Source organism: Mustela erminea, chromosome 1 (assembly GCF_009829155.1).
Source record: "Mustela erminea isolate mMusErm1 chromosome 1, mMusErm1.Pri, whole genome shotgun sequence".
NCBI lineage: Eukaryota > Metazoa > Chordata > Mammalia > Carnivora > Mustelidae > Mustela > Mustela erminea.
Genome location: NC_045614.1, coordinates 61,798,390 through 61,870,478, shown reverse-complemented (window position 1 = coordinate 61,870,478; position 72,089 = coordinate 61,798,390). Strand labels below are relative to the sequence as shown.

The following is a 72,089-nucleotide window of genomic DNA, read 5'->3' as shown; positions in this document are numbered from 1 at the left end:
AAGGAGCAGCTGTTTCCCAGTGGGGAGAAGACCAGGCAAGAAATGGACAAGACGTCTAGTGGCATCTCTAATGTTTGGGGGCCATGAAACACACACAAGACTGAAAAGGATGAAGCTGTTCTACTTTAAAAGATGGTCTGAAAAGCAGCAGGATGAGATGCTAAGCCACGAGATTTCCAAGGCCAGGTGCACACGCAAACTTGTGCTCTCTGGTATGAAAAACTCTTCATAGAGCTGGGTATCTACAGGTGGGATTCCACTTTCACCCAAAGGCAACCACTATATCATTTTAACAGAATGCCTCTGTTGGGGGAGGGTATTTTTAAAAAGCAAAATCTTCTCCTGACCCAGAAAACCTCTCTGGAAACGTAGTGGAGAACAGAAACAGTTTTATTATTGAATAGGCAGAATGTGATTAGCACTATAGACAATCCATTTTAAAAATTGCAAAGACAGCAGTCTTACCTCCTTTACACAGCCAGTCAGATACAACCCATTACATACAGGTTCTCAAGGTAAACAATAACTAGTCTTCCAGTATCTTTTGTCACACAGAGTTCATTATAACTTTATCAAAGTAATTGGGGACCCCTTGTGTTGGCTTTATCCAGAAGAAAGACGAACTTCTCATTTCAAATTGGAACAAGGGCCCTAACAATGTTAGGTTAGTCTCCAAAATTTAGGAGCAATCTCCCTTGATGATGGTGGCATTTCAAAAAGATGGTTCTCAAGTCCTTGAGGAAACTGGTCCTCAGTTGTGAGACTGGCCATTATGAAGATTTACACACATTCGAAACAAACAAACAAACAAAAAGCAAATTCTGAAACAAAAGGCAGAGAAGTCTCTTCCCTATTTGCAACAGGGAGAATTAAGCCTCTTATTTTTATTTCTTATTTGCCCTTACACCATCCAGAGTATTTTCTATGGCTATTTTTTTCCCCCTCAAAATTGACATCATACTATATATAGACTTCCAAGACCTAGGGAATTTTTTTTTTTATGTCATCGAAAATTTCTTTATTTCAGTGCCTAACAACTTATCATACAGAACCTCTAACTTTTTTTTTTAAGATTTTATTTATTTATTTGACAGAGAGAAATCACAAGTAGATGGAGAGGCAGGCAGAGAGAGAGAGAGGGAAGCAGGCTCTCCGCCGAGCAGAGAGCCCGATGCGGGACTCGATCCCATGACTCTGAGATCATGACCTGAGCCGAAGGCAGCGGCTTAACCCACTGAGCCACCCAGACGCCCCAGAACCTCTAACTTTAACTGATTCTTTAGTTTGGAATTTGGATTTGGGGTTATTTCAATGTTTTTCTGTTGCAAATAATGTTGCAAAAATGCCCTTGAACATGTATTTTTTAAAATCGTATTTCAATATCTCTTGGAGATTCTTAGACATGGAATTAGTGAATCAAAGTACATACATGTTTTAAAAATCTTGGGTACTCCCTGCCAAATTGTTTTCAGAAAGATTGCAACAGATTTGTTCTCATTGGAAGGTCTAGGGCATTGATGGAGCACGTGAGCACCTTCAATGCAGGAGGTTCAACATTTGACTATTAGGAGTTCCAGAAATGAAAAAGAGAAAACAGAAGGGAGAAAATTATCAAAGATATTGGCTTGAAAAACATGAAATTGGCATTTTTATAAGCTCAAAAAAGTTATATATAAGGAATTTCATATGATTCAACCTTGTATATTACAGAAAAGCTTTCTTGGTACTGAAAGGCATAAATCTCCAGGTTGAAAATGCCAAATGAATAAAAGACAATGAATAACAAAGGATCACATATCATAAAATTTCAAAACTTTAAAAATAGAGAAAAATCTAAGAGGAGGAGAAGAGAGTGGTGGAGAGAGAGAGGGAGAAAGGCCACAAGGGAGGGAGAGGTCATTTCAAAAAGGAGGAAGGATCCTAATGCTTTCAGACTTCTCAATAGCAGAAGTAAATGCTTGAAAGCTGTAGAACAAAGTCTTTATTATTATTATTTTTAGATTTTATTTATTTATTTGACAGAGATTCACAAGTAGGCAGAGAGGCAGGCAAAGAGAGAGAGAGGGGAAACCAGGCTCCCTGCTGAGCAGAGAGCCTAACAAGGGACTCAATCCCAGGACCCTGGGATCATGACCTGAGCTGAAGGCAGAGGCTTAACCCACTGAGCCACCCAAGTGCCCCAGAACAAAGTCTTTAGAATGTTAAGAGAAAATTAATATTCAACCTAGAACTCCTTACCCAGCAAATGATCAAGGAAGTGTAGAAATAGAATAAAGACTCTGCAGATATGCAAGAACTAAATGAAATTACCTCCCAAGCATCCTTTCATAGAAAGTTACTGGACGGTGTGCTTCAGCAAAACAGAGGAAACTAAGAAACTATGACGTGGGATCCCAGAAACAGGAGTTAAGTTCAGGAAGGCAGAAAAGGGAACTCCAAGGATAATAACTATAACCTAAAGAGCAAACTGGGGCAGGAGGAATGAAGGTGGATCAGGGCTGGTCTGGGGTAGGATAAAATGGGCATTTAGAAAAATTACTGACAAGCAGAGAAAGACAACTATCATATGATCTCCCTGATATGAGGAAGTGGTGATGCAACATGGGGGCTTAAGTGGGTAGGAGAAGAATCAATGAAACAAGATGGGATTGGGAGGGAGACAAACCATAAGTGACTCTTAATCTCACAAAACAAACTGAGGGTTGCTGGGGGGAGGGGGGTTGGGAGAAGGGGGGTGGGGTTATGGACATTGGGGAGGGTATGTGCTTTGGTGAGTGCTGTGAAGTGTGTAAACCTGGCAATTCACAGACCTGTACCCGTGGGGATAAAAATACATGTTTATAAAAAATAAAAAATTAAAAAAAAAGAAAAGAAAAGAAAAATTACTGAAAGTCAGATTTATCGGAACATTTGGAAAAATTAATTAAAGGTGCACAAAAGACTAAGCAAATATATAAAAGGAAAATACCTAATAAAGGGAAAAAACATTTTAAGAAAAGAAACATAAAAACAGAGCAGCCCTCTTGGATCCCCTCCCTCTTTGGAGCTTTGTACTCTCACTCAATAATAAGCTATTTTATCATTCAATAAACTTTGCATTGCTGTCCACCACTCGCGGTCTGGTCTCCTCTTCATTCTTTGAAGGGACATGATCAGGAACCATGGGCACTAAGGGAGAAGAAATCTTGTAACAGTCACATTCATTAGAAAAAAAGAAACATAACAACACTTTTTATGTTATAATTATTTTGAAAGGAATGGGAGAGGATAACAAAACTAAATCCCCAACCATCGCAACAGAAAATCAAAAATAAAATTATGAGTTGATAAATAGCAGAATAAGCATACCTATTTAGAAATTTTAATGGTAAATACCAGAGGGGAAAAGTAGCTAAGAGTATTTTTGGTGATCTTCTCTGGAATGTGGGACCGATGTGAGAGTTGGGGACAAAGAACAGTTATATTTTGTTATAAACTTTTAGCACCGTTGGGGCACCTGGGTGGCTCAGTGGGTTAAAGCCTCTGCCTTTGGCTCGGGTTGTGGTCCCAGAGTCCTGGGATCAAGCCCCACATAAGGCTCTCTGCTCAGCAGGGAGCCTGCTTCCCCCCCACCTCCTGCCTCTCTGCCTACTTGTGACCACAGTCTGTCAAATAAATAAATAAAATCTTTGAAAAAAAAAACTTTTAGTACCGCTTAGCCTCATGCATGTATTACTGGGATAAAAATTGTAAAAAATTTTTTGCAAAATACAATCTTCCTTCACTTTATTTATGTATTATTTATTTATTTATTTATTTGACAGAGAGTGAGAGAGCATGCACAAAATGGGAGGAGGGTGGCAGAAGGAGAAGCAGAATCCCCACTGAGCAGGAAGCCCAACTGATGGGCTTGACGTGGGGTTCAATCCCAGGACATTGGAATCATGACATCACCCAAAGGCATGCTTAACTGGCTGAGCCACCCAGGCACCACCAAAATAAAAATTAATTACAATATTGAAAACCCTGCATATACAGAAAAGCTTATGAGCTCATTTTTATATGTTTCATAGGTCAGAGGACTATTTTTTTTTTCTGCTCTAATGTTTATCTAGAAATAAATCTATTCTGGTGTTCTCAGTGAGCCCTCTGACTCATACCTGAAGAGGTATTTACATTTATGACCTCAGAAATTTCTAGATCTCTATTGCTCATGTGAAGGAATTTGTGATTCTTCCCTCCCTTCATTGAATTTTCTACCACCTGGCAGTTATCGGGGCCAGAGAGAATGCCCATTTCACCACAGGGAGCATAGTGTTTTGGCCAGTGTTGAGACATGACTTCGATATAAAAGGATTGGCTAGGATGAGTGATCTAATCTGCAACAGGTACCTAATGGCCACTGAAATCCACCACTTTCATAGAGCTTTGGTGCCTGACCAACTGAGTTTGAGTTGATCTTGACATTTCTTAGTTCTGTGGTCTTGGACAAGTTACTTAACTGATTTAAGATTCTGACTCCTCAAATAACTCATAATTATATTATTATAAAAATAATTAGAGTTTTGGTGAAGATTAAACAGGACCATGTATGCAGTTAATTTATTTGGCCTGCTCATTAAATTAACTATGATCAGTATCATTTTTAAGAACAATGTTGACCCTTATGGAATTAGCATAAGCATACTGAGAAGACTATAATATAGTAAAAAGAAAATTCATGGACTTGGTATCAGATAGACTGATGTTCAGATCTGGGCCCTTTTACTTCCTTATATATGATTTGAGTGGAGTGACCAAACAAAAGTGAAGTGCTCAGTGCACCCCACTGGGATTCATGTCAGTGAGGGCCTCACACAGCTGTGTCTAGGATGACCAGACCAAAACTCACTCGTTAAAATTTTTGAAATCTGATGAATAGAAATCAGCTTTCATCTTAGAGCCATATAATAACACATATATATAAAGAGTTCTTACATGTCAATAAGAAAAAGATAACTAAATAGAAAAACAGTCAAAGGATATGTCAGAAAAAAATGGAACAGGATGACACCTAAGTGAAAAAATTCCCAACCTCCAACATTCAAATAAATGCAAAATAAAACAATGATATAACTTGTTGATTCTGGTATACAGGAAAAAATTGATATTGGTGTTTGTTTATTTTTTTTAAGATTTTATTTATTTGTTTGACAGAGAGAGAAATCCCAAGTAGGCAAAGAGGCAGACAGAGAGAGAGGGAGAAGCAGGCTCCCTGCTGAGCATGGAACCTGATGTGGGGTTTGATCCTAGGACCCTGAGATCATGACCTGAGCTGAAGGCAGACACCCAACCGACTGAGACACCCAGGTGCCCCCAGTGTTTGAATTTTTTAAATTAACCTTTTTATTTTGAGATAATCACATGGAGTTACAGGTAATATTAAAAGAGATCCCATGTACCCTTTACCTAGTTTCCCCCATAGTAGTCTCTTGCAAAATTGTAGTACAATACCACAACCAGGATACTGACATTGATACAGTCAAGACACAGAATAATTCTGTCACTATAAAGGTCCCTCATGTTGCATTTTTATAACAGACAAAAATGTGATGCACGTGGAACCACACAGTATATAAATTTTGGGGACTGACAACTTTTCAAAACTCAGTTTAATTCTCTAAAATTTCACCCCAGTTGTGATGTGTATCAATAGTTTTTTTTCTTCTTTATTGCAGAATATTGTGAGGTAGATGTACTACAGTTTAACCATTCCCCCTTTGAAGACAGTTGGGTTGTTTACAGCTTGGGGTTACTACAAAGTAAATGGTCATGAACATTCATGTTTAGGTTTTTGTGTGAGTTTAAGTTTTTATTTCTCTGGAGCAATGCTCAGAAGAGAAGTTGATGGGTTGTATGGAAAGTGCATGTTTAAGTTTTATAAGAAACTGCCAAACGACTTTTCAGAGTGACTGTATCATTTTACATTTCCACCGGCAATGTATTAAAAAAATCAGGTTTCTCCACACCCTTACAAGCACTTTTTTTATTCTAGCTATTCTGATGGGCATGTAGTGGTATCACATTGAAGTCTTAATTAGCATTTCCTTGTTGACTAGTGATGTTGATCATCTTTTCATGTGCTTGTTTGCTATCCATCTATTCTCTTTGGTGAAAAGTCTCTTCATGTCTCTAGCCCAATTTTTTTTTTAATTTTTTATTTTTTATAAACATATATTTTTATCCCCAGGGGTACAGGTCTGTGAATCACCAGGTTTACACACTTCACAGCACTCACCAAAGCACATACCCTCCCCAATGTCCATAATCCCACCCCCTTCTCCCAACCTCCCTCCCCCCAGCAACCCTCAGTTTGTTTTGTGAGATTAAGAGTCACTTATGGTTTGTCTCCCTCCCAATTCCATCTTGTTTCATTGATTCTTCTTCTACCCACCTAAGCCCCCATGTTGCATCACCACTTCCTCATATCAGGGAGATCATATGATAGTTGTCTTTCTCTGCTTGACTTATTTCGCTAAGCATGATACGCTCTAGTTCCATCCATGTTGTCGCAAATGGCAAGATTTCATTTCTTTTGATGGCTGCATAGTATTCCATTGTGTATATATACCACATCTTCTTGATCCATTCATCTGTTGATGGACATCTAGGTTCTTTCCACAGTTTGGCTATTGTGGACATTGCTGCTATAAACATTCGGGTGCACGTGCCCCTTTGGATCACTACGTTTGTATCTTTAGGGTAAATACCCAGTAGTGCAATTGCTGGGTCATAGGGCAGTTCTATTTTCAACATTTTGAGGAACCTCCATGCTGTTTTCCAGAGTGGCTGCACCAGCTTGCATTCCCACCAACAGTGTAGGAGGGTTCCCCTTTCTCCGCATCCTCGCCAGCATATCTCATTTCCTGACTTGTTGATTTTAGCCATTCTGACTGGTGTGAGGTGATATCTCATTGTGGTTTTGATTTGTATTTCCCTGATGCCGAGTGATATGGAGCACTTTTTCATGTGTCTGTTGGCCATCTGGATGTCTTCTTTGCAGAAATGTCTGTTCATGTCCTCTGCCCATTTCTTGATTGGATTATTTGTTCTTTGGGTGTTGAGTTTGCTAAGTTCTTTATAGATTCTGGACACTAGTCCTTTATCTGATATGTCGTTGGCAAATATCTTCTCCCATTCTGTCAGTTGTCTTTTGATTTTGTTAACTGTTTCCTTTGCTGTGCAAAAGCTTTTGATCTTGATGAAATCCCAATAGTTCATTTTTGCCCTTGCTTCCCTTGCCTTTGGCGATGTTCCTAGGAAGATGTTGCTGCGGCTGAGGTCGAAGAGGTTGCTGCCTGTGTTCTCCTCAAGGATTTTGATGGATTCCTTTCGCACATTGAGGTCCTTCATCCATTTTGAGTCTATTTTCATGTGTGGTGTAAGGAAATGGTCCAATTTCATTTTTCTGCATGTGGCTGTCCAATTTTCCCAGCACCATTTATTGAAGAGGCTGTCTTTTTTCCATTGGACATTCTTTCCTGCTTTGTCGAAGATGAGTTGACCATAGAGTTGAGGGTCTATTTCTGGGCTCTCTATTCTGTTCCATTGATCTATGTGTCTGTTTTTGTGCCAGTACCATGCTGTCTTGATGATGACAGCTTTGTAATAGAGCTTGAAGTCCGGAATTGTGATGCCACCAACTTTGGCTTTCTTTTTCAATATCCCTTTGGCTATTCGAGGTCTTTTCTGGTTCCATATAAATTTTAGAATTATTTGTTCCATTTCTTTGAAAAAGATGGATGGTACTTTGATAGGAATTGCTTTAAATGTGTAGATTGCTTTAGGTAGCATAGACATTTTCACAATATTTATTCTTCCAATCCAGGAGCATGGAACATTTTTCCATTTCTTTGTGTCTTCCTCAATTTCTTTCATGAGTACTTTATAGTTTTCTGAGTATAGATTCTGTACCTCTTTGGTTAGGTTTATTCCTAGGTATCTTATGGTTTTGGGTGCAATTGTAAATGGGATTGACTCCTTAATTTCTCTTTCTTCTGTCTTGTTGTTGGTGTAGAGAAATGCAACTGATTTCTGTGCATTGATTTTATATCCTGACACTTTACTGAATTCCTGTACAAGTTCTAGCAGTTTGGGAGTGGAGTCTTTTGGGTTTTCCACATATAGTATCATATCATCTGCGAAGAGTGATAATTTGACTTCTTCTTTGCCGATTTGGATGCCCTTAATTTCCTTTTGTTGTCTGATTGCTGCGGCTAGGACCTCTAGTACTATGTTGAATAGCAGTGGTGATAATGGACATCCCTGCTGTGTTCCTGACCTTAGCGGAAAAGCTTTCAGTTTTTCTCCATTGAGAATGATATTTGCGGTGGGTTTTTCATAGATGGCTTTGATGATATTGAGGAATGTGCCTTCTATCCCTACACTTTGAAGAGTTTTGATCAGGAAGGGATGCTGTACTTTGTCAAATGCTTTTTCAGCATCTATTGAGAGTATCATATGGTTCTTGTTCTTTCTTTTATTGATGTGTTGTATCACATTGACTGATTTGCGGATGTTGAACCAACCTTGCAGCCCTGGAATAAATCCCACTTGGTCGTGGTGAATAATCCTTTTAATGTACTGTTGAATCCTATTGGCTAGTATTTTGGTGAGAATTTTTGCATCTGTGTTCATCAAGGATATTGGTCTATAGCTCTCTTTTTTGATGGGATCCTTGTCTGGTTTTGGGATCAAGGTGATGCTGGTCTCATAAAATGAGTTTGGAAGTTTTCCTTCCATTTCTATTTTTTGGAACAGTTTCAGGAGAATAGGAATTAGTTCTTCTTTAAATGTTTGGTAGAATTTCCCCGGGAAGCCATCTGGCCCTGGGCTTTTGTTTGTTTGGAGATTTTTAATGACTGTTTCAATCTCCTTACTGGTTATGGGTCTGTTCAGGCTTTCTATTTCTTCCTGGCTCAGTTGTGGTAGTTTATATGTTTCTAGGAATGCATCCATTTCTTCCAGATTGTCAAATTTGTTGGCGTAGAGTTGCTCATACTATGTTCTTATAATAGTTTGTATTTCTTTGGTGTTAGTTGTGATCTCTCCTCTTTCATTCATGATTTTATTTATTTGGGTCCTTTCTCTTTTCTTTTTGATAAGTCGGGCCCGGGGTTTATCAATTTTATTAATTCTTTCAAAGAACCAGCTCCTAGTTTCGTTGATTTGTTCTATTGTTTTTTTGGTTTCTATTTCATTGATTTCTGCTCTGATCTTTATGATTTCTCTTCTCCTGCTGGGCTTAGGGTTTCTTTCTTGTTCTTTCTCCAGCTCCTTTACATGTAGGGTTACGTTGTGTACCTGAGACCTTTCTTGTTTATTGAGAAAGGCTTGTACTGCTATATATTTTCCTCTCAGGACTGCCTTTATTGTGTCCCACAGATTTTGAACCGTTGTATTTTCATTATCATTTGTTTCCATGATTTTTTTTCAATTCTTCTTTAATTTCCCGGTTGACCCATTCATTCTTTAGAAGGATGCTGTTTAGTCTCCATGTATTTGGGTTCTTTCCAAACTTCCTTTTGTGGTTGAGTTCTAGCTTTAGATCATTGTGGTCTGAAAATATGCAGGGAATGATCTCAATCTTTTGATACCGATTGAGTCCTGATTTAGGACCGAGGATGTGATCTATTCTGGAGAATGTTCCATGTGCACTAGAGAAGAATGTGTATTCTGTTGCTTTGGGATGAAATTTTCTGAATATATCTGTGATGTCCATCTGGTCCAGTGTGTCGTTTAAGGCCTTTATTTCCTTGCTGATCTTTTGCTTGGATGATCTGTCCATTTCAGTGAGGGGAGTATTAAAGACCCCTACTATTATTGTATTATTGTGGATGTGTTTCTTTGATTTTGTTATTAATTGGTTTATATAGTTGGCTGCTCCCACGTTGGGGGCATAGATATTTAAAATTGTTATTCTTCTTGTTGGACAGACCCTTTGAGTATGATATAGTATCCTTCCTCATCTCTTGTTATAGTCTTTGGCTTAAAATCTAATTGATCTGATATAAGGATTGCCACTCCTGCTTTCTTCTGATGTCCATTAGCATGGTAAATTCTTTTCCACCCCCTCACTTTAAATCTAGAGGTGTCTTTGGGCTTAAAATGAGTTTCTTGGAGGCAACATATAGATGGGTTTTGTTTTTTTATCCATTCTGATACCCTGTGTCTTTTGACAGGGGCATTTAGCCCATTAACATTCAGGGTAACTATTGAGAGATATGAATTTAGTGCCATTGTATTGCCTGTAAGGTGACTGTTACTGTATATGGTCTCTGTTCCTTTCTGATCTACCACTTGTAGGCTCTCTCCTTGCTTAGAGGACCCCTTTCAATATTTCCTGTAGAGCTGGTTTGGTGTTTGCAAATTCTTTCAGTTTTTGTTTGTCCTGGAAGCTTTTAATCTCTCCTTCTATTTTCAATGATAGCCTAGCTGGATATAGTATTCTTGGCTGCATGTTTTTCTCGTTTAGTGCTCTGAAAATATCATGCCAGCTCTTTCTGGCCTGCCAGGTCTCTGTGGATAAGTCAGCTGCCAATCTAATATTTTTACCATTGTATGTTACAGACTTTTTTTCCCGGGCTGCTTTCAGGATTTTCTCTTTGTCACTGAGACTTGTAAATTTTACTATTAGGTGACGGGGTGTGGGCCTATTCTTATTGATTTTGAGGGGCTTTCTCTGAACCCCCTGAGTTTTGATGCTTGTTCCCTTTGCCATATTGGGGAAATTCTCCCCAATAATTCTCTCCAGTATACCTTCTGCTACCATCTCTCTTTCTTCTTCTTCTGGAATCCCAATTATTCTAATGTTGTTTCGTCTTATGGTGTCACTTATCTCTCGAATTCTCCCCTCGTGGTCCAGTAGCTGTTTGTCCCTCTTTTTGCTCAGCTTCTTTATTCTCTGTCATTTGGTCTTCTATATCACTAATTCTTTCTTCTGCCTCATTTATCCTAGCAGTGAGAGCCTCCATTTTTTATTGCACCTCATTAATAGCTTTTTTGATTTCAACTTGGTTAGATTTTAGTTCTTTTATTTCTCCAGAAAGGGCTTTTATATCTCCCGAGAGGGTTTCTCTAATATCTTCCATGCCTTTTTCAAGCCCGGCTAGAGCCTTGAGAATTGTCATTCTGAACTCTAGATCTGACATATTACCAATGTCTGTATTGATTAGGTCCCTAACCTTCGGTACTGCCTCTTGTTCTTTTTTTTGTGGTGAATTTTTCCGTCTTGTCATTTTGTCCAGATAAGAGTATATGAAGGAGCAAGTAAAATACTAAAAGGGTGGCAACAACCCCAGGAAAATATGCTTTAACCAAATCAGAAAAGATCCCAAATCGTGAGGGTGGAGAAAGGGGATAAAAAGAGGTTCAAAAAGGAAGAAAGAAAAAAAAAAGAGAAAAAAAAGAAAAGAAAAGAATTAAAAAAAGAAAACGAATAAAGAAAAATATAAAAAAGAAAAAATATATATATATTAGATAAACTAGTTTAAAAACGTTAAATAAGAAAAGGGAAAAAATTAAAAAAAAGTTTTACCCGAAGGCGAAAAAAAAAGAAATGAAAAAGAAAAAAATTAAATTAACTGCAAGACTAAAAATAAATCACAGGGAGAAAGTCATGAGTTCCGTGCTTTGCTTTCTCCTCCTCTGGAATTCTGCTGCTCTCCTTGGTATTGAAACCGCAGTCCTTGGTAGGTGAACTTGGTCTTGGCTGGATTTCTTGTTGAACTTCTGGGGGAGGGACCTGGTGTAGTGATTCTCAAGTGTCTTTTCCCCAGCTGGAATTGCACCGCCCTTACCAGGGCAGGGCTGAGTAATCCGCTCGGGTTTGCTTTCAGGAGCTTTTATTCCCTGAGCGCTTTCCGTAGAGTTCCGGAGGACGGGAGTACAAATGGCGGCCTCCTGGTCTCTGGCCTGGAGAAGCCGAGAGCCTGGGGCCCCACTCCTCAGTGCGCCCTCAGAGAACAGCGCCCAGTTACTCCCGTCTGCCTGACCTCCAGCCGCACTCTGAGCTCACCGAGCCTGTGGCCGGTTCAAGGTAACCCCGAGCTGCGAGCTTACTGTTGCCTCTGTCTCTGTAGCCGGTTTTCCCGTTCCAATACCCGCAAGCTCTGCGACACTCAGACACCCCCGATCCTTCTGTGACCCTGCAGGACCTGAGGCCACGCTGACCCCACGTGGGCTTTGCCCCGGTTTAGCCTCTGGAGCAATGTCCCTCAGTGGAACAGACTTTTAAAAGTCCTGATTTTGTGCTCCGTTGCTCCGCTGCTTGCCAGGAGCCAGCCCCTCCCCCCAGGGTCTATCTTCCTGTCGCTTTACATTCACGTCTCCGCCAGTCCTACCTTTCAGAAAGTGGTTGTTTTTCTGTTTCCAGAATTGCTGTTCTTCTTCTCTTCGATCTGCCGATGGATTTGTAGGTGTTTGCAATCTTTAGATAAGCTATCTAGCTGATCTCCTGCTAGCTGAAGTAGTCTCAGCCTGCTACTTCTCCACCATCTTGTCTCCTCTCTTCTAGCCCAATTTCTAATTGGATTGTTCGTCTTGAGAGTTCTTTATATTTTCTAAATACTAGTCCTTTGTTGGATATGTGGTTTGCAGATATCTTCTAACCCTCTGTGGCTTGTTTTTCCCTCCTAACAGTCCTTCACAGAGCAAAAGCTTTTTATTTTGATGAAATCCTATTTTTCCATTTTCTCCTTTTTTGAATTGTGCTTTTGGTGTCATGTCTAAGAACTCTTTGTCTAGCCCTATATCCTGAAGTTTTTCTTTTATTTTTTTTCAAAGTTTTGTAGTTTTGAGTTTTATGTTTAAGTGTTTGATGTATTTTAAGTTAATTTTGCATTATATGTGAAATGTAGGTTGGGGTTCACTTTTTTGCTTATGAATATCCAATTCTCCAGCACCATTTATTGAAAAGGATATCCTTTCTTCATCGAATTGCTTGTGCACCTTTGTCAAGAGTCAATCAGTACTATTTGTGTGGGTCTACTTCCCAGTTCTCTAATCTGTTCCATTAACCTATGTGTCTATTTCTCCATCAGTACCACACAGTTTTTTATTACTGTGGCTCTCTTTAAGTTTTGAAATTCATTTATTCTCTTTTCCCCCATTTGCTTTTTTTTTTTTTTCAAATTATTTAAGCTATTCTAGTTCCTTTGCCTTTCTATGTGAGTTTAGAACATCAGAGTCACATAAGCTTATTAAATGAATTGGGAGATGATCCCTCCTCTCTTCTGGAAGAGATTGTTTAGAATTGCTGTTAATTATTCTTTAAACATTGGGAGAATTTTCCAGTGAAACCATCATAGTCTGATGTGAAAGTCAATGAAAGTAATCACAGTTTCAAGTTCTTATTTGAGAATTTTTTTTAATTTTTAAAATTTATTTTCAGCGTAACAGTATTCATTGTTTTTGCACCACACCAAGTGCTCCATGCAATCCGTGCCCTCTCCAATACCCACAGAATTTTTAAATTATGAATTCAATCTGCTTTATAGGTATAAGGCCATTTCATATCCGGTGAGATGTAGCTTGTGTTCTTTGAAAAATCAGTCCATTTTTTTAAAAAGATTTTATTTATATATTTATTTGGGAGAGAGAGAGAGAGAGAAAGAGAGAGAGAATAAGATAGAGAGAGAGCACAAGAAGGGGGAAGGTCAGAGGGAGAAGCAGTTTCCCCACCGAGTAGGGAGCCCAACGTGGAACTCCATTCCAGGACCCCAAGATCATGACCTGAGCTGAAGGCAGTCACTTAGCCAACTGAGCCCCAGGCGTCCCAAGCAGTTAGTCCATTTCATCTAACTTGTTAAGTTAATGTGCCTGGTATTGTTTGTAGTATTGCTTTATTCAGGATCTGTAGTGATAGCCTCTGTTTCATTCCTGATATTGGTGATTTGAGTTTTCTCTTTTTTCCCACTGATTAGCCTCTGAGGAGGGTTGTCAGTTTCATTCATATTTTCAAAGAACCAGGTTTTCTTCTTGATTTTCTCTATTGTTTTAGTTTTCAATGTCTTTGATATCAAAGTTATCAAAGTCATCAAAGAAAACAGCTCTTATCTTTATAGTTTCCTTCCTTATGCTTGCTTTAGGTATATTTTGCTCTTCTTTCTCTAGGTTCTTGAGATGGGAACTTAGATTACTGGTGTGAAATTTTTCCTCTATTCTAACATAAACATTTAGTGCTTTAAATTTTCCCTTCAGCACTGCTTTATTGTGTCCCACATACTTTGATGATTGTACTTTCATTTTCACTCAATTCAATATGTTGTTAAAAAATTTCCCTGAAGATTTCCTCTTTGACCCATGGGTTATTTCAAAGCGTGTTGTTTAGTTTCCAGGTATTTGGAGATGTTTCCATTTATTATGTTACTGATTTCTAGTTAGATTCCATTGTAGTCAGAGAATATACTCTGTATGATTTAAATTCCTTTAAACTTAAATTGAAGTTTATTTATGACCCATGATATGGTCTCTATTAGTATTTGATCTTTGCACTTTTAAAAAGAATAGGTATTCTGCTATTGTTGGGTGTTCTATAATTGTCAGTTAGATTCTGCTAATTGATGATGTTATTGAGTTCTTCTATATCCTGATTTTCTGCCTACTTTTAAAATTCTATTGTCGAGGGAGAGATATAAGAGTTTTATTAAAATTATACTTGTTGATGTGTCTTCTTCTTCTTTCCTTCTATGAAGTTTTGCTTTACATATTTTGTGGCTGTGTTGACTTCTGCATACACATTTATAAATGCTATATCTTCTTCGCAGATTGACCCTTTTATTATATAAAATCTTTCTTTGTCTCTAGTAATTTTCTTTCCTCAGAAGTCTATTAAAAAAAGAAATGGGGCTTTTATCAGGTCTCTGATATTAATAAAGCCCTCCATTTTCTTTCTTTTTTTTAAACATTTTATTTATTTGAGGGAGAGCGTGTGTGCACATGTGCAAGTGCGGGGAGGGGCAGAAGGGGAAGGAGAGGGACAAGCAGACTCCATGCTGAGAACAGAGTCTGGCTCAGGGCTCACTCCCATGACCCTGAGACCATGACCTGAGCCTAAACCAAGAGCCAGAGACTCAACCGACTGAGCTACTGAGATGCCCCTCTCTCTGCTTTCTTTTAATTAATATTTGCATGGTATACATTTATCCATCTTTTTATTTTCAACCTACATATATCATTATATTTGAAGTAAGTTCCTTATAGACGGCATATAGTTGAGTCATGTTTTCTAGTTTGTCTTTTAGTTGTTGCATTTTTTTAAAGTAAGCTTTATGTCCAAAGTGGGGCTTGAACTTTTGATCCTGATATCAAGAGTTGCATGCTCTACTGACTGACCCAGCCAGGCACCACTTAATTGGTTTATTTAATGTAAGTTTTACATTTAATGTAATTTTTGATATTTTAAGGGTTAAGTGTTTATTTTTATTAAACACTTTATTTTTGTTTTCTGTTTGGCCTATTTGTTTTTTGTTTTTCTGTTTCCTTATTCCTACCTTCTTGTGGACTAATTGAGCATTTTTTAGAATTCTGTTTTGACTTATCCATGGAGTTTTTTGAGTGTATCTCTTTTTATAGCTTATTTAATGTTTGCTCTAGGTGTTACACTACATATGTCTAATATCACAGTCTACTGGTATTGACATTTTCCTAGTTCAAGTGAAGTGTAGGAATCTTACCTTTTTTTTTGTTTTTTACTATCCCTGTTTATAATATAATTGCCTTAAATAGTCCTCTATACACATTTATAACTGTGTTGGGCAGTGTTATAATTTTGGTTCAATCATCAAACAACTTAGAAAACTCAGGAAGGAAAGGTAATGTATTTATCCATATTTTTATTCTCTTTGTTTTGTTCTTCCTTTTTGATGTCTCAAGTGAAGGAGCAGGAGGCTGGCTGAGGAAAAAGCAAAGGCTGGCGCCTTGCACCACCCCCCTTCACCTGCTCCCCTCCATATGTGTAGCATTCCTCAGGCACCCCTGACTGCCATAAAATGATAAATAGTTAACTTGCTGAGATCACAATCCTGCAAGACAGGAGTCTCCCTTGGTTTGCAAATGTCCTTGAGATTTACAACAAAGAAGTTACCTTATCAATAGCCCTAATGTCACCCTCCCCTCCATGAAAAACGGAAGGAGGCGGAGGTAGAAGGAAAAGTAAATAAAGTTAAATTTCTTCTAAACCTAAATCTCATTAACAAGGATGCTTGATAGCAGGAATGTAACATTCCACCAGGAGACTCCCAATTGTCTTTACTTGATAAGTAACCAGGCCTTCAATATCCTGGTAGTGCTTTTTTCGCATGCGTGGGCTAACCGGCCAGTTCTGCTTCTGTAAGATTGCTTTGTCTGCTTTCGCGCGGGGTCCCCTGACCCAATCCACTGACGCCAAGTATGCCTTTCAAACTATCAATCAATCAGCTCAGCCCCACCCGAAACTTGTTTGTATCTGTCTATAAAAATCCTGCACCAACCCAGCTCTGGACCTCTCGGCGTTATCAGCAAGGAGCGCCGCAGAGGTCCAGGTTCGAACCTGCAATAAACGACCCTTGCTGATTGGCTTTGACTCACGTCTCTGGTGGTCTTTTAAGGTGGGGGTAATATTCAATTGGCATTACACAAGGTTTCTCCTTTTAGATAATTTCCTGTGATTATTCTTTGAGAGTAATTCTGCTGATGACAAATTTCCTTAGTTTTTCTTTTTCTAAAAATGTCTTGATTTTAGCAATTGAAAAATGTCCTGCCACTTCTTTCTGGCCTGTATAGTTTCTGATGAGAAACTAACTGTCATTTAAATTGCTTTTCCATTGTAGATAAGGTGCTGTTTGTCTCTTATTTTGTCTAGGATTTTTTCCTTTGTATTTAGTTTTTAGAAGAATGACTATGATGTGTTATCTTGCCTTGGGCTCTTTGGTTTTTATCCTGCTTGGGTTTTGCTCAGCTTCTTGAATCTGTAGGTTTATAGTGTTTTGCCAGTTTGGGGAGTTCTCAGACACTATTACTTTAAATACTTTTTCAGCTTCCCCCACTTCCCCAGCTTTCTCCTCTCTTTGCAAGACTCTGATGGTACCAGTGTTCAATATTTTGTTATGGTCCTAAAAGTGTCTGAGTTTCTGTTCATTTCTTTTTTCATGTCTATTTTTGCTCTTAGATGGGGCAGTTTATTTTGTTCTGTTTTCAAGTTCACTCATTCTTTTCTGAGTCTTCTCAATACTTCTGTTAAGCTCGTCCATTGAGTTTTCATTTTGATATTGTATTTTTTGGTTCTAAATTTTCCACTTGATTCTTCCTTATATCCTCTACTTCTTAGAGGAGATTTTCTATTTTTTCATTTGTTTGAATTAATTGTTCATTAAACATTTTTATGATTGGTGGTTTAAAATTTTCATCAGATAATTCTAACATCTCTGTAATCTTGGTACAGTTGTCTATTCATTTTTTTTTCAAGTTGAAACTTTCCTGGTTTTTGTTATGGTGAATCATTTTCCACTGAAACATGGACATTTTGGATATTATATTATGAGAATCTGGATCTCATTTAAACCTTCTGCTTCAGCTGATTTCTTCTGAAACTGTATAGTCAGGGGGAGTGAGAATGCTGCTTTGTTACTGTCAAGTGGGGGTAGAAGTCCAGTTTCCTACTTGACCCCTTTTGATATCAAAGGGAAGAATCTCTTTGTTAGTTTTGAGTGAAGTTGGAGTTCTGGCTTTCTTTGAGGCCTCAGTTGAGACCACCCTGGCTGGGAGGGTCAGGGAGGCCAAGATACTGTTGCCCGTGTGTCTTTTAGTGACACCACAGGTACTGGCCTCATTAATGCTAGGCCATAATGAAAGTCCTGACTCTCCATGAGGCTTTCTCTGACATCACCCTGGGTGAAATGAGTCAGAAGGAGGTTGAGATGCTTCATAACAGCCTTGAATGTGCAGATGTTTAAGCTCCCCATAAGGCCCTCGCTGGAATGGGTGGAGATTGGGCCATGATTTTTTTCTGCATCTATTGGCCAGAAGAAGAAGATTATTTATTTATTTTTGTAGATTTTTTTATTAATTTGAGAAGAGAGAGTAAGAGCACACATGAGCAGGGGGAAGGGTAGAGGGAGAAGCAGGCTCCCTGCTGAGCGGAGAGCCTGATGTGGGACTCAATCCCAGGACCCCAGGATCATGACCTGAGCTGAAGGCAGACACTTAACTAACTGAGAGGAAGGTTACTATTGAAAATTTTTCTGTCTTGTCATGTTTGCTGCCTTTATCCTGATCCTTGGGCTAGAAATAATGGGTATTCTAGGGGGCTTTTGAAAATATCTGTTCCTCCTGGAGTTTCCAGAAAACTGCCTTCTTCTCTCACTGCTTTATTATGCCTTGGGTCCCAAGTGCCTACCAGATCTGCCTCTTTCACTCCATTATTTTAGATATTACAAATATAGTGTCCAGGGGTTTTTGTTGTGTTTAGTGGGAGGAATAAGGAAAAGTACATTTATTCCATCTTCCCTGAAGCAGAAGTCTAAGTGTATTTATTTTCAAGTAGGCTGTTTTACCTCTTTTATAATAGGAATAAGACTCTAAAGAAGGAGGGGATTGTCAACAAGTGGTGAGTTTTCTCCTGTACCATACAGCCTAAGATTTGGGTTTGAACTCATTTTACAGGTGAGGAGCACATGTGCAGGTCTCAAGTTCCCATAAGTAGTAAGTGGAGGAGCTGGGATTCAAGCCCTGCTTGAGAGCACCTAAAGCCACGATTCTTAATTCCCATCTCTTTTTTTATCCATTCATCCCTTTCAAGTTGCTCATTCCTAGTAAAACCTGCATTTGTTCAGGGCTATCTTATAGCAGCTGTTTCATGGAGAGGTCCCCTAAAGTAGCATTGAATGTAACACACTGGAGCCACACAGCACAATTCAAAACCCTACCAGTGATTAGCCAGATGTCCTTAAGCTAGTTACTCAACCTTCTCTCCCACATATTCCTCACTTGTAAAATGGGAATAATAGTGAACTTGCCTATAGAGTTATTATATGAATTAAGTAAATTGATATTTATATAGGGTTTTGAATAATGCCTGACACAAAGGGTATGAATTCAGTCCTTGCTATTATTCTTTACACACCATTATACAATTGTCCCTCGTCCTGGAAACATCTTTCCCTGTTGTCAACCCTATTCAAAATATTGTTTTACCTTTATCTTGTGGCTTAGGGTATCCCTCGCCCACTGCCACTTGTCACCAGGGATATATGAGTATCTAGTTTGAAAAACAAGAGTGTGTAGTGTGCTGAGCAGGAAGTCTAGAATCTCACAAGTGCTTAGTAAAAGATTGCAATTTTGAGTTATTAGGGAAAAGGACTTCCTCTAATTCTCAATCCATATTTGTTGCTCCCATTTTATAAGCGAGGAATGTGTAGGAGAAGGAGGCTGATTAACTTGCCTAAGGCACATGGCTAATAATAGGTAGGTTTTTAAATCTGGCTCCAGTGTTTGTCCACTGCCTTACACTGCCTTCCTGTGAAATAACTTGTGTAGGACAGATCTAAAAGTAGACAGTGTCACCCACATGGGGATTGCCAAGCTATAAGTGACTGGGAAGAGTGAGGAAGCTATCCCAATAGTTTGATGAGAGATGCTGGTGGATTCAGATATAGTTTGAAGGTAGAAGCAACAAGATGTGCCACTGGTTTGGATGTTCAGTGTGAGGCAAAGAGTTAACACTGAATTATGCTGGGGCACCTGGGTGGCTCAGTTAAGTGTCTGCCTTAGGCTCAGGTCATGGTCCCACTATCCTGGGATCGAGCCCCAAATCGGGCTCCCTGCTCGGTAGGAAGCTTGCTTCTCTCTCTCCCACTCCCCTTGCTTGTGTTCCCTCTCTTGCTGCCTCTTTCTTTCAAATAAATTTTTAAAAATAAAATAAAAACACATTGAATTATGTTTTTGGTCTGAGCAACTGGGGATGTGGATGTGATTTGGTAAGAGGTAAATCAGGGGAAAAGACCAAGCCTGTGGAATATCAATCAAGAGTTTTATTTGGAATCCATTACCCTTAGATACCTCATATGGAATTTTCACTGCATGCATGAATCAAGCCTAAGGAAGAAATACAGGTTAGACTACGGAACTCAGTCAACCAACCAATCAGTCAGTCAACTGATGATATTAAAACATGAGAATGGGTGACTGAACCTAATTGGGTTAACAGAAACAGAGGTCTAAAGTCTGAGCCCAGGGTCTCCTGATACAGACCAAAATTAAGTAAGGGATAACAGTATGTGAAAGAGCTGCTTTGATTGATTCTATCTCCTGAGTGAAATCAGAAGCAAGGCAGAGAATAAGGACAGATGATCAGGGGTGAAAAGGTTGTCCTAGAGGCTGGGAAGTTGATTTGACCAGGAACACTGAATAGAATCACCAGGCAACATGGGAAGCCTGCTTGGAGTTTGCTGTCAGGAACAACATGCAACTCACTGAGAGGTTATGTGAGTCTCAGCCAGGAGCATCTTCATGGGTGCAGATGTGGAGCAGGCAGAAGTGGCTTCAGGATTTGGTTGGATAAGTGTGGAAGAGAAAGATGGTGGAAACTTGAGGCCACCCTGAATCAAAGTCTCCTTTCTGCTGCCCCAGACCTTGGTCTTGTTCTCAAGGCTGGTTGAGTTCTCCGTTCTCACTGGTGCCTTCCATCTCTGTGTTCTTCATTAATCTCCCTGCCCTGCTCATCACATTTGCCCCTCTGGGCCTCAGCCTTCCTCCTCCTCTTCCTCTTCTGCCTCCTCCTTTCATTTCTCATCCTGCCCACAAACCAGCTCAACCAGAACTAGAACCAGACTTCAAAAGGTATAGCAATAGTTACTTTCTCTATTCAACAAGGACTTCCACCTGCGTGCAAATGCCAGAGCTGATTTTCTTAGAATGTAACCTCAGTGAAGTCAGAGTTCTGTTCAGCAACTGGTCTGCCCATCAATAAATGTGCTCCGAGGCCCTACTATTTGTTAGATCCAGTGTGAGATATGAAGGTCGTCTTCTGCTGTCTTCCACCATGAGGAGATTGTTGTCCAGTAGAGAAAGGCTAACCCAGGTGAAAAGGATATAACGGGCAGTGGGGTGTACCCCATCTCCCTTTAGACTGAAAGACTTACTCTTCCAGCTTCTTGGAGTGCTGCTAGCAAATGCCCCCATTGTCAGCTTTCTTGGGAATCGTTTCAGCTGAAGACAGCCACTTAAGAGGTCAAGATGGTCAATACCAGGTTATAAAGGTTATAAAGGTCCAGCTTCCTTGACCCAAATTGAGACATTTCAAAAAGGTCATCCCAGCTTTAGAACTCCTAGGGGGATGAGCTGAGGCTCCATCATGACACAGCTTCTCCGCCTCCACAGTGCTTGCCTTCTTCCCTCTTTCCACAGATGTTGACCTTAAGAGCACCCCTTAATAAATTCCTTGCGCCCTAATCTCCACCTCAGAGTTTGCTTCCCAGGGAACCGGTTTGCTATAGTTGTGCCAAGGGTGATTCAAGAAAGCAGATGCTAGGAGGGGATATTACTGTTTTTAGAAATTTGCAGTTTGGGGCATAGCATTAAACCCACACCAGTACTCTGAAATAATCCCTTTACTGTGGCCTCATTTTCAACTAAATCATAACTGGATGTCATCTTCTGGGCCTTGAGCCCAGACCCTTCCCCAAATGTAAATTGTGCCTACCCTTTCTTCCCTATTGCCCTACTCTTCAGATCAAGATGCTATTTCGTGGGTACTCATGAGGATACCAAGGGTTGTGCTTACTTTTGCTATGCTGGGATCTTGTAGTCTGGGCCAAGAGATAGCAGTCAGAATTCACACTGTCAAAACAACTGGGAATTGTGAGGCAGAATGCAGCAAGGAGGCACAAAAATGCATTGTGAGAATTACTTTCAGCTGCAGGATTGTTTCTGAGAACTGAAGGAAAACCACAGATAAAGTGATTTTATTCCTGTGAAAGTCTAGAATAGGGAAACTTACAGAGATGCAAAGGATATGAATGGCTGTTCAGTGTTGGGATGGGGGGATGGGGGTGGGAGGAAGAAAGAGAGGTCACAGATAAAATGTATAGGGTTACCTTTTGAGGTGATAAAATTCTCTGAAAATCATTCTGAAGCTGACGGTAGTGATGGTTGTAAGTATCTGTGAATATGTGAAAAAACATTAGATTGCACACTTTAAGCAGGTGAGCTACACATGGATTATATTTTATAAAGCTGTTTAAAGGACTGAAGGAAGAACCAGAGTGAAGCTGGGGGTAGCTGGAAGCAGGGGTTCTTGCATCTGTTGAGTTTGCTCTTGTTGCTGCAGACTGACAGACTCGGGGCCTCAAGCAGCCACGCACTGCCACCAGGGAAAGGCCAGCTTATGGTCTGAGATGGCCCTTAAATGAAGGACTTGGTGAAACACCCAGTCCTGTGAACTTACTCCCCACCCACCTCGACGGTGAATGAGATGAGGCTGACAGCTGATAAGGAGAGACTGGAAAGGGTCTTAATTTGGGTTCCAAAAGGCAGAACCTGAAATGGGATGTGGGTGCAGGTAGTTTATTTGGGAGGTGGTTCCAGGCATGAAGAGTGCAGAAGTGAGGAGGTGATACAAGGAAAGGAAGAAGCCAGCTCAGGATAATAGTGGGTATCTTCTGCTGTGAGCACCTGGGCTGAATTCCTCTGGGGACCCTCTGGGTCAGAGCCAGGACTTGGGAGAGGCACGCAGGCTACCAAAATCAAGGGGGCATTTGTTTTCAAGGAATGGTCCTGCTCTCACAAGACCTGAGCATAACGGCTGCCTCAAACTTTGCCTTGCCCTAGTCCATGCCCTGCTGTGAGAAACTAAGCAGGACTCACTTCACAACTGCTCACCAAGAATGAGAGGCTGGGGTATCTCGTCAATGACCCTGTCCCCACTGCCTGAGTGTCACTAAATCTTGGCACTTCAGCCATCAGTCTGAGTATTGGGGAGGAAGCTGCTGGCCTTCCAGGAAGCACCTACTATGGATGAGGTGAATTCAGAGGCTGGCTGAGGGCATGTGGGCCTAGGCATTAGCAGATAGAGAGCATTTATTCAGATAGAGTATTGAGGGAGGATTCTAGCATTTCTCTCCTCTCCCCACCTCCCAGCCCCTTCTGCTTCTTTGACACTTTAAGCCAATCAAGGAAAACTTCTGAAGACTCACTTGGAGTACATGACTAGGTCTCCTGGCATCAGGGGGAATGCCAGGACTGGTGGCCAACACCAGCCAGGGAAATCATCCAGAGTAAGTGGGATATCTGGGAAAGGCCTGCACCTGCAGCCGACTGGGGAAGAGGGCATGAGCTTTTCATACGCCAGAGATGAACAAAGGGAGCTGGAGTTCACTCCTCCCGAAAGCATCCCACTCGAGAAGATCACTGCAGGGGAGTCTGGGAGATACACTGTCAGAAACCTCGCCTAGGGGAGTGGTTGGCAGCCAGACATAGAAGGTCTCACCCAGATCCATGATGGGAGCTCCTAAAAACCCCCACAAAAGTACTCCATGGGAAAGGGGCAGACTTGGGCATGCATGCTATGGGGCACTGGTGCCAGACTGTGACCAGAGCAATTCCTAATAGACCCTCTTGACTCTCTCCTTTCCTCCCTCCCCCAGTGCACCCCTGGCAGAGGAAGAGGCAGCAGAGCAGGTGCGGAGGAGAAACAGGAGGAAGTCAACCTCCTCCCTCTTCCCCAGCATGCTCGCTCAGCCCAAGCAAGGCCCAGGCAGGAAGAGGGGCCATGGTGAGTGGGCAAGAGTTCGACACTATGATAGGTGATTGGACTGTTTTTAATATCTAAAGGAAATGGAGTTTTAATAACCAAGTATGATACAAGAAGGTAAGGGTCTGCCTGAACACTCATATGCATCGGGAAGAATGAATCAACAGGTCTGCAGGGGTGGTGGGGGGAGAAAAAATGTCATTTCTGTGACAGCCCTTCTTGGTTCATTCATCCAGTAAACCTATGTCTTCCTTTCTAGCTTTGACGCTCATTTAAAATTCTGCATGGGTCTAAAATTTGCTCAGACCCTGGAAGAGAGGAGAGGTGTGGTGAACTGGCACCCTTAGAGCCCCATCAGCTGTTGGGAGCTGAGCAACCACCCCAACTGTGCCTGATGCAGCCACTCCCCATCATAAGGGCCCCAAAGGTTGAGATATAATCAAGCAGTCAGGACCGGAAGCTCTAAGAACTAGAATATTTATAGTAAGTTCAGAATTGGCATTCACCCAGGACACAGTGGTACCGCAGTCCCAGATGTCTACAGCCAGCATAGTTATTAAATAACTTGAACATCATCCCTGAGAAAAGCTACATCCTTTATGTTTGTTGATGGCTCCATGATGGGTGGCACAGAGATTCTCCTTCCAACCTGGGACAACGGAAGGGACAGTCTAGCTTAGAGTTTGCAAATTCAGTGTGTACACAGATCCCCTGGGTTTCTGTTAAGACACAGTTAGCTTCACCAGGTCTAGAGTGCATTATGGATTATGTATTTCTAACACACTCCTAGGTCATGTCAATGCTTCTGTGAATGGATCACATTTCAGGAGCAAAGAGCCAGAACAGTGGTTCTCAGTCTAAACTCCACATTAGAATTGCATGAGGGAATCTGCAAAGAACTGAGATTCAGATTTCATCAGTCCAGTGTGGGATTCTGACACCTCCCCCATAATTCTATAAATTGCTAAGATTGAGAAATACTGATTTTGAACTTGTAGGCATTGTATCTGTTACTTATTTCATAGGTGCTCCTTACTTATGAAAGAGAAACATGTTTGAAGAGTTAATGCCTGCATGGCCAAACGACGAGATCCATCTAATTCTTTCTTAATGTGGTTGAAAATGTCCAGAAAACGCCATTCCATCTGCAGCTGGTACCTCACACTGGTGCTCCAGGTGGCTACTAACTGAAGTGCCGTTTCACCCTCACCACCATCCGGGGCAGACAGCGCTACACCAGAGGCAGGGACAGGCCCCACTGAATCGATTGTGGTTGCTCTGAGCTGTCTGTATAGGAGGAGGAGAGGCAGGGTGTGTGTGAGTATGTAGGTGGGAGATATCTACACAGTTGTGATGGGAATTCTGCATGGCCACATGCGCTGCAGTGCCCCTGGCACGGATGAAGCCTTCCTTCTGAGTCTCACAGCTGGAAGGTAGTTTCTTTCTTTGATATAAGGCAATACCAGCAACACTTTGAGACCAGTCACTCTGTGAAGTTCTCAAGTGCATTTTGTATTCATTTCCTAGGGCTGCAGTAACAAGTCCACCATCAACTGAGTCACTTAAAACAACAGAAATTTAGCCTCTCAGAGTTCTGGAAGCCAAAGTCCAAAATCAAGATGCTGGCAGGGCCAAGACAATGACAGTAAATTAAAGGCCCACCCCACTCAAGTGCTGCTTCATCTTAACTACTAACATCTACAACAATCCTATATCTAAATAAGATCATGTGTTTGAAATTCCAGGAATGAATTTTGGGGGGATATTATCCAACCCAGTCCACTTTTCTTACCTATATATGGGAAGCTTCCTAGGGCCATCGGAGGGACATATTAGAAATACTTTCCCCAAATACCTTCCAAAAACCCATAAATGGGAGTCCTCTATCTAACACTTGAGTCCAGCCCATTCCCTTTCCAGCAACTTCTCAAGCTCTCAGTGCACTGAGAAGAATGCAGAATGTGGAGCCTGGTGGACCTGAGGTTGAATCTCTACTTAGCTGTGTGACTTTCATTAAGTTGCTTCTACTCAGGGTGCCTGGGTGGCTCAGTTGTTAAGCGTCTGCCTTCAGCTCAGGTCATGATCCCAGGGTTCTGGGATCGAGACCCATGTTGGGCTCCTTGCTCATGGGGAGCCTGTTACTCCTTCTCTTCTGCTTCTGCTCATTCTCTCTCTCAGTACCTCTCTCTCTCTCTAAAATAAATTTAAAAATCTTTAAAAAATAAAATAAGTTGCTTCTACTCTCATGATCTATAAAATAGGTCAATAGAGGAGATAACCAAACATCTTTTGGACACTTTCTTTCATGTGATACATCATCTAAGGAAACTTCAGAGTCATTATTTGGTTAGCAAAATATCATCCTCATGAAGCTGTGAGAATAAGTTAGTTAACTTGTAGCAATACCTTGTTGGTGATGAACAAATATTAATTCTTTTTACGTTACTCCCCACCCAAGGTGCTGGCAATTTGTGATACTCTTGCCTACTCCCTAAGCAGAGCCACTTGGATGTGCATGTGCATTTCCTTTTAAAAATTAAATTAAATTAAATTAAATTGTTTTTTAAGTAACCTCTACCCCAACATGAAGCTCGAACTCAAAACCCTAAAGGAGTCACATGCTCTACTGACTGAGACAGCCAGGCACCCCTGTTTCTCATGGGTAACATGGAACAGGAGACATGGGGATCAGCTCTGCCAGTAACTCCATTGTGTCTTAGGCAAGCCACTTAAACTCTTATCATCTGCTGTCTACCTTGCCCCACTCCTCAAGAATAAGCAACATCTGAGAGCAACATGCCAGTGTGGAAAGTGGACACTCAGAGCCTGGGAGGTGCAAAGGCTCTGAGATCCTGGGTCATGTGGCTGTGGAGCGTCCCTGTCCTGAGTTCAACACAAAGTGGCCCTGAGCCCACCTGCTCCACCCTGCCATCTGACCTTTCATGAACCTGCCCCAAAATACACAGCGTAGTGTTCAAAACTCCTTTTGGAGCTTCTAGGAGTTAATTGGTTTCTAACCTTTAAAAAAAAAAAAAAAAAAAAGGTGAGACGAGCCCTTCTCTGGTTTTGGACAATGTGTGTGTATTTCCTTGCTCTCTTGCAGGACTTCCTGTTTCTGCAAAAATTCTTCCCCCACCCCATTAGCTCTGGAAGTCACTGTGCACCCATAATATCTGCCAGTTACTGCATCACATCCTTGCCATGTTCTCTTCTCTTTCTTCCCTGGAGATATTTCCATTGAGTTGTTGGTGGGTCCGCCTGGCACAGTAGACACTTCTGGTGGGCGGAACTGCCGAATCTGCTGGGCATGGCTATCTCTTCAGGAGTCAAGCCATGGAGATGGGTGGGGGGCTCCAACTCTCACTTTATTGGACAAACCTTGGAACATCACGACTCTACATCTGAAACATCCCATTTCTACAAAGCATCACATTTTTAAAAGATTTTATTTATTTACGTGATAGAGATTACACGTAGGCAGAGAGGCAGGCAGAGAGAGAGGGGAGGAAGCAGGCTCCCCACTGAGCAGAGATTTCCCCATGCGGGGCTCCATCCCGGGACCCTGAGATCATGACCCGAGCCGAAGGCAGAGGCTTTAAACCACTGAGCCACTCAGGTGCCCCAAAGCATCACATTTTTTTAAGGAGCACAAATATTTCTTAATATTATCTTATGAAGTCACAACATTCTCATGGAGGTTTTATTCCAATGTCACAGATCAAGATCTTAACCCTGTCAAATGTGATCTTCAGACCAGTGGCATTGGCGTTGCCTGGGAGCTGGGTAGACATGCAACATCTCAAGCGCTGCTGTATCATGCTGTATCATCTACAACTTAAGAGGATTCCCAGGTGATGTGTGTGCACATCAAAGTGGGGAAGCACTGGATTAACATTCAGAACGGTGCCATGACTTTCCCAGAATTTCAGGGCAACATGGTAGCTCAGCGGGGACAGGAACAAAGGCTCTGAGACTCCCAGAGAAATTCCATTCTTACTAGAATCCTTCATTCTCTGCTCGGGGGCACACCTACCCTTTAAGATCAACTCCTGGGTCACCTCTACATTCTCTACATTCTTACCTGGAGGGTCCAGGAATTAGGCACCCTGCTTTTGCTCCTGAAGCCCTTCATGTGCTCTGCTGTCACTGGGTGGAGAAAATTGAATCACCAAGCATTTTCTTTTTATTTCCATTTTATTTTATTTCGTTTCAGTGTTCCAACATTCATTGTTTAGGCACCACACCCAGTGCTCCATGCAATACGTGCCCTCCTTAATACCCACCACCAAGCTCACCCACCGAACCCCCTTCTCCCCTCCAAAACCCTCAGTTTGTTTCTCAGAGTCCACAGTCTTTCATGATTTGTCTCCTTGGGTATCATGAGATTTGTTGGAAAGAGCTTTATCACTTGGAGTGGGCATACTTGAGCACGAGGGAAACAAAGGGAGCAAAGTTCTGTGCAAAATGAGGAATTTATGTTGATCCTGAGAGTGAGGAAGACGAAGGTGAGTAGAGAAATTAGAAGGAGAAAAAAGGAGGAGAATGTACCAGAACCTCTTGTGAGAGAGGGTGCAGTAAGTTTCTAAATTCTTGGTGGAAGTGGATTGCTTTTTTGTTTTGGTTTGGATTTTGGTGGATCCTGGTGAGTGGGCTGGGTTTTGCACAAAGTGGATGACTGGGCAACACACTGAAGCAAGAAACTGACCAGTACAGGAGGGGTGAGAGGCCTCAGCAGGACCTGGACTGCACAGTGACTGGGCCAAGTTTTCTCATTCTCAGAATCCCTGGGACTGCTTCCAAATGCTTCTTACGTGAATGAATGCGAGCTGAAGAAATCCATCAATACTATCTAATCCAATCCCCTCTTTTTTGTTTTGGCTTATGCATTGTTGATGTTTAATTTTACTATTTATTTATCTATGTATTAGTGAGTAAATAGATAAATAATACAATATAAATGTATTAATTGAAGATACAGAGAAATCTTTCAAGAGTGAGACAGCTCCCAACAGGGTTGCCCTGACTTTTAATGTTTAAAAATTATCCAGTACAAAAAAATAAAAAAATTTTAAAAAATTTAAAAAAATAAAATTATTCAGTACATTAAATGTCCCAACATGAAAGTATAAATGTACTGTTTAAAAAAATAATAATAAAGTACACACCAGTATATCCACCATTCAAGTGAAGAAACAACATCAAAGTCCCTTCTAAGTCTTCCTTGTGCCCCTCCCTAACCATGTCTCTTTCCTACCCCCCACTCACCCTATTAGCTGGTAGATAGCCACGCCTATTTTGAGCGTGACATAAATAGAGTGATACTGTACATAATATGCTGCTTTTTTAGCTCAGCATTTTATTTATGAGATCTATCCATGCAAATGAGTGTATTTGTAATGTCTCCATTCTCACTCTGGTATGCTCCGTTGTATAATTATATCTTGATTCAGTTTAGCCATTATATTGTCAATGGATGTTTGGGTTGCTTTGAGAATTTAGTACTAATATGTACAGTGCTGCAGTGACCAGCCCTGCCCATATCTCCTGATGTACTAGGCCACATTCCATCTGCGGAATCGCTCACCACAGAGGATGCCCGCACTCACCTTTACAGTTAAGCAAACCTCTTTTCCAGAGGGATTAAGTTACCTCAGACTTCCAGCAGTCCTATAGAAGAGTTCCCAGAGCTACAAAATCTTTGCCAATACTTGGTATTGTCAGATATAAATTTCCGATCAGCTGTGAGTTTAAACATAGCAGCTCATTACATTTTTAATTTTAATTTCCCTGACTACTAATACGATCATGCACCTTTTTCTGTGTTTATTGGCCATTTGGATTTTCTGCTTTGTGAAGAGATTATTTGAGTCTTTTACTTGTTTTTAAATAATGTTGTGTCTATTTCTTATAGAGTTCTTATAGATTTCCGAAAATGTCTTTATATATAATTTTAGATAAAAGTCTAAAGCTATGTGTGTTGAAAATGTCTTCTCTCAATTTTTGAATTTTTTTCTTTTTCTCTTTATGGGTTTTTCCATGAGAATTTTGCACTTTAATGTATTTGGATTTATCACTGCTTTTCTTTTTTTTTTAAGATTTTATTTATTTATTTGACAGAGAGAGATCACAAGTAGACAGAGAGGCAAGCAGAGAGAGAGAGGGAAGCAGGCTCCCCACTGAGCAGAAAGCCCGATGCGGGCCTTGATCCCTAGACCCTGAGATCATGACCTGAGCCGAAGGCAGCGGCCCAATGCACTGAGCCACCCAGGCGCCCTATCAATGCTTTTCTTAAAGATTGATGATCTTCGTGTCTTATTTAAGACATCAACTATATATTATCAACAATAGCCAAACCATGGAAATAACCCACATGTTCATCAAGTGATGAATGGATAAACAAGTTGTGGCATATATATATATATATATACATATATATATATATATATATACACACACACACATATACACACACACATATGTATATATATATAAATGAATGAATAATATGAATGAATAAATGAATGAAAAGAATGAAATCTTGCTGCTTGCAATGACATGGATGGTGCTAGAGTGTATGTCACATAGCAAGAAGGCAGAAAAAACCTCTCACCAGCCAAGGAATCAGCTGGCACCTTGATCTTGGACTTCTAACCTCCAGAACTGTGGGAAATTAATTTCTGTTGTTTAAACCACCCAGACTGTGGTACTTTGTTCTGGTGTCCCAAGCAGAATAATGTAATATCCTTCCTTACCAGGAGAAAATGTCTCCTTGTATTAACTTTCTAAGGTTTTAGATCTTTTCCTTTCATGTTTACATCTTTAGTCTACCTGGATATACTGTTTTTATAAGTGAAGTACATGGTTAAGTATTTTTCATATAGCTAATCAGTACATTCAGCACTTGTAAAAAATTTTTTCTTTTTTCACTAGGCTACCAATGCCAACTGGGTCATAAAACAATTTCCAACCACAGTGTGTTTGTTTATCAGCTCTATCTTTGGTCCTTTGATCTACGATTCCCCATATAAAATTATTTGGTCTTAACCTACCAAACCTGTAAAATAATTTCTAGACCCCCATATCATTTTTATTCAGCAGTATCTTGGCTGTTTGTAGGCATTTATATTTCTAAATAAATATTAGAATTAGTTTTTCAATCGCAGAAAAATATTGTGAGGATTTTTAAATAATTATATCAAATTCTTAAATCAGTTTGGGGAGAACTGATAGTTTTTGCTATTTATGTAGTCTTCTAAAGCACGAATGCAACATATTTCTATACTTACTTAGGAGTTCTTTAATATCTTCTAATAAAGTTTTATAATTTTCTGTACAAAAGTTCCTGTCCTTTTTTATGAGGTTTATATCTCAATACTTCATATTTATTGATGCCATAATAAAAGGAATCTTTTTAAAATTACATTTTATGTCTGTTGCTGAGATACAGCAATGCAATGGAATTGTATTACCAGCTTTTCATTCAGCAATCTTACAAAATCATCATGCTAACTTTAATATTTCATTTGTGAACTGTCTTGCGTTTCTGACAGTTGTACATCTGCATTTGTAGATTCATTTGGGTTTTTTCCCCACATCCTTTGTAAGCAATGACATCTTTGTTTCTTCTTTTCTAGTCCTTATGTCATTTATTTCTTGTTTGTATTATGCAGATTAGTATCTCTCATACCAGGTAGAAGTGGTGATAGAATAGGCATATTTTTCTTATTTCCTAATTTCAAAGAGATTAGTTTTAGCATTTCTTCATCCATAATGCCATAATGGTAGTTGGTATAGGTTTTTATAGCTATATTTTCAAATTAAAGAAATTTTAATAAACTTTTTAATGAAGTTTTTTTCTCTTAAAATTTTTTCATGCAGTGTGATAGACATATGGGACAGGCTTATATCATAAATATAGGAATTTCTATATCCTGAACCTCTCTTTATGACCGGCAACATCAAGAGACAGAATATTACTAGTTTCTGAATGGCCCCTTTCCATCTTATAAGTCACCCCACAGACGTAACCCATCTTCTGACCCCTGCTGCCATAGACTAGTTTTACCTGTTTTTTGGTCCCTATTTAAGTGATATAGTAGTAAGCTGTATTTGTTTCCGACTTCTTTTGCACAACATTGTAAGATTTATCCACACTATTTTGTAGAATCATACGTCATTCATTCTCATTGCTGCTGTGTATTCCATTCCATTCCAAAATACAAGAATCTATCTATTCTACTACTGCCTGACACTTGGGTGGTTTCCAGTAGTCTATTATGAATAGGGCTATGAATATTCCAATACATTTTTTATGAAATATACACTTGTGTTGGATACATATCTCAGAGGAGAGTTGATAAACCATAGCATATGTGCATGTTCCATTCCAGCAGAAGATGCCAAACTATTTTCCAGAGAATTTGCAATGGTTTACATGCCCACCAACAGAGCGGAGGGTCTCACCATAAAAACTGAAATTTATCAGTTTGCTTGCATCTGTCGAGATGATCATGTGACCGTCTGATTTTTTTCCCCATTTATCTTGAATGTGGTGAATGACACTTGGATTTTTTCTTTCATTACTGGGACAAATCCAGCTGTGTCGAGATGGGCAAATTGCTTTGTACAGTGCTTGACCGAGCGTGCTGCTGTTTGTTTACAGTTTTTATCTCTGTCTTCACTGGTGGGGTTTGGGTTCTTTTTTTTTTTTTAAGATTTTATTTATTTATTTGTCAGAGACAGAGGAAGAGAGAGTGAGTGAGCATAGGCAGACAGAGCAATAGGCAGAAGCAGAGGGAGAGGCAGGCTCCCTGCCGAGCAAGGAGCCCGAGGTGGGGCTCAATCCCAAGATGCTGGGATCATGACCTGAGCCAAAGGCAGACACTTAACCAACTGGGCCATCCAGGAGTCCCAAGTTCTATTTTCTTTCGGGAATAATCCTAGCCTCCTAAAGGGCTATGAATGCTAAGATAAACGCTTGAAGTCCTCCATCTCCAACAATCTTTGATTCCCAGATTCTTCAGAACTGGTCAGAAAATTGCAGATTCGACTTTCCACCTGTTAACACGACAGATGCTTCAGCCAGGCATTCCCCAGCTAGAAGAATGAAGTTCTGCTCTGCCATTAGTTCTTTCAGGAATCCTTGGTGATGTATGCTTGTATGCTAGAGCCCCTGATTTAGTTGAGCTCTTACTCAATTGAAAGGGATGAATGGAAAGCAAGTTTGTAGGGGCAAAGGAAGAAAGCCTCTGCATGTATGAACCTGATGCCCACCTAACTTTGCTAGCACCGGATGTCTCTAAAATGCCTCTAGTTGCAGTGGGGAGATTCTCTCCTGTTGTCCTGACCCTGCCCTCTCTGGGGTGATGCCCAATGGATAGGTCCTGGACCACAAGGCCCAAGCTCTCCCACCTACCCCTTACTCACTAACCACAGTGCTCCTACACAGGAAATTAGTGAAAATAAGAATTTATGCTTCCTGAACCAAGGCAGTACAGACATTTTTCAGTGTTTCATCTTCGAGAGAATTTCTTCCACAAAAGCTTCCAGAACAGCAGCCCTGAGAGTTTGACAAAAAATAGGATATTTTCATGGTCTTGAAGAATCTCCACACAAATGGCTATTAATAACAAAGAAAAGGGCGCCTGGGTGGCTCAGTGGCTTAAGCCGCTGCCTTCGTCTCAGGTCATGATCTCAGGGTCCTGGGATCGAGTCCCACATCGGGCTCTCTGCTCAGCAGGGGGCCTGCTTCCCTTCCTCTCTCTCTGTGATCTGTTCCCTTCCTCTCTCCTACTGTGATCTCTCTCTGTCAAATAAATAAATAAAATCTTTAAAAAAAAAAAAAAAAGAAAAAAAGAAAGTCTTTACTACTAGTAAACATCTTAATCAAGTGAACAAGGTTAATACCACCAGCACTGGGACTACCTGACTTCATTTCTATGGTATTTCTGCCAAAAATGCTCAATCTAGACCTAATCATAAGGAAATAGCAGACAAACACAAACTGAGCAACCTTCTGAAAAATAACTCGCCTGTGTTCTTTTTAAAATGTTAGTGTCGGTTTTCCCAGCACCATTTATTGAAGAGACTGTCTTTTTTCCACTGTATATTTTTTCTTGTTTTGTCGAAGATTATTTGACCATAGAGTTGAGGGTCCATATCTGGGCTCTCTACTCTGTTCCACTGGTCTATGTGTCTGTTTTTATGCCAGTACCATGCTGTCTTGGTGATCACAGCTTTGTAGTAAAGCTTGAAATCAGGTAACATGATGCCCCCAGTTTTATTTTTGTTTTTCAACATTTCCTTAGCGAATCAGGGTCTCTTCTGATTCCATACAAATTTGAGGATTATTTGCTCCAGCTCTTTGAAGAATACCGGTGGAATTTTGATCGGAATAGCATTAAAAGTATAGATTGCTCTAGGCAGTATAGACATTTTAACAATGTTTATTCTTCCAATCCAAGAGCATGGAATGGTCTTCCATCTTTTTGTGTCTTCTTCAGTTTCTTTCATGAGTGTTCTGTAGTTCCTTGAGTACAGATCCTTTACCTCTTTGGTTAGGTTTATTCCCAGGTATCTTATGATGCTTGGTGCTATAGTAAATGGAATCGATTCTCTGGGCAGCTATATGTAGAAGAATGAAACTCGACCATTCTCTTACACCGTACACAAAGATAAACTCAAAATGGATAAAAGACCTCAATGTGAGAGGTCTGATTCCATCAGAATCCTAGAGGAGAACATAGGCAGTAATCTCTTCAATATCAGCCACAGCAACTTCTTTCAAGATATGTCTCCAAAGGCAAAGGAAACAAAAGTGAAGATGAACTTTTGGGACTTCATCAAAATCAAAAGCTTCTGCACAGCAAAGGAAACAGTCAAGAAAACAAAGAGGCAACCCATGGAATGGGAGAAGATATTTGCAAATGACAGTACAGACAAAAGGTTGATATCCAGGATCTATAATGAACTCCTCAAACTCAACAAACACAAAACAGGCAATCATATCAAAAAATGGGCAGAAGATATGGACAGACACTTCTCCAATGAAGACATAGAAATGGCTATCAGACACATGAAAAAATGTTTATCATCACTAGCCATCAGGGAGATTCAAATTAAAACTACATTGAGATATCACCTTACACCAGTTAGAATGGCCAAAATTAGCAAGACAGGAAACAACATGTATTTGAGAGGATGTGGAGAAAGGGGAACCCTCTTACACTGTTGGTGGGAATGCAAGTTGGTGCAGCCTCTTTAGAGAACAATGTGGAGATTTTTCAAGAAATTAAAAATAGAGCTTCCCTATGAACCTGCCATTGCACTCCTGGGTATTTACCCCAAAGATGCAGATGTAGTGAAAAGAAGGGCCATCTGTACCCCAATGTTTATAGCAGCAATGGCCACGGTCGCCAAACTGTGGAAAGAACCAAGATGCCCTTCAACGGACGAATGGATAAGGAAGATGTGGTCCATATACACTATGGAGTATTATGCCTCCATCAGAAAGGATGAATACCCAACTTTTGTAGCAACATGGACGGGACTGGAAGAGATTATGCTGAGTGAAATAAGTCAAGCAGAGAGAGTCAATTATCATATGGTTTCACTTATTTGTGGAGCATAACAAAAAGCATGGAAGACACGGGGAGTTAGAGAGAAGGGGGTTGGGGTAAATTGGAAGGGGAGGTGAATCATGAGAGACTATGGACTCTGAAAAACAATCTGAGGGGTTTGAAGTGGCGGGGGGGTGGGAGGTCAGGGTACCAGGTGGTGGGTATTATAGAGGGCACGGATTGCATGGAGCACTGGGTGTGGTGAAAAAATAATGATACTGTTATGCTGAAAATAAATAAATGAAAAAAAAATGTTATTGTCGGGGCACCTGGGTGGCTCAGAGGGTTAAGCCTCTGCCTTCAGCTCAGGTCATGGTCTCAGGGTCCTGGGATCAAGCCCTGCATCAGGCTCTCTGTTCAGCAGGGAGACTGCTTTCCCCTCTCTCTCTTCCTGCCTCTCTCCCTACTTGTGATCTGTGTGTGTGTCAAATAAATAACTAAAATCTTTAAAAAATATATTAGTGTCTTGGAACACCTCAGTAGCTCAGTTGGTTAAGATTCTTTCTTCAGCTCAGGTCATGATGTCAAGGTCTGGGGATCAAGTCCCACATCAGGCTCTCTGCTCAGCTGGGCATCTGCCTCTTCCTTTCACTCTCCCCTGTTCTCTCTCTCTTTGCCTCTCTTTCTTGAATAAACAAATAAAATATTTTTTAAAATGTCAATGTCTTAAAAAACAATGAGAAGCAGAGGCAGAGTTTCAGATCAAAGGCAAGTTAAAGTACTAAACAGTTAAATGCAAGGCATGGCTGTGGATTAGATCCTGAACCAGGAAAAAGGTACTATAGAGGACATTACTGTGATAATTGGTGAAATTGTAAAATAAACTTCTTAGAAAGCATTACCATGAAATGCTAAATTTCTTGATCTTAATAGCACCATGGTGACATAAGAGAATGTCCTTTTCAGGAAATTCACACTGAAAAGTTTAGGGATGAAAGAACATGATGCCTACAGATTTTCTCCAATGATTCAGAAAATCTTTTATCTCACATGCAAAGAGAGAAAATGATAAAGGACATATGTCAAAATGTTAACACTTGGTGAATCTGGGAGAATACACCAGAGCTCTTTGTAAATTCTCACAATCTTTCTTTTCTGCATGTGATTTCAAAATAAAAACTTTAAAAAGACTTCCATGTCTAGTAAAGAGGAAACCACAGAAGTAAAATGATAAGAGTTGCTTGGTGATTAGGAATAGAACATGTAGTTATTAACATATATTTGGTACTAGATCTCTGCAGAATAAAGTGCTTCTTTTTTTAACAGCCCCCTTAAGACAGGGATCACCACCCATCTTGTACAGATGAGAATGATGAAGTGTGGGGGTTTTGAAATAAAACACCCAGTGTCACCCAGCAAGTAAACAACAGGGCTGGGATTTCACTCAGGTCTGGATGACTCCAAAACCTTCAGGTGCCAAAAATTCCCTGAATTTTGACCATGATAAAGACTGACCAGAAGAGAAGGTGGCATTTCTGTCCTCTTCATTGTGAGCTGTTGGGTCTTGATGCATCCTGGGCTCTCTAAGACCTACCTCATGGTAGGCACTGCCTTGGATGTATTGGGTGGAGACCTGAAAAGAGCAAGATATGAGTCTGGTAAGAAAGACAGCCCAAAGAACATGACAGTGAACATGAACAAGATCTATAGTGAGAACAAGGATTCTGGCAGCCCAGATGAGAAAGACTTAAGGGATGATAAATTGTGAGGAAGTGACAAGGAAATGTATGAGAGAATTAATGGAAACCAAGGACTATTTTAGCATGGTTTGTTTATGCAAACTCATCTTGATGTTCAACTTCCTATCTTTGATAAGAGTCATTCTCTAGTACAAGGTGGGCACCTTCATTAAAGGGAAATTTCTCCCCCTGCCTTTAGACAAATGGGGAAGGGCAGAGAATTCTTCCTGCTTTGATTAATTCTCAGTTGCCTTTAGTTCAAAATGATCCTTATGCCAAAGTGACATATTTTGGGGTGGCACTTCCTTGAAGCCCAAACCTCCTTTCCTTTGTTAAAATGTCGTATAAACTCTGAAGTATAACCACTTTTTTTGAGTTTCACTCCTTTTCTCTGAGTTCACATACATGTAAATATTAATAAAAATTATGTACCTTTTCTTTTGTTAATCTGTCTTTTGTTAGTTTAATTCACAGACCTCCCTGGGTTCAGAACTCAAGAGGGTAGAGGAAAGATTTTTCTCCCCAATATCTGCTTCATAAACCAGATCTGTTTTACCAACCTGGACTTCCCTTGTATATCACTTTTTGTAAGGTAGGTGGTTTTTGTTCTGTAAGTCTTTGGGAGAGAATTCTAAGTGTGGGTTAGTAAACTCATCTACAATGTAATCATCAAATCATTTACAAAATGTAAACTTCTCTGCTTTAAGTTTGCTATTGATAATCATTGTCTATTTCCTTAAAAACTTACTGAGAAAAGGTGAAAGATTTAAACAATCTGAAGAGAAATTATAGTAGCTAAACCAGAATGGCTAAAATTAACAACTCAGGAAACAACAGATGTTGTCGAGGATGCAGAGAAAGGGGAACCTTCTTACACTATTGGTGGGAAAGCAAACTGGTGCAGCCACTCTGGAAATCAACTGGAGGTTCCTTAAAAAGTTAAAAATAGAGCTAACTTGTGACCCAGCAATTGCACTATTAGGTATTTATCCAAAGGATACAAACATAGTGATTTGAAGGGACACATGCATCCCAATGTTTGTAACAGCAATGTCCACAATAACCAGAATATGGAAAGAGTCCAGATGTCCATCAACAGATGAATGAATATGGAAGATGTGGTATATATGTACAATCGAATATTAGTCAGCCATCAAAAAGAATGAACTCTTGCCATTTGCAACAATGTGGATGGGACTAGAGGATTTTTCTTTTTAAAGATTTTACTTATTTATTTGAGAGAGAGAGAGAGAGAGAATGAGCAGGGGGAGGGGCAAAGGAAGAGGGAGAAGCTGATTCCCTGTTGGCAAGGAGCCTGATGTGGGACTCCATCCCAGAACCCTGGGATCATGACCTGAGCCAAAGGCAGACACTTAACTGTCCAAGCCATGAAGGCTCCCAGAACTAGAGGTTATTATGCTAAGTGAAATAAGTCATTCAGAGAAAGACAAATACCATGTGATTTCATTCATATGTGGAATTTAAGAAACAAAACAGATGAACATAAAGGAAGGGAAGCAAATATAAAATAAGATGGAAATTGAGAGGGAGGCAAACCATAAGAGATACTGAACTCTATGAAACAAAACTGAGGGTTGCTGGAGGGGGAGAGATAATTGGGTGATGGGAATTAAGGAGGTCACTTGATGTAATGAGCACTGGGTGTTATATGCAACTGATGAAATCGCTGAATTCTACCTCTGAAGCTAATACAAAAATAAATTTTAAAAAGGATTTTTTAAAAAGTATGAGAAAACAATATACCACTGTCAAAGAAAACTTTAAAAATAAAGAGAAGTAATCTAATACATGACCATTTTTACTTCTGCCTGTTTCATTCTGGAATGTGATCACACATATCCAGGTCTTGGCACACACAGTCATCGTTATACATGCCACTTTCATTTGCTCCTCTTCATAAAGAGTTTTCTGGGTTTCCACATAGTTTTCATAATGATTTTTCCCTTTCATTATTCATCATTCTTCAGAGAGTCATTGCTAAATTCCTGAAAGGGAAACTCCTATAATTTCGCTTTTTTACTCATCAAATGACCAGAGTGATGCTGGGCATAGGCTAGGTCCTCAGCAAGTGTAGCTTTGAGAGAAAAATAAAGGATGTTGGTAAAAGCTAAATTCCAGGAATAAAGGACCAGCAAAAGGCTGAGAGATCTAATCAGTTCTTCTTGCATACTACATGGTATATACATTTCCCGAACATGCAACTAAAAAAACAAATATTGTCCTATTAGCTTGTACTATTAACTGCACATTTCTCCATGTTCAACCCTTTGAAGCAATATTGTGGTTGTACCTTTGATTGTATGCAGGCAGTGTTCCTGACTACTCTTATACAGGAAATAAATATTTTGTAGTAAGAAAAATCTCTTTATTGAAGCTTTTTATTGCAATCTATGTTGAAGAATTAAATTTTTATGTATATATACCTATGAATTACTATAATTGATACATAATTATATAAACTACAAGCATATTAATTATATATGCCATATATTAAAATATATGATAAATTATACATTAATATATAAATGGGAAAGTATTTTTCTGATAAACTGGCTTTATTATTAATAACACATGATTTTATTAAACTCATGCTTCTGTCTACCACTTTTTGTTAAGCCAATGCTTTGTACCCTGAAAATTATTGGTGGACTTAGAGTTGTAAAATGTAGAAAACCCTAAAAGATTCCCCCAAGTTTTACCCACAACTCTTTGTAATGTGAACATATGAGAATTTTAAAAATACGGTGCAATGCAGAAAAAAACTAAGGCTATGCTTTGGAAGACCTGAGTGCAAGCTCTGGCTCTTCCACTGACTTGCTGTGTGTTTTGGGGTCAATTACTTCACCTCTCTGGACTTAAATATTCCCATTTATAAAAATAGAGTTCAGTTCATTGGCCTGAGGTCATTTTCTGCCTAATGCTTTATGAAAAGTGAATGTGATAGCAATAATTTACACACTTACACTTAAAGTTCATTTAAACAGTTCATTTAAACAGTCTTCTCTTTCCCTTTATTTTGGGAAAAATGAGGTAGAATGTGCCATTTATTGCTTGCCAGATGGAGAATGACCTCCCCTTGCAACATAGCTACCTCAGAGGAGGTCTTTATCAGATCTTAAGCAAGAGAAGGCTAGTCAGACAGGGGAGGTACAGCTGCTTCTGTCAGCAAAGGAGACGCAGGGAGAACTAGCCATTATCCATGGTTCTCAGAAGTTTGGGAACATAACTCACAATGTGGTATTCCCGTAGGGTATTTCCTCCCATCTCTCATGTTTTTAAAGGAACTTTGACTTTGCAATCATGCACACCCAGGAACTGCATGATCATGTGAGTCTTTCTAATACAGAGGCTCAAGTCCAGGTCTCTTCAGCAGATAGACTTCCCTAGGTGCCAGACATCAAAGAAGATAGCTGTGGTGTGGCCCACCTATCAGTTCGTTCTGGTGGATCCATGACAAAATCACTTGGTCAGAGATATTGGCCCAGGGTGTCATTTCCCCATCTGTGACTGACATGCCCGCCCCACATCTGTCATAGTGACTACTGTAGTTAGCTGCCCTGCCAGATACCCCAGCCCCTCTTTCTGTCCCCAAAGAGCGTGGTGCAGTGAGCCCATTTCAACTGCACTCGATCCCTAGCACAGCACTTTTTAAAGATTTTGAAGCTTCCTTCATCAATTTATTTTTCATTCTGAGGTGAACTCCACATGGTGGAGTTGGATTTATGTGGGATGTCACTGATAGATCTGATCCAGCATTTCTGTGCTCTGATGAACTTAAATTCTTTCTTCTATCTCTGCCAAGAGTTTGTTTTTTTTTTCTCTCTTTTGGCCATTCAGTGTTACTTAGGGGAGTCCAAAAATGAATCCAGGTTTGGATTAGCCAATTCAGCAAAGTGTTAGCCATTGTTTGGCCACAAAGCTGATCTCCGATGAAAGTAGACATATCAACGACTCCATCAAAATCCCAAATTTCATTCTCCCTCCTTGGCTCAGCAGTCATTTCCACACAATCTCAAGACTTTTTTTTTATAATTAAAAAATTTTCTGTAGGTCCTTCAGAGTGCCACACTATTCTCTATATTCTGAGTTATTTTACCCCCATGGTTAAAATTACTTTAGACTCTGGAAAAATATGGCCTGAAGGGAGGTTTTCACTAGGTTGCATGGGCCTGGGTATTCATCCATGTCCTTCAAGTCCTCAGAATCTGCAGGTAATATCATTCCTGTTGTCAGGACCCTGCTTTTTAAAAATCACAGTGTTACTAGGTGTTTACTTAAAGGATACAAAAGTACTGATTCTAAGGGATTCATGCACTCAGTTGTTTATAGCAGCATTATCAATAATAGCTAAACTATGGAGAGAGCCCAAATGTCCTTCAAGTGATGAACAAATAAAGATGTGTTATACACACACACACACACACACACACACACACACACACACAGAGGAATATTAGTCAGCCATCAAAAAGAATGAAATATTGCCATTGTCAGTGATGGGGATGGAGCTAGAGTGTATTATGTTAAGTAAAATAAGTCAGTTAGAGAAAGAGAAATACCATATGATTTCACTCATGTAGGATTTAGGCAATAAAACAGATGAACATATGGAAGGAGGGGTAAAAAGAAAGAGTGAGATGGAGGCAGACCATAAGAGACTCTTAATAATAGAGAACAAACTGAAGATTGATGTTTGATGTGGGTGGGAGATGAACTAAATGGTTGGTGGGGATTAAGGAGGGCACTTGTGATGAGCACTGGGTATATGAATCACAAAATTCTACTCTTGAAACCAGTATTACACTATATGTTAACTAGCTAGAATTTAAATAAAAATTTGAAAGAAAAGGATAAAAATAAAAGCACAGTGCCCTGTATTTCACAAAGAGACCCAGAGAAATGATGTACACAATTGTTATTATGATTCAGAAACCCACAGAATCTGTTTCTGAGTGAGGTCCTCTATACCTCTACCAATGGTTTGCAACCAGGTGGTGCTACTCCTTGAAGGGGCATTTGGAAATGTTGATGGTAGTCCTGTTGTAAGAACAGCTGAGGGTTGTGTGGTGTCTCTGGGGTGTCTTGATTGGATGGGGTCTCCCCAAGTGTGGGGCACCCTGATTGGATGGCAGCCAGTGGCAGGGATGGTAAAAGAATTCATCTGAGGCAGAACAAAGGAGATAGAAGTTTATGGAATACACCACAAGGGAATGGAGGACAGGACGACAGAGGAGAGATTGTCTGCAACAAGACAGTGGGTGGGGCTCTTTTTAAAGGGGGAAAGATGAGGAGCTGTGACAACATATAGAATTCTCCCATTTTTGGTCACTGTGCCTAGTTGTAAGTAGCCCATTGGTCAGTTAGGGTCTATGGGTATTTTGAGGTGGGTTGCCTGATGGGTCTTTTCTACATTCAGCCAGTTTGCCTGAAAGAAGGCTCCACAGGTTGTGATTGGTATTTAGGGCCCCAAGGCAAAAAATGTTAAACATCCTGTGAAATCAGGACTCTGAAATCAGGAGATGAATTAGGGCACTCGTGGGCATCTCTCAGGAACCAAACAACAATCTCTTTTTTGGACACCACCATGAGAATTGCAGAACCCCTTTCTAGCCATGGTCATTCTCCTTAAGATGCAAAATCTCAGGTGGCCAAGTCTGATTGGTTTTCCTAGGCTCAGCCTTGGACAAAGATTAGACCTGAGGCACCACAATGAACAGTCTTTTGGTTCCCCCAAAGGAAAAGGAGGTTTTTCACATTAAGAGAAGTAAAATGGACAGTGAGTGGGTAGACACAGAGTCAACAATGTTAGCAAACAAAACAGATGCCCACTGTGGTTAGAGTCAGCCAGACAGTCTTGATCAGATCACTTCTAGGTCAGAAGATTGATCAGAATTCTTTCAATTATAAGAGACATAAGCTCAGCTGAAGCCAGTTAATTGTACTAGCCTGAAACTGTGAGATCCACCACCACCTTAGTCTATTTCCATCCACTGTACTGGGCACATAACAGGCCCTTTCTATCTGGAAGCTGGTGACATTTACTTCTGGGAGATTTTCTTTAATTATGTCTTTGCTAATTCCTTCCCCTTTGTTATCTCTGTGTTCTTTGTGGAACTTCTAGAACCTGGATGCTGGACCCTAACATTGGTTCTTCGATTGTCTTTTCTCTGTTTTCCCATATGTTGTCTTTCTGCTGTCCTTCACAGGAGACATCCTTAACTTTAGTTTCTAAACCTTCAGTTGATCTTTAAAATCTGATAGCATGCTTCTAACGTCCAGAACCACTTTTGCACTATAAATGTTCCTTTTGGTAGCATTTAATTCTCATTTTCTGGGTGTTGTGTCTTGTTATTTTCTCCGCGGCATTTATAGTTTTTAAGTTCTCTTATATCTGCGTAGCCTCTGTTTCCTCGAAACCTTTGTTTCCGGTCAGTGTGTTTGGTCGCTGTGTTTCATATTGGAGCCTTTCCTCTCATGTGTAGTGGTTCTTAGCAGTCTGTCTGTTGGCTGCTCTGAGTACGTGAACAGTTTGTCAGCTGAGAACTTCACCAAGTATTGCCTGTTTGGACTGTTGGGTCGGGGAGCCACGATGCCGATGGCCTTGCGTGTTTCCTCATGGACCCATCAGAGCCTAGTGAGAAGACTTCCTCTCTCCACCTGTTGACAGATGGAGGCCAGAGGGCCTTAGCTGGGTGTGCATAAGGTCACTTAATCCTCTCTCCTTAGAAGGCCAATCTACTTCAGGGCTGAAGGAGGGGCAGCCACCTGGTACATGGAATAAAGAAGGGGTCCTAGGGATGAGGCCTCCTTATTAAATAGCTTTCTACAAATTCCCTTCATTTCAGGGCGCCTGGGTGGCTCAGTGGGTTAAGCCTCTACCTTCGGCTCGGGTCATGGTCCCAGGGGCCTGGGATCGAGTCCCGCATGGGGCTCTCTGCTCAGCAGGGAGCCTGCTTCTCCTCATCTCTCTTTCTCTGTCTGTTTCTCTGCCTATTTGTGATCTCTCTCTCTGTCAAATAAATAAATAAAATCTTTAAAAAAAAATTCCCTTCATTTCAACTATCTTCTCATCCACTTGAAGACATCATTCTAGAGACATAAAGACAGAGCAGACTGGACCCATCTGTTCTAAACACCCTCAGTATGACACTATAACCATTAGCATCAAAAATTTGTATAATTTGCTTTATGCCTGTCACCCACTGTATCTGACCCTACAGGACAGAAGCCTTGCCAACGTCATCCGCCACTGTATCCTCACAACCCAGCCTAGAAACCCTCATGTGGTTAGCACTTAATAAATATTTAGAGGATTAATGAAAAGAATGAATGCATGAACAGAGTCACTACTTCTAGAACTAAAACAACTTGAAAATTTTAAATGCCAGTTCTTTATAGTTTTTTCATCATTTCAAATTTCTAAGGATACAGTCTTAAGGTATCCCCATTATTCCATATAATGTAAATATTTAAAACATTCATTAATAGGAAGTACTTGGGGATATCTACTGTGGAGGCCGAGGGCAGGCCACCCCAAAAGGCATACTGATTATTTTGAATGAATGCTACTGATGAAACAGTCATTGCAAGAAGAAAAGCATGATCTCCCTTTGTCTTCAGAAAGCAGAAATAAATCCCCCATGTGAAAGGTACTCTCTCTGTACCAGGAGGTGGAGACATCCTTTTCACCAGGGATAGGGCATCTAAAGTTAAGAAGACTATATTAACAAAACTTGTTACTTTCACTAATTTACTACCCAAATCCTGTTTAAAATTCTTTGTTAGGGGCACCTGGATGACTCAGAGGGTTGGGCCTCTGCCTTCGGCTCAGGTCATGAACTCAGGGTCCTGGGATCAAGCCCCACATCAGGCTCTCTGCTTGGCAGGGAGCCTGCTTCTCCCTCTCTCTGCCTGCCTCTCTGCCTACTTGTGATCTCTGTCAAATAAATAAATAAAATCCTTAAAAAAAATAAAATTCTTGCTAACTGAATCTCCCAAACATATATTTTCTTTGTCTTGTCAATTTCTCACAGACTTACATCTTTGTCTAAAATGTATAAAAACTGCATTGGGTGGGTGGGGGGAGGGTCCCAATTTCATTATTAGGTCTGTATGTGCATATAATTAAGCATTGTTTTCTTTCTCCTGTTAATCTGTCTTATGTTAATTTCATTTTTAGACCAGCTAGAAGAATTTTGAAAGGTAGAGAAAAAATTTTCATTCCTAACAGAGCCCATCCTCAAAGTCCCAGTAATGCTCTATTATAGCATATCCTACAAAACCATATGATGTGATTGGAGAGGATAGGTCCCCTAACTTGTAAAAAGTCAGTCAAAAACTCACTATGTAAAGCATGTATACTCATATCACAGAAGTTGTTGGTGCCAGTTCCATGTCAAACCACAAAATACTGAGGCATGTGGAAATGGAAAGCCTTGTTCCTTAAAACTATAAAATGCCTAAATAGCCAAAGCAGAAACATGGGTATGTTTCTTAAAGAGATCCCTCTGAACTCTGCAATGTTCATTAGTGGTCATAGAAGTTGTGTTGAACCAGCTATGGGACAGAGCTTTGGAGCTTTTTTCTTTGGAGGGATTGGTGGTGATTTGATATAACGGTGCATTTCAGGAGTCATCTTTTTCTCATAAGCTATGTAACCCAGTACCTGAAGACTCAGCACTACTCTTTCCTGATCTTGCTTGTTTATCTACACCTTTAAACTGTGGTGTTGTTTTGTAGTTTGCGTGGTATATTAAGGTCCTCCAGGAAAAAACAGAATTAACTAGATGTATGTATACATAGAAAGAGAGATTTATATTAAGAAATTGGTTATTGTAGGGCGCCTGGGTGGCTTGGTGGGTTAAGCCACTGCCTTCGGCTCAGGTCATGATCTCAGGATCCTCGAATCGAGCTCCACATTGGGCTCTCTGCTCACGGGGAGCCTGCTTCTGCCTCTCTCTCTGCCTGCCTCTCTGCCTACTTGTGATCTCTCTCTCTCTCTCTCTGCCAAATTAAAAAAGAAAGAAAGAAAGAAAGAAAGAAAGAAAGAAAGAAAGAAAGAAAGAAAGAAAGAAAGAAATTGGTTATCGTGATTGTGGAGGCTTGGCAGATCCAGAACCTGCAGGGTCCACCAGCAGGCTGGAGACCCAGGGATGCTGCAATTCAGGTTCAGATGGTTTGCCAGCAGAAGTCCCTCTCCTTCTGAGGAGGTCAGTCTTTTTCTATTAAAACCTTCAACTAATTGAATGAAGCCCACACACATTATGGATAGTAATCTACTCAAAGCCCATGGATTTAAATGTTAATGTCATCTAAAAAACACCTTCACAGAAGCATTTAAAATGTTTGACCAAATATATGGATGCTGTCACCTAGCCAAGTTGACACATAAATTAACTATTGCATATGGTGATTATTAAACTGTTAATGGGATTTTTCTAAGTTTTGGAGACTAGATGAAGAAGAAGGCAATTGATTTCAATTAAGATCCTCTCCCAAAGCTTTGGGAAGCGTGTCAATGATAGAAGTGGCAAATGCTATTAAAAATACATTTTGAAATGGGCACCTGGGTGGCTCAGTCATTAAGCATCTGCCTTCAGCTCAGGTCATGATCCTGGGGTCCTCAGATCGAATCCCAGTCCGGCTCCCTGCTCTGCGGGAAGCCTGCTTCTCCCTCTGCCACTGACCCTCCTTGTATTCCCTCTACTGCTGTTTCTTTCTTGGTCAAATAAATAAAATCTTGTTTTAAAAATGCATTTTGAAATATGTTTTCCCAGAGAGTTTTCCCTCCAGAACTCATTGAGTGTGTTTGTACAGCAGGAGGTGGACTTGAGAGGCTGTCGATTCTGGAGGCCATATTTGACTTCGGCTGTGTAGATGATTTCCGATGCCCTCCAGAATGCGGGGGCCTCCCTGTATGGCCAAAGGTGAGAAACGAAGGCTTCTCTTAAGCCACATCACTTCCTCCTGTCTTTAGAGCTAGGGTAGAGGAGATTGAATAAAAGCCAAAATATCCTAATTCTTGGAATTTGCAAATGCAACCTTATTTGGAAAAAGGAACTTCGCAGATGTGATTAAGTCAAGGATCCTGAGATAGAAAGATTGTTGCAGATTACCCAGGTGACCCTCAGTGCAATCTCTGAATCCCTATAACGTAGAAGCAGAGAGAGATCTCAGGTAGCACACAGAGGAGAAGATGGTGGGAAGGTAGAGAAGAGACTGGAGTGATGTAACCACAAATTCAGGATGGCTGGGTGGCCACCAGGAGCTGCACTGGGGCAAACAATGACTCTCCTTTAGAGCCCTGGAGAACTCAGTTCTGCTGAATTTCAGTCATCTGGACTCCAACTATAAGAGAATACATTTCCAAGTTGGTGGTAATTTGTTCTACAGCAGGCTTAGAAAAACTGCTACAAGGGGTGAGAGCAGACAGGTGCCCAGTCCTACAAGGCCCACGCCAGCCCCATACAATGGCCTAGGAACCACAGCAAGGGCCTTGTCCTTCAGGTCTAGCTGTTCAAGGACGCTTCAACAATTTCTCCAATTCTTCAGTTAACCCCACATCTTCATCTTGCCTTGCACGCCATTCAATGATTTATGGAGAAGTTGCTGTGCACGGGGCCCTGTGCTAAGTATGGAGAAGCAAAAGGATCTCAAGGAACTCACAATAAAGACTCCTTAGGGTAGAGATCAGCCCCAGAAGCACCTCTGCTGACTGGGGTTGCCTCTGCCCAAGTCAAGTTGCTTGATAGAGAACTCGGACCGCTCTACCAAGTGGTCTAGCTTTGTGGAATTCAGGAAAGGTGGTGGACAGAAACCACAGACCATTCTTCCTGACTCCCCTCGGCCTCCACTGTGTTACCTTGCACAAAGCACTCCTTCTGTGCCAGGTGTTGTGCTATCATTTGGCCCAACCTGGAACCTGGGCTTGGGGAAATGCTACTTTAGTCCCTCAGGACGGCTTGGCTGGGTTGCAAAAGGGTACATGGCTCCTTCCTACTGCTGCGGGTGGAACAGGTATCGTAGTTTTTGCCATTGTGATATGAGTCAGCAGTACCTGTGGGCCCTGTGTCTCACCATCTGTGAACCATTGATCTTTGCTTATCATGCACAAAACTCAGCTAAAGTATCCGGGGTTTTCCCCAAATTGCGTCAGAGCATGAATGATGTTGGTGAGGGGAGTTACCCAGGTATGAATTCAGGAATCGGCAGGTATTTCTAAGAGATAAAATTTGTGAGGCAAAAAGGTTGGATTCATGGGCCATGAGGCAAAATTCAGAGGAATATGTAGCTATTTTAAATTGTATCCAAACTGAAATGTAGCAGTGACATGAGTATGGGTATCCTCCACACTGGGAGCTCTTACTTTCCTTCAAGTTTCTGAGAGGAACTTCCACATACCTCCAGGAGGGGGAGCAGTAGGGGGAAGAACAGATCTGGTCCTCTTCGCCTCTCCCTCACTGCCCCTCCCTGGAGTTGTGCCCCATCTCTCTGCTGTCTTCTTGGGATTGTCTGCACTCCACAGTAAAGGTGTTTGTGGTGGTGGACCTCTGCAGTAAGTTGATCAACTGGGTCTGATTTTGCCAGGCCCATTGGGTCCTTGCCTCTTCTATTGAAACAGAATGTGATCCTCACTGCAGGTGGCCCTCCTGGCATGGTCTCAACCAGCAGAAATAAACCATGGTGGCCCCTTCACAATTCTGTCCCTGAGATGAAATGCCTCTTGCTATCACTGTGTGGAAGAAAGCACAAAGGATCAAGTGATGTGGGGCAACCATTCTAGACAATATACAGATAAAAGGGGGTATTCTTTTTTTTTTTTTTTTAACCTAACATTGCACTCTTCCAATAACTAAATGTTTGTGCAGGTACCACAGTAGAATGCTGAGTGAAATAAGTCAAGCTGAGAAAGACAATTATCATATGGTTTCACTCTTACATGGAACATAAGGAATTGTGAAAGGACCACAGGGGAAGGGAGGGAAAACTGAATGAGGAGAAGTCAGAGAGGGAGACAAACCGTGAGAGACTCGGGACTCTGGGAAACAAAGGGGAGGGAGTGGGGAGATGGGATAGCTGGGTGATTGGTATTAAAGAGGCACGTGTTGGGGTGAGCACTGAGTGTTATACACAACTAATTAATTGTGGAACACTACATCAAAAACTACTGATGTACTATATGCTGGCTAACTGACCATAATTTAAAAAATGATTTAAGCAGTCTACTTTCTTTTTTTAAAGCTTCTAAGTGCGTTGTAAGTTGTTTCTACTATAAATTACATCATATTATAGCTTTGTAGATAGCTTCCTTTCCCTCCTGCATTTTGGATTATTACCTTAAGTTAGATTTCCAACAGGTGGGCCCAAGGTTCTCCCCCACACTTTATATTTATATTTATATTATATATATAGACACTCCCAGGTTACTTTTAGCTGAGCTTCTGTGCTCCTTTGAACAGATACTGTATTGCAGAGTGGAGACAGCAAACAAAGACTTCCCTGGTTGCCTTGGTGGTTTTCCTGCCGCCTTCTGTTCTCAGCATATTCTCTGACTTTCTTAACACATACTTGTGCAAATTTTCTCCCAGGTTACCACACTCATGGAATGGTGGTAGCCCCTGTATGCTCCCACTCCACATTTGCAGTGAAAATATGGGGAGAGGAGTAAACTCAAGAATGAAGATTAGAGGACCACCTGGGATGTGCTCCACCTTCATGCTGATACCTCACTTTCTTCCTCAGAAGCTTCCAGAAGGAAACCACAATCCTCATTCTACGTATAAAGAAGCTAAGAGTGGGAGACCATTGGGCTGTGAGGCTGATTGCATTCTAGAATTAAACAGCAGTGATACTGACAATTTCCATCACTCCCATACTTTCTTTCTCCCAGATTCCCCTCCTTCTAGGGGGCTCTCTTCTGACATCCCAAAGAATGCATCCATTCATAACAGGCTTCCTGCCCCCTAATCTGGCAAGACCACTTGCATCAGTTAGTTTTTATCCACAACAATGCTGCTTAACAAACAATGAAACAAGCCTCAGCTGTATTTAATGACAAGTGTTTATTGCTCATACATCCGTGGTGGGCAGCTAGGCAGCCCTGTTGATCTTGGATGGGCTCACCTGCACATTGAGCTCATGGAGTTGGCTGGCAGATCTAGGTTGGTCTTGGCTAGGATGAGTGAAGTAACTTTCTTCTCCTCCAGTTGACTATCTGGGGCATATTTTCATGGTATTAGAGAGTTACAAGAATGAGCATGTGCCTCAGGTCTCTACTTGCTCCATGAAACACTGGGACCATGAATGCAAGGAATCTATTGCATCTTTGTTTGCAGGGAGTTTCTGGAACTTTTATAATGACTTGTTTGCAGGTAGAGAGTTTCTGGAACTTTTATAACTCCCTCCCAACATCTGGGGACCTGTTCACTCCCTTGGGCCCTGGGTAATTCATTTAAGGTGAGCCTCCAAAATCTTTCTTTTTGGAAGAGTTAACCTTCAGAATTATTAAGGCTTGGTTTTGACCCAACACACACTAGAACGCAAGGGCTCTAATATTTGCCAATTTTAAGATAATGAAGTTAAAAGTTTGGACTGTGTAATCTCTTGGGCCTGCATTTGAAGTCTAGCCTCCGGTTAACTACTTGGGCGACCACTGTCACATCACCTCCCTTCTCTGAGCTTCAGTTTCTCAAACAAAAGTGATAATAACTCTCATGCATAATCTTCATGAGACTAATTGAGGATGAAGTATACAAAGGAACTGGCATAAAAAGACACCCGATAACTGGGAGCTATCAAATCAGTCTCTACCCTTATAGTTGTGCCAGCAACCCAACTGAAATTAGCTGATGCCTAAAAGGGTGAAGCTGGAGGGGGCGGCGGTGGACACTAATGAATCACACAACTGTCATTCCAAGAACACAAACAATTTCATCAGAATTATATATTTTCTCATTTCTTGGCCATAATTTTCCCTGCTTGGTTTCATCCTTCAAATAGTTTTCTGCCACGTGGGGGCACAAGATGTGAGATTCTTTAAATCAGTCATGACCATGGCTGAGAAAATGAAACATTCTCCTTGACCAGACAAGAGTCAAGGAGGTTTCCTTTCTTTTAATGGTGTGCGTGCGTGTGTGCATATGTATGTGAGTGTGTGTGTGTGTGTGTGTGTGTGTGAGTGATTGGCAGCCCAATGGGTAATGCATGGAATGGGAGCTAGATGGATGTCCCTTTATCTAAAGATTCATCTAAAGAAAAGATGTTGACAGACATAAGCAACATGGCCATTATATTATTACTCTCCTCACCATAGGATGAAAAGGGGAACATTTCATAATGATGGTATTTTCAATGTACAGCATGTAAGTAAAGAAATCACTTACAGAAATGATCACTGCTACCACTATAATTCAAATATATATGTATATACACACACATACCCACCACACTTGGGCATGCCATATGTCATGAAGGAGAGCCAGTGCAGGTAGAAATTATACAACTACAATATAATGATAAAATGGTCATCTTATTTCAATATAGTTTTCAGTTAAAAAATTTAATAGACTTTATTTCTTAGGGAAGTTCTAGATATGCAGACAGTTTAGGTAGAAAATACAGAACGTCCCTTATACACCCTGTATTTGTCTGTTTAAGCCACCATTAAAAAAAACAACAACACAAGCTGGGTGGCTTAGATGATAGAAATGTATTTGCTCACAGTTCTAGAAGGTAGACGTTCAAGCTCAAGGTGTTGACAAATTGGTTTCCTGGTAAGAGTCTTTTCCTGGCTTATAGATGGCCACCTTCTTGCTGTGTCCTCCACATGGTCTTTTCTCTGTACGAATGCAGTCAGAGGGTTCTGGTATCTCTTCCTTTTTTAAAAAAAAAATTTTAACATTTAATTTATTTATTTAACAAAAAGAGAGCATAAGCAAGGATAGGGGAACGGCAGAGGGAGAAGGAAAAGCAGACTCCCTGTTGAGAAGGAAGCACAATGTGGGGCTCCATCCCAGGACCCCGATATCATAACCTGAGCCAAAGGCAGACGCTTAACTGACTGAGCCACCCAGGCAACCCATCTCTTCCTCTTCTTAAAGGAACACCAATCCTATCAGATCCAGGCCCCATCCTTACGACCTGATTGGATTTCAATTACATCTCTAAAGGCAAACACCATCACACTGGGTGTCAAGGGCTTCAGCATATGAATTTGGTGGGGAGACAATTCAGTCCATAATACCAATTCCCCCTCCTACACAGTTTCTCCTGTTATTAACATTTTGCATTAGGGAGGTACATTTGTTATAATCAATGAGTTAAAATTGATAGATTATCATTAATTGAAGCCCATAGTTTATATTAGGGTTCATTCTGTGTTGTACGTTCTCTGGTTTTTAACAAATGCAATAATGATGTGTGTCCCCCACTACATTTCATACAAAACAGTTTCACCAAAAAAAAAAAAAAAAATAGTTTCACCACCCTAAAAATGTCCTGTATTCCACCTTCTCATTCCCCTCCCCCTGAACCCCTGGAAACCACTTACCTCTTTTTACTGTCTCTATAGTTTTGCCTGTTCCAGAATATTATATAGCTGGAATCAGATAAGATGTAGCCTCTTCAGATGGGCTTCTTTCACTTAGCAATACAGACATAAAGTGTCCTGGGGGGGGGGGGGGGCTTGATAGCTCTTTTTTTTTTTTTTTTTTTTAAAGATTCATTTATTTATTTATTTGACAGACAGAGATCACAAGTAGGCAGAGAATCAGGCAGGGAGAGAGGAAGGGAAGCAGGCTCCCTGCTGAGCAGAGAGCTCCATGCCCAGGACCCTGGGATCATGACCTGAGCCGAAGGCAGCGGCTTAACCCACTGAGCCACCCAGGCACCCTTGATAGCTCTCTTTTCAAATCACTGAATAATATTCCATTGTGTACATTACCACAACTCATTTATCCATTCCTCGACTGAAGGTTATATTGCCTGCTTCCAATTTGCGGCAATTATGAATAAAGCTGTTATAAATATTCATGCTAGGGTTTTGTGTGTATATGTTTTCAACTCATTTGAGTAAATACCCAGGAGCATGATTACTGGATTATATGGTAAATCTATTACAACTTTATAAAAAAAATTACCAATCTTTAGGGCACCTAGGTGGCTCAGTGGGTTAAGCCTCTGCCTTAGGCTCGGGTCATGATCCCAGGGTCCTGGAATCGAGCCCCGCATCAGGCTCTCTGCTCATCAGGAAGTCTGCTTCCTCCTCTCTCTCTGCCTGCTTCTCTGCCTACTTGTGATCTCTGTCTGTCAAATAACTAAAATCTTTAGGAAAAAAGAAGCCTTTAAAAAAAATTACCAATCTGTCCAAAAGAAAGTTGCCGATTGTCTTCCAAAGTAGCGGTACAATTTTGCATTCCCACCAGCAATAAATGAGAGTTCCTCCTGCTCTGCATCCTCTTTAGCATTTGGTGTTGTCCGTGTTTTGGACTTTAGCCATTCTAATAATCAGGCAGTGGTATTTCTCTGTTGTTTTAATTTAAGATTCCCTAATGATAATGATAAGGTGGCGAGCATATTTTCATATGCTCACTTGCCATCTGTGTGTGTTCTTGGGTGAGAACAATTTTTTTAAACTTTTTAAATAACAGTGGGATGGTAGATCCACCCCTATTCTGCCACTCACCACAAACAGATAAGATACCACCCTCGAGAGAGGAGCTCTTGCTCACTGGGCTGCAGACACAGAGGGCAGATTCTGAGAAGAATTAACAACACTGAAATCTCCAGAACAAAGGCTCTAATTAAGGTATGTATTCATTAGCATCCTTGGGGAAGAAGGATAGAAGTAAGCAGGAACACTTTTACGTCCTTGGGAAAAAAGCAAAGGGAAGGCAAATATTTCAGAAGCCTGGTAGAAGAGGTGAATATATATAGATATTTTTTAATCTTTGCTTGTCCTGAGTGCACAAACCTGCAGATATCTTAGTGGCCAGTCCTGGATCTGACTGAGGAAAGCAAGCCATGCCATTTTCTCTGCAGGACGCTAGGAGGGAGTGAAAGCTCCTACAAGAGTGCAAAGTTTGTTAAGAAAATACCTCTTATCATCAGGCATCTGAGAGGAGTCTGTCCTTAGGCTGGTTACAAGGCTTCTATCAGACAAACCGTTACACAGCTACAAGGTAGTCGAGAACTTGAAAGTCAGGTGGCTCAACTTCTAAAAGATTGGTTTGCTTTTGCTCTCCCCACAAAAGCAGCTAAATATGGAAGAGGAAAAAGGGTTCAGAGCAGAAGTAGTTTCAAGTCCTGGCTCTACAGCCTCCCTCTCTGTAACTTTAGTCAATGGACTTACAGTCTCTGGGATTCAGATTCAACCCTAATTCCAGAAACAGAAAGGAAGTAGGAGGACCTGCTTCCCAGGGATTCAAGAGAAATGAATGAAAGAATGCATCTAAAACACCTTGTCTGCTGTAATAAATGATGGACATCCTTAATACTTCACCTAGACTTTACTGATGAGAGAGCATGAAGGAAGAATGGGTTAGGGGTCAGCAGGAAGGATCTGGGGAACGAATGAGTTGAGGACCACCCCTTATTCTAGGATATGAGGAGAGCAGAACAGAAGGAAGGCAAACTGAAAATTATTTTTTTAAACAACTGTCAGACAAGTAGGAAGGAAGATGTAGGAGGAGAGACTATTATTTTGAGAGATTCTAGCCACAAAAAAAAAAAAAAAAAAGACCCACGTCCATACTTCAGAAACTATGTTTTTAAACCCATTTTGGGTACAAACTTAAATAAAATTAATAACTTTAAAAATGGCTAACTTGCTAGGCATTTCCAATTATACAAAGAAAGATGGCCTAGTGGACTAGGGCGTCTGAACGTTCAGCAACCAAACACATTGGAAAAATAGTGCCCAAATTGGAAGTGTCTTGAATGTAAGTATCAATCTGAGAATTATCATGTTGTAATTGTTGTGTCTTCCTTCAAATAAATAGAGCATATGTTTCCTTTTTAATCGTGTCCTCATTGATGACCTTCAACAAAGTTTTATAATATTTCACATAACAGAACCGCAGTTTCTATCACGTTTGTCCTTAGAAATCTTAGCAGTTTTTGTTGCTAGGATGATTGGGATCCTTTATTTCTATTGCATTTTTAAAGTAATTATTTATGGTGCTTATAAAAGCAGTGAAAAGAATAATCTGAACTCTTTAGAAGAGCATGGCTGTATTTTTAAAACAATAGTGTGGGGAGAAGAAAAGCAAGATACAAAAAGAGAGACGTGACAACCATTTGTGTGGGTCAAAAGTGAGCACAAAACAATATTAAAAATTATTTAAGAGTACAGTTAAGTATGTAAAAGTACAGGGGGAAACTGGAATGAACCATATCCAACTGGTTTCAGTAGTTGCTTCTGGGGCCTGGGGATCAGTTGGGTAGTTAAAGAGAACCTTGGCTTCATCTGTATTGCATTAGAAAGGCAGGAAGACAGGGGAAGAAAGAAAAAAGAACCAAAAGCAAATCTGACAATATGTTAGCAACTGCTAATTCTGGGTGGCAGAACTATAGTTATTTCAATTGTCTTCAAAAATTTTGGCTTTTCTTGTTCCACCCAGTCCCCCCGAATTGGTGAGCTGGGGCAGTTTTCAATTTTTATGAGACTGACGCGCTGCCTACTACGCTAGGGAGGCACCTCAGTTTTCAGTTTTTAAAACATGTTAATAGACCTCACTGTTTAAAGAAGCTTTAGGTTTACCGGAAATTTCTATGGAAATTACAGACAGTTCCCATATATGTTCCTCCCCCTACCCTGGACTCCTTGATCTGTTTCCACTGTTGTAACAATATACCATATGCCTGGTGGCTCAAATGGCAGAAATGTACTTTCTCACAGTTCTGGAGGCTAGAAGTCTAAGGTCAAGGTGCTGACGTATTGGGTTCCTGATAAGTGCTCCTTCCTGGCTTGCAGACAGTCACTTTCTCAATTTGTACCCCTATGACTCTCTCTCTCTGGGCATGTATTAAGAGAGAGGTCGGTCTTTGGTATGTCTTCCTCTTCTCAAAAGAACACCAGTCCAATCAGACCAAAACCTGTTCCCTTACAACATCATTTATCCTCAATTATCTCCTGAAGCCCTATCTCCAAATATCATCACAGTAAGAATTAGAGCTTCAATCTATGGGCACACAATTCAGTCTTTAACATCCTGACCTAACATCCTGACATGTGGCTTCCCAAAATTCATGTCTTCAAAGTATAACGTATATGCATGCACTCCATTTCAACAGCTCCCAAAATCTTAACCCATTCCAGCACCAATTCTAGATCCAAAATCTTATCTGGGTATTAGTGAGATCTGAGATATGATTCATCCTGAGGCTGAACTCCTCTCCAGCTGTAAGCCTGTGAAACCAGACAAATTATGCATTCGAAAATACAGCGGTGGGACAGGCATAGGACAGACATTCCCATTCCGCAGGGAACAAACGAGAAAGAACAGAGGGGTCGTGGGTCCCAGGCAAGCCTCAAAGCTAACAGGGCAAATTCAATTAGGTTGTCAAGGATAATCTTTTTTGCCCAGGTGCTCTGCCCTCTGGGCCCACTAGGTGGCAGCATCACCTTAGAGCCGCAGGCGGGAGCCCCGCCCGCACGGCCCGGAGCGGCTGAGCCTCCTGCGGGTAGGAGAGGGAACAGGCTTGCCCATTGCACCTGTGCGGAGAGTGCCTTCTGTAATGTATTCTGTCATTCCTTCGTTTTCTTGAAGGATAAGACGTACTCGCAGGCAAATAGCTCTATTGTCCCATCTTATAGAATCCTAGAAGTTCAAACGCGTCGGTTTATTTTGTCCTGTCTCTGCAGCTTCAGGCCAAACCGGCAGCGTCTCTGTCCCTAGCTTCTGTTGAAACGGCTCCGTGGGTGGGGCGCCTGGGTGGCTCAGTGGGTTAAAGCCTCTGCCTTCCGCCCGCTCGGGTCTGGCCACATCTTGGGCGTACTCTCCAGAAACGCTTCCTCATTTCTGTGATTCGGACAGGCTTCCCAATCTTCGTGTTCTGATTCCTCTTTGTGTAACTCCTTCAACTTACCTCTCTCCTCTAGCACTTTACAGTTATTGGCGCAGGGAAGCCTCTTAACACTTGGCTTAGAAATACCCCAGCCAAATGTCCAATCTTCCGCAAAACGCTAGGAACAATTCAGCCAAGTTCTCTGCCGCTTAGAGCAGGAATCTAATTCCTCCACTTCTCATAACATGTTCCTCATTTCTGCCGGAGACCTCGCCTTTAACATCAGTATTTCCGCTTCCGTTCGGTCCACGATGATACCTGTATTCTCCCAGACCACGGAAGCTCTCTTTCCAGCCCTCTCTTCGTCCCAAACCCTCAGCATAATCACGTTCACCGTCCAGATCGCCACCAACAGTGTCTTCAAGGCAACCTCGGGTTTTTCTAGCGTGTGGAAAGGATTCTCCACCCATTCCCATTTCCAAAGCCACTTAGGTATTTGCTGTAACGGCATCCACTCATCAGTATCAGGCTGCCATAAGGAAAAGCCAGAAAAAAGAAATTAATTTTGTCACGGTCCTGGAAGCTAGAGGTCCAAGATCAGGGTGCCAACAGGGCCGGTGGTGAGACCTCTCTTCCTGGCTTGCAGCCATCCATCTTCTTGCTGTGTCCTCCTTGGTCTTTTCCCTGTACATGCAGAGAGAGAAAGAGAGAGAGAGAGAGAGAGCGAGCTTGCAAGCTTGGGTGACTCTTCTTCTTAAAAGGACACCAGGCCTAAGGATTGGAACCCCACCCTTATGATATATTTAACTATACTTACCTCTTTACTGGCTCATCTCCAAATATGGTGACATAGGTGGTGTCTTGGTCAGTTTGGGCTGCTATAACAGAATAACAGAGACTGGATGGTTTATAAACAACTGGAATTTAATTCTCACTATTCTAGAGTCTGGGAGGTCCAAAATCAGGGTGCCAGCAGGCTCTGGTGAGAACCCTGTTCCAGGTTGCAGAGAGCCGACTTCTCCTTATAACCTCACATGGCTGTGAGCAGAGAGAAGAAGCAAGCTCTCTTGTGATTCTTATACGACACTCATTGTATTTATGAGGGCTCTACCCTCCTGTGACCTCATTTAACCCAATTACTTCCCAAAGAACCCACTGCTTAATACCATCACAAGGTGGGGTAAATTCATTTAAAATGAATTTTGGAAGAACACAAGTGTTCAGCCTATTACAGGGATTTAGAGCTTCAGCATATGAATGGGGAAGGCAGTTAGAATTCAATCTATATTTTTAAATAAAAATATTTTTAAGGAATGAATCTCTCTTAGGTGTCTCTCTGACCTGGTCCTCCTGCTTTGATGGATTATACGCTGGAGCCCAATGTGACGACGGTAACCGACTACTACTATCCTGATACCATGTCAAGCCCCTGTGATGGGGAACTTATCCAAAGAGACAGCAAGTTGCTTCTTGCTGTCTTTTACTGTGTCTTGTTTGTATTTGGTCTTCTGGGAAACATCCTGGTCATCCTTGTCCTTGTAGCCTGCAAGAAGCTGAGGAGCATCACCGACGTATACCTCTTGAACCTGGTCCTTTCTGACTTGCTTTTTGTCTTCTCCTTCCCCTTCCAGACCCACTATCAGCTGGACCAGTGGGTGTTTGGAACTGTAATGTGCAAGGTGGTCTCTGGTTTTTATTACATTGGCTTCTTCAGCAGCATGTTTTTTATAACCCTCATGAGTGTGGACAGGTACCTGGCAATTGTCCATGCGGTCTATGCCATGAAAGTGAGGACAGCCAGGATGGGCACAGCCCTGAGTCTGGCTGTGTGGCTGATTGCTATTATGGCCACCAGCCCATTACTAGTGGTGTATCAAGTGGCCTCTGAAGATGGCATTCTACAGTGTTATTCATCTTACAATCAACAGACTCTGAAGTGGAAGATCTTCATCCACTTTGAAATGAATATCTTAGGTCTGTTGATCCCATTCACCATCCTTATGTTCTGCTACATTAGCATTCTGCACCAGCTGAAGAGCTGCCAAAATCACAACAAGACCAAGGCCATCAAATTGGTGCTCATTGTGGTGATCGCATCTTTACTCTTCTGGGTCCCTTTCAATGTGGTCCTCTTCCTCACTTCTCTGCTCAACATGAACATCTTGGATGGATGTGTCCTGAGCCAGCGACTGATTTATGCCACTCATGTCACAGAAACCATTTCCTTCACTCACTGCTGTGTGAACCCTGTGATCTATGCTTTCATGGGTGAGAAATTCAAGAAAAACCTCTCAGAAATATTCCAGAAGATTTCCAATTATGGCCTCCTCTTTGTAGGAAGACAATACCTAGGGAGGGCTGGGAAAGACCTCCCTCCTCCTGTCAGCACCCCTCCCGCTCCTCCAGCACAGACTACATTTTGTGACGGGGGCGGGGGGGGGTTTCTTTTAGGAGACAAAAATGATTTACACTGGAGTCTGAGGCTACTTGAAGGAATACTCTTAGAAATGTTGTTACAGACACAAGGCATATTTCATGATGGTTAATGAATTCCTGTTATTGCAAATTAACTTTCTCAGCTCTCAAAGATTTTGTTACTATTTTCTGGAAATAGTCTATATATCTCACTATTTAGTATAACGTTAGATTTGGGATTTGTTTCTTAGTTTTGTAGTACCTTTATCATATCTCAATTTAAATTTTATCAAATGCTTTTTCACATCTATTAAGGTGATCATATAGCTTTCTTTCCTCTATCATTCTGTTAATTTGGTGAACTACATCGTCTGATTTTCTTATTTTAAATCAACTTGTATTTTCCCTGGAAAAAATGACCCCTTGTTCATGATCATTTTAATAAATAATTGGATTCTTAGAAAATTCATATCTGTGTTCATGAGAAATATTACCCTGTAATTTTCCTTTTAAAAGATGGTCAAACATGGCAGGGTATCCACTATCACCACTGCTGTTCAACGTAGTACTAGAAGTCCTAGCCTCAGCAATCAGATAACAAAGAGAAATAAAAGGCATCCAAGGATGCCTGGGTGGCTCAGTTGGTTGGACGACTGCCTTTGGCTCAGGTCATGATCCTGGAGTCCGGGGATCGAGTCCCGCATCAGGCTCCCAGCTCCACGGGGAGTCTGCTTCTCCCTCTGACCTTCTCCTCGCTCATGCTCTCTCTCACTGCCTCTGTCTCAAATAAATAAGTAAAATCTTAAAAAAAAAAAAAAGACATCCAAAATTGGCAAAGAAGTCAAGCTCTCATTCTCTGCAGTTGACATGGATACTCTATATGGAAAATCCAACAGACTCCACCCCAAAATTACTAGAACTCATACAGGGATTCAGCAATTTGGCAGCATATAAAATCAATGCCCAGAAATTAGTTGCATTTCTATATACTAACAATGAGACAGAAGAAAGAGAAATTAAGGAGTAGATCTCATTTACAGCTGCACCAAAAACCATTAGAGACCTAGGAATAAACCTAACCAAAGACATAAAGGATTTGTACTGTAAAAACTATAGAACACTTACAAAAGAAATTGAGGAAGACACAAAGAGATGGAGAAACATTCCATGCTCATGGACTGGAAGAACAAATATTGTTAAAATGTCTATGCTACCTAGAGCAATCTATACATCCAATGCAATCCCTATCAAAATACCATCAACTAAATAAATAATTCTAAAATCCATATGTAACCAGAAAATACTCTGAATAACCAAAGGAATGTAGAAAAAAGAAAGATGAAACTGGTGGTATCACAGTTCTGGACTTTAAGCTCCATTACAAAGCTGTATTCATCAAGACAGCATGGTACTGGCACAAAAACAGACACATAGATCAATGGAACAGAATAGAGAGCCCAGAAATGGACTTCCAACTCTATGGTCAACTAATGTGTGGCAAAACAGGAAAGAATATCTAATGGAAAAAAGACTGTCTCTTCAACAAATGGTGTTGGGAAAATTGGACAGCCACATGCAGAAGAATGAAACTGGACCATTTCCTTACACCACACACAAAAATAGACTCAAAATGAATGAAATACCTCAATGTAAGGCAGGAATCTATCCTAGAAGAGAACACAGGCAGCAACCTCTGTGACTCGGCAGCAGCAACTTCTTGCTAGACCCATCTATCTCCAAAGGCAAGGGAAACAAAGGCAAAAATGAATTATTGGGACTTCATCAAGATAAAAAGCTTTTGCACAGCAAAGGAAACAGTCAGGGGCGAAAAAAAGACAACCAACAGAATAGGAGAAGATATCACAATTGTCTTATCAGATAAAGGGCTAGTATCCAAAATCTGTAAGAAACTTATCAAACTCAACACCCAAAGAAGAGCTAACCTAGTCAAGAAATGGGCAGAAGACATGAACAGACAATTCTCCAAAGAAGACATACAAATAGCCAATAGACACATGCAAAAATGTTCAATATCACTTGGCATCTGGGAAATACAAATCCAAACCACAATGAGATACCACCTCACATCAGTCAGAGTGACTAAAATGAACAAGTCAGGAAACGACAGATGTTGGTAAGGTTGCAGAGAAAGGGGAACACTCTTACACTGTTGGTGGGAATGCAAGCTGGTACAGCCATTCTGGAAAACAGTGTGGAGGTTCCTCAAAAAGTTGAAAACAGAGCTACTTTACAACCCATCAATCGCACTACTAGGTATTTACCCTAAAGATACAAATGTAGTGATCCAAAGGGACACATGCAGCTGAATGTTTATAGCAGCAGTGTCCACAATAGCCAAACTATGGAAAGAGCCCAGATGTCCATTGATAGATGAACGGATAAAGAAGATGTGATATATATATATATATATATATATATATATATATATATATACACACATATACTCAGCAGTTAAAAAAACCAAAAATACAAAAATGAAATCTGGCCATTTGCAATGACCTGGATGGAACTAGAAAATATTATGCTAAGTGAGATAAGTCAATCAGAGAAAGACAATTATCATATGATCTCACTCATACATGAAATTTTAGAAACAAAACAAAATATCGGGGCGCCTGGATGGCTCAGTGGATTGGGCCGCTGCCTTTGGCTCAGGTCATGATCTCAGGGTCCTGAGATCGAGCCCCACATCGGGCTCTCTGCTCAGCGGGGAGCCTGCTTCCTCCTCTCTCTGTGCCTGCCTCTCTGCCTGCTTGTCATCTCTCTCTGTCAAATAAATAAATGAAATCTTAAAACAAAACAAAACAAAACAACAACAAAAGATCATAAGGAAGAGAGGAAAAAATAAAATAAGATGAATTCAGAGGGAGAAAAACCGTAAGAGACTCTTAATCATAGGAAACGGAGGGTTGCTGGAGGGGAGGAAGGTGAGGGGCTGGGGTCACTGGGTGATGGACATTAAGGAGGACACATTATGTAATGAGTGCTGGGTGTTATATAAGACTGATGAATCACTGACTTCTACCTCTGAAACTAATAATACATTAAATGTTAATTAATTGGGGATGCCTGGATGGTTCAGTCAGTTAAGGGTCTGCCTTCAGCTCACGTCATGATCCCAGAGTCCTAGGATTGAGTCCCACATCAGCCTTCTTGCTCAGGAGGGAGCCCGCTTCTCCCTCTGCTGCCCTTACTTGTGTTCTCTCTCTCTGATAAATAAATAAGTAAAATCTTTTTTTAAAATGTTAATTAATTGAGTTTAAGTAAAAAGGAAAAATTTTTTTTAAAAAATAAAATGTCCTGGTCAGATCTGCAACAACATGGAGGACCTAGATGTACTATGCTAAGTGAAATAAGTCATAGATAGAAAAACAGATACCATGTGATTTCACTTGTATATGGATTTTTTTAAAATAACGAATAAATGAATAAATAAAGTTTTTATTCATTTATTTGAGAGAGAGAGCACGAGAGGGAAGGTCAGAGGGAGAAGCAGACTTCCATGGAGCTGGGAGCCTGATGCGGGATTCGATCCTGGGACTCTGGGATCATAACCTGAGCCAAAGGCAGTTAACTGAGCCACCCAGGTGCCCCTTGTATATGGAATTTAAGAAAGAGAACAAATGAACCAAAAAGAGAGAGAGAGAGAGGAGAGAAAGAGAGAAATCCAGACTCTTAAATACAGAAAATGAACTAGTGGTTGACAGAGGGGAAGTGGAGGGGGGGATGTATGAAATAGAGAATTAAGAGGTACAAATTTTCAGTGTTAAAATAATAAAATAAACCAGTCCTGGAGATGAAAAGCACAGCATAGGAAATACAGTCAGTATTGTCTGGTGACTTACTGTGTATGGGCACTGAGATGAACACTGAGAAATGTACAAAATTGTTGAACCACTATATTATATACCTGAAACTATTATATGTTAATTATACTTTAATTTTTAAAAATGTCCTGGTCAGATGTGATCTCCAAGAATGTGTTTGAAAGTATTCCTTTTGCCACTACTCTGACTTTGTGCAAAATATTGCGTGTTACTTCCCCCCTAAAGGTTTAGTAAAATCCATTAGTACACTTGATCTTAGCCAAAAGGCCGAGAAGCCATAGTAGTAAAATCCATTAGTGAAGTCATCTGGGATTTCTCCATAGCAAGATTTCCAATTATGCATTCAGTTCCTTTGGCAGATAAAGATTATTCAGACTTTCGGTCTTTGCTTGTCTCAGTTTTGGAAAGTTGTGATTTTTTATTTATTTATTTTTTAAAAAATATTTTTTTAGGCAGAGAGAGAGGAGAAGCAAACTTCTGCTGAGCAGAGAGCCTGATGTGGGGCTCGATCCCTGGACTCTGGGATCATGACCTGAGCCAAAGGCAGAGGCTTTAACCCACTGAGCCACCCAGGTGCCCCAGAAAGTTGTGATTTTAAAGGAATTTTCCCAGTTTAAGTTGTCAAGTTAGCAAAAGTTTCCTTCTAATATCTTCTTATATTATTTTTATGAAAATATGAAGTAATGTCCTTTTTCATTCTTTTTAAAATTTCTGTCATTCATTTTTTTAAAAATTTCTTTTCAGCGTAACAGAATTCATTGTTTTGCACCACACCCAGTGCTCCATGCAATCCGTGCCCTCCATAATACCCACCACCTGGCTCCCCCAACCTCCCACCCCCCCCTCAAAACCCTCAGATTGTTTTTCATAGTCCATAGTCTCTCATGGTTTATCTCCCCTTCCAATTTCCCTCAACTCCCTTCTCCTCTCTATCTCCCCATGTCCTCCATGTTATTTGTTATGCTCCACAAATAAGTGAAACCATATGAAATTGACTCTCTCTGCTTGACTTATTTCACTCAGCATAATTTCATTCATAATTCACACCAAGTCATTGGTGCTTTGTATTTTCTCTTTTGTTCCTGATCAGTCTTATGAGGTTTATCAATTTTATTAATCTTTTAAAAAAAAACACGCTTTCGGATTTGTTAATTTTTTGTTTCTGCCTTTACACTGATTTCTGCTTTTATCTTTATCTTTTTAAAAAAAAGATATATTTATTAGAGAGATAGAAGAAACATAATATGTATAAAACCTAAAAATCACCTTTAGATAGAATATTCTGTCGGATCCCATTATATAGTATGCAAAAGGATGATTTCTGACTTCAGGACAATTTTTTTTTCTTTTCTTTTCCAAATTAACAACATAATTTCAACAACAGATGATACATTCTGCAAAACTGACACACATTATATTGACCATATAGCCTACTCATTTTAGGAAAGCATCCCAACAACTTTATTTTAAAATATTTAAATATGTGTTTAGGACATTCACACACTACTCCTCCACAAAGTGTAAATCTTGAAAACCACGAGAAGTTTGCTTCTTTCTCCTGCTTTAGACACAAATTTACTCTATTCTGAATATCCCATGGGCTCCATTATTATGTTGGATCACTAATAATGAAAGACAAACTCCTCATTCTGAATGTCCAGACACTGAAATTCTCATTGAAATGTAACCCTGTAGCAATTTCCTGATAATCTGTGTCTTCACAGAACTTTCTTTATACTGTCATCTCCTTTCTTTGTAGATCGTCTTTTCTTGGAGTGATTTCTTACACTGATGCCAGTAAGTTGTGATACGTGCTTAACTAATAGTTGTTGATGAATAAAGGAATAGGCACCTGGAACCAAGATAGGGCTAAGAACTAGGGTGAGGTAGGTATGCAGGACTTCTAACTGGCTCTCAGGCTAAGGCCAAGCCACACCAGAGAGATTCTCTGGGGGCACAGAGCATCTTTGAGGGAAAATGCCCACAATAAGCAAAGTTTTGCCAAAAGTTCTGCATTACTCAGAACCCCCCTCCAGCTCAGGTTATGCATTCCTGATACAGGGGTTCAAACTTACCAGGGTCAGCTTTAGCAATTCTAGCAAGGTCTGCCTCTTTAAGAAACTGCACAGAGCACCAACAACCTGAAAGTCGTATCTATGACCCATCCACAGTCTTCTCCATGAGTTCTTTATAAACTCCACCATTGTGGGGCTCCAGGCAGCCCTGGGATGGGGAATAATCCTTACACTAGACTGGAAGAGGCTGCTGGGAACCTGAAAAGCCCAAAAGAGGTGGCAGACTGTTAGGGCCGATTTAATGTTAAAACCTGTTTAACTATTAGGGCCTGCTTAGCCAGAGCAACTCCATATTGCCTAGATAGCCATATTGTTGTTTACATCCACGGACTTCATTCCGGGAATAAAGGCCCCCGTAGTTCCTGGTATGGTTCCGGGTATCGATTCTGGGAGTAAACGCCTTAACAATAGAAGCCACGTACCTTGGGTCTGCAGTTATGCCCTATAAAACCAGCCTGTGAGTTCGGGAGGGGGTTCCTCTCTTCGGAGGCAGCCCTGGCCTGTCAGTCTGACTTCTAATGCTTGGCATAGAATAAAGCTCTACAGGGTGCCTGGGTGGCTCAGTGGATTAAGCCGCAGCCTTCGGCTCAGGTCTTGATCTCAGGGTCCTGGGATCGAGTCCCGCATCGGGCTCTCTGCTCAGCAGGGAGCCTGCTTCCTCCTCTCTCTCTCTGCCTGCCTCTCTGCCTACTTGTGATCTCTCTCTGTCAAATAAATAAATAAAGTCTTAAAAAAAAAAAAAAAAGTCTCTACATAACTTTCACTTGGTCTCAGTCTCGTTCCCCTGGCCGGTCAGTCTAGCTTCTAATGCTTGGCATAGAATAAGGCTTTATGTAACTTTTAATTTGTCTCCGTCTCATTCCTTTGATAACAGACCCCAACACAGGCTATGCCTGATACCGTTCTGATTTGACTCATTAATTCATGTATGTATTTAATACATAGGTCTGTTTTCCCCAGGCAGAGCAAGTATCAATGTCCAGAGGTGAGAGCGAGCATGTTAGGTTCCCAGAACTCCCAAAGCAGAAGTGTTGAGAGGTAGGGAAGGGAGGACAAAGAGCAGGTCAGAGAGAAAGCTTGGAGCCTGAGCTGCCATGTTAAAGATTTCTGGCCTTATCCAGAAGTATTCATAGAAGAACAAAATGGTCAGATTTGCATGTTGGAAGGATTCCCACTTGCACATGAGGACTTGTAGTCTGGTAAGCCTCAGTGACCCAGTGGTCACAATTCCAAGACACAGTCTTTTCCCTGCCACTTCCCTGAGGTGGTTCACCTTGGTTGGCCATCGGGCTTATCATGCCTCCTTACACCCATGCTTTTACAACAGGAGGCTCACCCAGGAGAGGACCAAGACATAGGTGGCCAGCTCTCCTCCCAGTAATTCTGGATAATCCCATCACACGGCAACCCCTTCTTGTTCCTTCTAACTGGTTATTATTCGTATTTGCCAGTGCCAATTAGTCCTTCCTGTTCTTGGACAGTTCCTACTTTTTTTCTGGCTTGTTTATTGGCTTACTCAGTTTCCTGTATATGCCCTTTCTTACCTACACAGATGGAAAGAAATATAGATTCTCATTTATAGGAAATTACAACAAGTAATGATCCCAATCTTCACTGTTTCCTGTTGGGTTCTCTTTTGCCAGCAAGTAGCTGGTAGAGCAGCATTTGAATTCGGTCTCCATAATTTCTTCCCATTAGTACACTGTACTTCCTGCTATTTGTTCCTTGACTGCACTGAGCATCAGTTTTCAAGTCTGTAAAATGAGAATAACACCATTAGTCAGGTATCCTGCTGTCCAGGAGGCCAGGAGCCACAACCTGCTGGGAACAGGGCTCTTGCTCCCTCTAGTGGTCAGTTTGAGCTGCGATCCTGTAGGGTGAAGGAGCCCCCATGCAAAACCTGAAGGGACAGGAAGAGGCAGTTGGAAGGCTTCTGATTTTATGTGACTAACCTGTCAGAATTTCTGTTTTGAGATTCGCAGCAACAGTGCAGGTGTTCAAGAGCGTTTGGACTGTATGTATCGGAGGCTTCACACTTGAACTCTAAGTCATCTAAATCCTCCCCGTGTCCTGGAGATGATACTGTACAGAGAAATCTTACCTAAATTTCAGACCTTGGTAATGAGGGGAGAGGACATATTTGCTTACTTTACAGGCAGGATTTTCGCCTGCCAAAAATCAGTGCATTTCAGATTAGTATTTGATATTCAGTTGATAGAAACTGTGGCATCCAGAATCCACGGGTAGTCCACTCCTCACAGTGCTAACGTCTTCTCCCCAGAAGCCACTCTTCTCCCTCAGGGGAGTGTGGGGCCATGGAGGTGGAAGCTAGGGCAGTGGGGTTTCCTGAGGACCTCCCTCAGGGGTAGGGCTTGGAAAGCCTTTCTGCCTTGGAGACCTGTTCCTCCTGAGGGGCCAGTCCCCAGCCTGAGGCTCCCTCTCTGACCCGACTCTTCTCTCTAGTCCAGATGATAGAAGACATCCACCTCCTTCTCCAGATCACAGCGATGGAGATTCTTGGCTTTGAGTATGTCATCTTCCACAAGGACTCAGAGAAGTGTGTCTGCTTGTTTTAGCGTGGGCCCCTCCTGGAATCTGGGTGAGGCTGGAGGAACAGCTAAGCTGACAGCTCTAATGGGCTTTTGTCTTGGCCAAAGAGCAGGGAGGGGGCCCTAGGCTAGCTGGTGAGTCTGTGGCTCCTGTAAGCAGGTTCTTGGTTACTGTCACATGGGGGGACACCAACCTCATTCTGCCTGCTCCCTGGAGAAGGGCGTCCCACTGGCCCTTCAGTGACCCACCCCGGATAGGGCCCCTTCATTTTTAGGGATTTCTTCACTGAGTCTCAACTTCCTGAATGGCAGTGGACAGAGGGGATATTAAACACAATAAGGGAGAAAATTTTGCCTTTCAGTGCGAGTACATGCCTGACCCTGTATAGGGAGCTTTGGTATGTAAATTGCTCACAAAAATTCTTAGAAAGAGATAGTTCTTTTTCCTATCTTACAGATGAAGACACAGATGCCCCGAGTGGTTATGTGACTGAGGTCACATAGGTCAGAAATGTGGGATTCAGAGTGGGGTCTCTATCGCTGCACCATTCTGTTTCCTCCAGAAACTAACCCAGGAAGGAAAGCAAGATTCAGCAGAATTTGAGGGTGAGGCTGGTGGTGGGGCGAAGGGCTTCTTTGGCCATTTTGAAGAGCTCATCCCCTTCTAAGCAGGTGCCGCTTGCTTCAGACAATGCTGCTTGTCTTCCCCTGGCATGTGTTTTCTCTCCCTTTTCTGCTCCACCCTGAGGGAGGTAAGTCTGGTCCTGGGTGACAGGAGACCTTTGGCATTCTGCCTCACCAGCACCTGGCTGTGCCAAGTGAAATCCTGGGTGTGTGTTTCTCCCCTCTGCTGGGCCTGCAGGATTACCCGCAGTGGTGCACTAGGCACCCTGACAGACACCATGTTTTTCATGATGGCATACGACAGTGCCAGTGCAGTCCTTACAGGCACCGTGAGTGAGCATCACCTTCAAGAGGTCTGTTTCCCTGGGGTGCCTGGAAGGCTCAGTCGGTTAAGCCGCGGACTCTTGACTTCAGCTCAGGTCATGATCTCAGGGTCGTGAGATGAAGCCTCCCTTCAGGTTCATCTGGATGTAGAGCTTGCTTACGATTCTCTCCCTCTCCCTCCTTCTCCCGGCCCTTACTTTCCCTTGCACTCTCTCAATTAAAAAGAGAGAGAGAGAGAGAGAGAGAGATCTATTTCCTTGCCTGTGCCCAAGTTAGGTGTGAGCTGTTGTGGAGTTATTCCATGTATATGAAAGAAAATAAGGGCTCATGTAGCAATCCTGATGGCAAAGAGGACATTCTATTTTTGCTTTTCTCATGGACCAATCTTAGATGTTCCTTTTTAAGCCAGGGACAAGGTAAAAAGCGTGAAGATGGTTTATTGTTCAATGTAAATGTAATCTACATAGGATGCTGATGGGTTATTTTTGGCCACCTCTGATTTAGGGAAACGCCAACCAGTGTGCTTGTAATATCTAAGTCAGTCTACAAAAATTACTGGGCCCCTACTGAAATGATAATTCCTTACACTGAATTCATCTCTTACTTAAAACTGACATGCATATTACTTCATTTGATCTTTACTGTAATCCCGGAGGTAGGTACTTTTATTTCCAATTTGAGAAATTGGGAGAAACTGAGGTGAATGCCCAGATAGCAGGTGACAAAGTCAAGACTGGATGCAGGCATCACTGCCTGCTCCCAATGGCCACTTTCCCTGCATGCTAGTGCTGCTGCCTCAGTGGGCTCTCAAGGGCAAACAGGATGGGGACGACACAAGCTCTGTCCCCCAAGGAGGGGAAACAGGTGCATTGGTCAGAGCTCTCCAGAGAATATGTATATATATGTGTAGATATACATATTTATAAATATCAGAGTAATATATCAATCAATATAGCTATACAATATAGTATAAATATTAATATAAGTATATTAATATCTATTAATACATAGACTAATAGTAATATATAATCTATTAATACCATAGCATATATTATATATTATGTATTGTATATTATATGTAATAACAGTACATAATAGATAACATAAATTAATTATATATTATGTATAATATATAATAAACCATATATTTATATATTATATTATGTTAATTATATAGTATTAATATATTATGAAATATTATTATATAATTATTAATATATAATAGATCTTAGATAGATTTATTTCAGGTAATTGGCTTATGCACTTGTGACGACTGGCAAACCCGAAATCCACAGGGCAGGCCATCATGTCAGAAACTTTTGAGGAGAAGTATGGGGTGCCTGGGTGGCTCAGTGGGTTAAAGCCTCTACCTTCGGCTCAGGTCATGATCTCAGGGTCCTGGGATCGAGTCCCGCATCGGGCTCCCCCCTCAGCAGGGAGCCTGCAGCGGGGAGCCTGCAGCGGGGAGCCTGCAGCGGGGAGCCTGCAGCGGGGAGCCTGCTTCCTCCTCTCTCTCTCTCTGCCTGCCTGCTTGTGATCTCTGTCAAATAAATACATTTTTAAAAAAAAAAATCTTAAGAAAGAAAGAAAGTTTTGAGAACTAAAGCTGCAGTCCTGAGGCAGAATTTCTTCTTTGTCAGGGAAGAGCCTCAATTTTGTTCTTAAAGCCTTCCAGCTAGATTAGGTTAGGCTCACTCAGATTATTGAAGATAATCTCCTTCACTTACAGTGTACTGATTGTAGATGTTAATCACATCTACAAAATACCTTCCCAGCAACTCCTAGATTATGCTGATTGAATAACTGGGGATTGGGGCACCTGGGTGGCTTGGCTGGTTAAGCATCTGCCTTTGGATTAGGTCATGATCCCCCTCTCAACGGGAAGCCTGCTTCTTTCTCTCTCTCTTTCCCTCCCCCTGCTTTCTCTCTCTCTCTCTAACAAATAAATAAAATCTTTAAAAAAAATAAATAGCTGGGGATTATCACCTAGTCAAGGTGATAAATAAAACTCAGCATCTCACAAGGAATGCTAGTTTACTGATAGGGCCATTGTGCTGCAGATGAAGACAGCTTGCCATGTGCGGGTAGAGCTACTTAGTAGTAGAGAACTTCTGCAGGTGGGTCCTGCTCACCACTGTGGGCATTTCAAGCTGGTCAGGAGCTAGGAGAAAATATGTGCTTACGTTTGTAAACTGTTAGCCAAAAGGTAGTATATTTTTCCTCACTCAGAAGATGGCAGGAAAACTCGAAGAGCTTGGTCGTTGTAGAAGATAGGAAAATGGTTTGTCATAATGTGGCTTCTATGTGATGATTGAACACAAAATGGCACATGACCTGGGTTTGCTTCGCAGCTGCTTCCTTTCATTGACCCTGACATCTTGGCCCTTGGAGTAGTAGAATCCCAAGACCCCCACTCTGCAGGGGCATCCCCCCAACCCCCCCCCCCACACACACACACACCACAGAGTCTTCCACCCCTTTCTCAGAGACCAGCCCATGAATAGTTCTACCTCATTTCTCTCCCTCACGGTCCAGTCATCCCCGGCTCAGTGGTAAGGCTGGAGGCAAAGTCACTGGCACAAAAGGAAGAAAGGTATCCCTCTCTTGCAAAGCCTTTGAAACAGCGACAGGACCATCATATTTGCTGAAGCTTCTGGCAAAGCCTTTAGAATTTTTTTCCTGCTGGTTGTGCCTATCCTTTTTTTTTTTTAAGATTTTATTTGACAGACGGAGATCACAAGTAGGCAGAGAGGCAGGCAGAGAGAGGAGGATGCAGGCTCCCTGCTGAGCAGAGAACCCGATATGGGGCTCTATCCCAGGACCCTGGGATCATGACCTGAGCTGAAGGCAGAGGCTTTAACCCACTGAGCCATCCAGGCACCCCTGTGCCTATCCTTGAGACCAGGCACAGAGGTTGACTTCCTCAACTGCTGAGGGCAATGTGTGCTCTTGGAGACTCTGAAGACTGATCTTTCAGACTGTGTTTGGGGTCAAGGGGATGTTCAAATGGAGAGGAACTCGTATTAGTTACATGATGGAGCCCATCATAACATTCACCACTCTGGAAGCCACTAGCTGTAAAGAGGTTTCTGAAGATGGAGGGAGGGGACTGTGGCCATACCGTGTGCCTCGTATCTCCCCTCTTGACCCCTCCTGGCTTCCAAAGGGAAAAATGGACTCATTGGTTTG

At 41.2% G+C, this 72,089-nt stretch overlaps 1 protein-coding gene across 1 annotated transcript; it reads left to right on the top strand.

Annotated features, from left to right (window-relative positions):
- The first annotated feature begins 53,670 nt into the window (after positions 1–53,670).
- On the top strand, positions 53,671–59,585 carry CCR8 (C-C motif chemokine receptor 8). The gene is given in 3 exon segments (XM_032347165.1): positions 53,671–53,865; positions 58,394–59,408; positions 59,411–59,585. Coding segments are annotated over 2 exon segments (1,065 nt in total). The 5' UTR covers positions 53,671–53,865; positions 58,394–58,423; the 3' UTR covers positions 59,491–59,585.
- The last annotated feature ends 12,504 nt before the right edge of the window (positions 59,586–72,089 follow it).